At 40.2% G+C, this 72,089-nt stretch overlaps 2 protein-coding genes across 2 annotated transcripts; both read left to right on the top strand.

Moving 5' to 3' along the window:
• Nucleotides 1–23,346: 23,346 nt before the first annotated feature.
• Nucleotides 23,347–35,137, top strand: LOC110931912 (rRNA biogenesis protein RRP36-like). The gene is made up of 3 exons (XM_022175282.1): nt 23,347–23,938; nt 24,254–24,603; nt 35,084–35,137. The coding sequence occupies exons 1-3, from the start codon at nt 23,347–23,349 to the stop codon at nt 35,135–35,137; spliced, it is 996 nt and encodes a 331-aa protein (XP_022030974.1).
• A 1,797-nt stretch (nt 35,138–36,934) lies between these two features.
• Nucleotides 36,935–37,621, top strand: LOC110931913. Its single transcript, XM_022175283.1, has one exon. The coding sequence runs from the start codon at nt 36,935–36,937 to the stop codon at nt 37,619–37,621; it is 687 nt and encodes a 228-aa protein (XP_022030975.1).
• The last annotated feature ends 34,468 nt before the right edge of the window (nt 37,622–72,089 follow it).

Genomic DNA, 72,089 nt, shown 5'->3' with positions numbered 1-72,089 from the left:
TAGAGGGGAAATTGCTTCGGCTAGATGTATTATGGATTCTCTCTCCAAATTCTCTAAAATGTCGGGGTTGGTGCCTAGTATTCAGAAAAGTACGGTGTTCTTTTGTAATGTCCCAAGTTATATTAAAAATGCTATTCTGAACATTATGCCGTTTAAAGAGGGAACCCTGCCTGTGCGTTATCTTGGGGTTCCCCTAATTTCGTCAGGGCTTCTTTATAAAGATTGCAGTGTTATGTTGGAAAAGCTTGACAAACGCATCACGCATTGGAGAAACAAATTACTCTCGTTTGCTGGAAGATTGCAACTCATTATTTCTGTTTTGTCTTCTATGCATGTGTACTGGTCTTCTGTCTTTATTTTGCCGACACGGGTTATTCATGAATTGGAGGCAAAAATGCGGAATTTTCTTTGGTCTAAAGACTACGCGTTCCAGAAAGGTAAAGCGAAAGTTTCTTGGAAAGTAGTGTGTCTCCCTAAATATGAAGGCGGATTGGGGATTCGGCGGTTAGGGGATGTTAATAAAGCCCTCATGACTAATCATATTTGGAGTATTGTCACGAAAAGAAATTCTTTGTGGGTGGAATGGGTGCACAGTTACAGGCTAAAAGGTAATAATTTCTGGATTTCTAAATCTGTTTCAAATAGTTGCTACTCCTGGAGGAAACTTCTTCAGCTGAGACCGCAAATGAGACAGTATTTTTGGTCGGATATTGGTGATGGTACTAGGACTTCGGCTTGGTATGATTCTTGGTGCGGTTTAGGCCCACTTGGTAATTTTATTTCACCTAGAGCCATTACTAATGCAGGGTTTCGCTTGAATGACTCTGTGTCTGATATTCAGTTGAATGGAGAGTGGAAATGGCCGGTTGCATGGAGGGATTTATTTCCAGTTTTAATTCAGCTAGATCAAATCCACGTTACCCCCAACAAACGTGACAGATTCATGTGGTGTGATGGTAGCGATCGGAATGGGTTTTCAACTTCGTGCGTGTGGAATTCGATTCGGTATAGGGATACAGAAGTAGATTGGAGCACGATTGTCTGGTTTACTCAATGCATCCCGCGGCACGCGTTCCTCATGTGGCTGATTATGCGAGGCAAGCTACTGACGCAGGATAAAATTCTAAGCTGGGATTTCGCCCGACGTAAAAATATGAACATGATGTGTTGTTTATTATGCCATGCTAATCATGATTCTCATAGCCATCTGTTTTTTGAGTGTAACTACTCAGCAAAAGTTTGGGAGATGATGAAACAAAAGGTCGGTATGGATTCGGTTCAGCCCAAATGGGCCGATATTGTAACCTGGTTACTTGTCCGTTCCAATTCTAAGCTAGCGGCGGATTATGTGGCTAGAGTGGTGGTTGCGGCTACGGCTTATGTTATTTGGCAGGAGCGTAATGCTAGGATTTTCAAGAATCAGCTAAGGCCGCCAGAGACTGTTGGTGCTCACATAATACAACTGGTGCGTTACAAGTTAATGGGAGCAAGACTGAAGAATACTGCTAATGTGCGCAGGCTTCTAAGAGAATGGGAGGTCCATGGCAAAGAGATTCTGGATGATGGGGGCTGATTAGTTTGTCTCTGTATTTTGTTTCCTAGTTGTTTAGACTAGTGGCTTTGGGTTGTCTTTTGTTGTTTTGATTGTTGATGTTTTTGGCTTACTTTCATGGGGTATGCCTCATGATTGAACTAGTGTAGACTCTCTACACTACTTGGTTTGTATTGGTTTTGTTGATATATAGAATCACCGGGGTAACCCTTTACCCAAAAACTTTCAAACGAAATTAGATCTTTCCTGCGAAATCAATTAAAGCGAAATTACCTGCACAGCAACTTTCAAACGAAATTATAGCTCAAAACGAAATTAGACCACTTCAAACGAAATTAGGTAATTTCGTGTGTATCAGTCAAACGAAGTATAATTTCATGCGGAATTAGGCACCAATTCAAACAGAATCACATCTTTGAAACGAGATTATAATTCCGTGTGGAATTATTTCAAGCGAAATTCCAATTTCGTGTGGAATTAGCTGAAATTTCAATCGAAACTAGCAATAATCTGTAATTTTGTGCGGAATTAGAGTGCAATTCCACGCGAAATTATGCTGATGTCATCATTTCGAATAGATTTTCAAGTGAAATTATGAATTTTATCAGTTTTAGATCGAATTAAGGTCCAATTCTTTCAAGGATTCATTAAAACACTATTTCGCACACTATATGTGAAAATCAGTCCATTTAAACCGTGAAAACTAGATTAATTTTGAAAAGAAGGTGTAGAAATCAGAATTTTCCTGCGAAAACGAGCTAAACAGTAAGAACTCTTCCTCCTGAGCTCTGATACCACATGTAGGATCTTGTTCGGACCCGAAACGAGTCATTCAGAAGTGTTCTTAGACTATATCAGTGTGACACCTGTGTCACCGCGACCATCAAACAAATACCAAGCCGATGAAATATTGTATTTCATACTTGGGATCTTGTATAAATATGTGTATGTTTTGCACATATCAATTATTGTTCAATTTCAAACTCTACATTGCTTTCTAGAGCATTATACGCAAACTGGTGCGTAAACGTACTCAGTTTAATGCGACAAATACTCCGGAACATCAACATATACTCAACATACCTTAAATAACCTTTACATAACTTAGAAATAAGTTTTGAAGGCTTTGGTATAGCAAAAACAAGTTAATTCGCTTATAGGGACTAAACTTGACAAACTGCGAAAGTATGCCAATTTGAACTGTAACGAACATTCCGGAACATGTCCATAAGTTAAAAATACCCTAAATATCCTTTACATAGCTTAGAAATAGGCTTTGAGGTGTTTGGTATGCTAAAACAAACTTTTGGATCATTCAGGGACTAAAAGTGTCAAAAAGTGCACAAGTTTGCACTTTCGTGCATAACTTACGTTCTGAATACATCCGGACATCCAAAAATTTATGTAAGCATCCTTATATTATGCCTTAGTGTTTGGCATGATAAAAATCCATTCGTCGCGTCATTTGGATCGTTTTTCGCGCTTGTGCGCATTCCGTCGTAATTAAGCGAACATCGCGTTCGTACGACCAAACAAACCAACATCTGGAACATTTTTGAGCATGTTTCATGTCCACAATGCTTAGGCAACATTTTAGGGCCTTAAAGTTGGCTTTACGGGCCTTAGAAGTGTCGGAAATGGCTTAAATACGCAACAGGGACCAAAACTGCCATTTTTGAAAGTATGTGCAGATCAGAAGCTTCAGGCGGCCCGCGTGAGTTTTGCCTAAATGTTGAGGCGGGCCGCGTGAGACTGTCAGACCAGATTCAATGTTTCTAATCAATGCAGTTGGCCTTTCGTTCGATCAAGGGGCAATGCCCTTTCACCCAATCAAAGGCCAAAGGCCATTTTCAGTAACCACCACATTTTTGACAAGTGTACGCACCCGATCGTGGCACGATATTCGATAAATGATCCTAACGGTTCCACTTTTCCTATAAATACCCCCCCCCCTTTGTTCCAAAACCCACACAATCTGATCTAAAGGCTCTAAGGTGGAACCATTGTTTCATACCTGAGCCATTTTGGTCTAGATTAGCATTCGGGGACCCTCCGTAAGTCTTCTTTCGTTCTTTTATTCGCTTTTCGAGTCCGAAAGTCAACGTTTTGTTGACTTTCTGCATTGACCAGCTTATGGTCGATGCGAAGTTCATGGAACTTCATAACGTGAGCGTGATCACGATGGTTATAGTCCGTAGTGACTATACCTACTGATCACCACGTTATCTAGGCTCAGTGACGAGTCGTAGTTTCGGCCAAAATGCGCATTCTCGCGTATTTTGTAACCAAACTACTCGTGAGCATCAAATCCGTTTGTTTTGATGCCAAAGCTGTTTTCTAAACTTAGTTAAGCATGTTCTAACATGCTTAGCTCGTCACTTTTAGTATAGTGCTTATATAGGGTCGTAAGGTAAGCGATCTAAACAATCGCTTATACTTTCGAACCCGACCCATTTGGTCGATCATTAGGATCCGACCAAACACATTAGGTGACCATAGCTATAACCTTTCGAGGTTATACCTTGTGGTCACGATGTTAGGCGTTCCAGACGCGTTCTACACGAATGACGCGTAAGGTAGCATAAGCTACCTAAACAGGTCGTGATGGACCGTAAGCACTTAGGTTAAGTTTCATTTTAGTATGTAGGCTTTGTTAAACCATATTACACGAGTCTCCATACTCGTTTGGTTTACGAACCCGCGTACTATCCGATCCTTCCGATTTGGTCCGGTATATTAACATAGCTACCTATTAGGTGCCGTTTGATATCCCGTGATCTTTAGCATTATCTGGTTATTATACAAGAACTCCAAAGCAATCTCAGGTGAGTACCTTGAACCCCTCTTTTACTGTTTTCCAAACTGTTTTGGGGTGAAACACATGTGCCTACTTGCTACTTTCATGCTTTCCGGTTTTCATATCATATACTGCTATGTTCGATAGTACATATATAGTACATGATTTCATTGTGTTTATGCTATGTATGCCCATTGTGTGCGTACTTAGTGCATTGCTTTACATCACATTTCATGCTACGTACGTCCATTGTGTGCATACGTAGTACATTGTTTCACATTGCATATCTGTTGCATATGCTCATCCAGCATATGAACACATTATTCTACATTTTGAACCGTTGTACTCTACAATACATTTCATGCTACGTACGCCCATTATGTGCATACGTAGTACATTGTTTCACATTGCATATCTGTTGCATATGCTCATCCAGCATATGAACACAGTATACTACATTTTGAACCGTTGTACTCTACAATACATTTCATGCTACGTACGCCCATTGTGTGCACACGTAGTACATTGTTTCACATTGCATTTCTGTTGCATATGCTCATCCAGCATATGAACACATTACACTAAATTTTGAACCGTTGTAACCATTTGACTATGTGAACCGTCTTACCCCTTTGATTTCATGAACCGTCTGTAACCATTGAACCGTGTAACCAGTTGTATCCGTTGACATGGATTACATTTGACAATAGACATTTGACTATACATGAACATTTCTACCGTTGTTAAACATTTCATCCTGATGGTTTGGTTTGAGTAAGTGATTTAAGTAACGAGGCATGTGTAATATGATACAAGCATGGTGGATACGCCGCTGGTACTTCCTATATATAAGTGTTTGTATGGTATTACATATCGTAGCGTTATTTGAATCATTTCAATTTGAAACATAGAACATTTTATACAAATAACACGCTTTTCACAAGACATTGACTTACAAACAACAAATCTTATACAAACTCTTTTTTTTACATGGTTATTCAATTAACCATGCACTGTTCTCTTATTTATACATACCATTTGATCTTACCGTTTTTCAAATGATTTACAAGACAAAGCAAAATACGAGGTTCATGACTAAACATTTTCTCAAACTCAAGTCATGAATTCCGTTTTCACAAAACCAATGTATCTCACAGGCATTTTTATGCTGACGTACCTATTTTCACATGTGTTTTCAGGAGATGATGCATAGGACTTATCAAGACATACTTAGGCGGACCTGTGCCTTAGTGCCTTAAAACGACACAAGAACTAGATAATTTATGTTATGTACTCTTTAGTTCTTGTTTAAACAATGTAAACATTCATGTTTGATTAATAAAACGAAACTTCAATTGCCATGGATTTGAAACAATTGATTCTGTTACAACACTCCCCGACGTTTCCGCCACGTTTTGTATGTTCTACGTGGTCGGGGTGTGACAGAAAAGTTGGTATCAGAGCCAATGGTTATAGGGAATTAGGTTATTAGTAATGCTTTGACCTAGCCTATAACCTTCCTAGGACCCTAACCCGAGTTTACTTGCGTTTAGTCACAAAACAATACCGTCACCTATCCTTAGGCGACGACCACAACAAGAACATAAATTTCAAAACCGCTTTGAAAACCAATCATCTGTCCTAGGATGATTGATTACTAGGTTTTGAACCCTCTGTTATAAGGTTTTGAACCCCTTTGAATTTTCGAAACTCCCGTCAAAGTTTTGGGTCCTAAATAGTGTGAACACGTGCGAACTGGAAGAGTGAATGCCTGTACCCTGGGTTTTCTGTCTAAGGTTAGAGTGTTCGTACAAATCCACATAATCGGACCAGTCACTCTTACCTGGGAACTCTTGGGGTGAGTGTCCACTTATAGGCGAGCATGTCTTCGCGATACACTATGAGGATCTATTTGCTTTAATTCAGCCTTGGTGTTGTTTGTTTGCTTCAGGATTCAAACAAATGACCATCAACCGTGATTATGGTCAGTGATTGTAACATCCTATTCTTACCCAATACCATTTTATTTGTTTCCTTTCATGTTTTTTCCCCTTTTAGAATGCCTCCTCGACACGAACACCAGATAGCAACTGCCGAGCTGGCAGAAATTATTGCGCAGCAGATGGCTGCTCAATTCCCAAATCTCTTTGCTCAATGGAACCAAGCCAACAACAACAACATTGGTACATTCAATTTCAAGAATTTTAACTCAGCTAAACCACTCAAGTTTAGTGGTTCTGAGGGAGCAACTGGGCTTCTCCAATGGTTCGAGAGCATCGAGAATACCTTTCGCCACGTGCAGTGTCCGGAAAATCGCAAGGTCGAGTTTTCTTCGAGTGTGTTTCAGAAGAGGGCTCTTACATGGTGGAATGGGGTAATGAGAGACCGTGGTGCAGATGTTGCTCTAGCACAAACATGGGCTGAACTGAGAGCTCTTATGATGAGAGAGTTTTGTCCTCGTCATGAACAACGAGCGTTGGAGAAGGAGTTTGATGATTTAAACCAAGATAGTGGCGAACACAGGGCATATACTGATAGGTTTGAGGAGTTGAGTCTACTTTGCCCGACTATGGTCGCCCCACTCGACAAAGCTATCGAAAGGTACATCGACGGCCTGCCTGACTCGGTACAAGACATTGTCACTGGTGGCAACCCTACCACACTCCGTCAGGCCATTGAGCTATCTGCAACCTTGACTGAATCGCAGATCAGAAAGCATAAACTTTTTCGAAAGGGTGACAAGAAGCCAATCGAGGAATCAAAGACCATGGATGAACAGACTGAATCTCCTAAGAAGTCAAAGAAGCGAAAGGCTTCTCAGAACTTCGCCATGGTCGCTCACAATGGTCAAGCCGTCCCCAACCAACCAGCTCAACCCCCTGCTAGAAAACCATACAATGGAACTGCACCTTTGTGCAACCAATGTGGCCTCCATCATCACGCCAATGTACAATGCCGTAAATGCCAAACTTGTGGACTTATAGGCCACACAGCAAGAGTCTGCCCAGCTGCAGCTGCGCCAAACCAAGCTGGCAACAATCCTGCTCAAGGTCGTTTTCTACCAGGCTCTTGTTTCAACTGTGGCGAGATGGATCATTTCCGAAGAAATTGCCCAAAGCTTGCTAATGCAAATCCAGCACAGGGATAAGCATCTGAGTGACAAGAAGACAACATCGTTTAGAAATAATCACGTCTTATGTATTATTTTCTTTTGTTGTCAAGGTCCAAGAAACCGTTGTTATCGTTGTTTATAAATAAATTTTTATTTACATTGCAATGTATTTGTGTGGTTACATATATAAACGACATACCCCCTTACAATACCGACAATCAAGGAACCGTATTCCTTAAAGAACAAACTACCCCCAAAATTCTCCCATCTTATGATCTCTTGCGTCTTCCACGAAATTCCTAAGTACCCGTTTATTCTAAGGAAACGAAGCACAAGGCGCAGGTTACAACACATGACGAATACCCAAAGTACCACTATAAATCCTTAATAGGGTACCTAAGGATTTCCCGTAAGTCCTTAATTGTTGTATACCTTAATTCGAATGTGGTGATTCCTTGTAATCAAAAATCAAATTTTGGGAGATCTTCCTATCTTCTCAGATAGATTCCAGTGAACATTGAGACCCGTCGATTGGTTTCCATATCCGTATTCAATCAATAACAAGTTAAAAACAAATTATGATCAAGTTAAACAAGTATGTGACTTTGTGCTTATGTGTTCCCTTATGTGTTGTTGTGTGATCCAAATTATGCTATCCAAATCCTCGTAGAATCTTACATATCCTTGTACAAGAGATTCATCATAGGATACCCAGGGGTATTACTTAAAATCCTCAATGGACTTCTATGTTATAGTTAAGTCCCTCGGATTATAAAGTACTACTTCATAATTAGACCCTTGAGTGGTCTAGTTAAATAGATTCATCCAAAAATCTGGATAAGGATATCATGTGATGATATAGCTGAAAGGACTCTTTGGTGGCCTAACTAAGAAGATCCCCTGTCGATCTAATTAAAAAGAACCGATGGAAGTCTAGTCACCCTCATCACAAGTTTGATATCCTTCCCCAAAACATTACAAAACAAACTGTGCGGACTGTGCAAGGGATTACGTAATTATGGATGCATACATAATTATGGAATTTAGTGCACAGAAATCACAGCAAGTTCTGTCATGTGTCTAGAGTTAACCCTATTCATTTCCAACTCTGAGGAAGCAACCGTTGAAGATGACTCTGTTAGTTCATTTTCGTTTCTGAAGATTTATTCGTTGAGGAAATGAATATCCGTTGTGTAATCCTTCATTTCCAATTCTGATGAAGCAACCGTTGAAAATGACTCCGTTAGTTCATTTTCGTTTCTGACGATTTATCCGTTGGGGAAATAAATATCCGTTGTGTAATCCTTCATTTCCAATTCTGATGAAGCAACCGTTGAAAATGACTCCGTTAGTTCATTTTCGTTTCTGACGATTTATCCGTTGGGGAAATGAATATCCGTTGTGTAATCCTTCATTTCCAATTCTGATGAAGCAACTGTTGAAAATGACTCCGTTAGTTCATTTTCGTTTCTGACGATTTATCCGTTGGGGAAATGAATATCCGTTGTGTAATCCTTCATTTCCAACTCTGAGGAAGCAACCGTTGAAAATGACTCTGTCTGTTCATTTTCGTTTCTGAAGATTTATCCATTGAGGAAATGAATATCCGTTGTGAAATCCTTCATTTCCAACTCCGAGGAAGCAACCGTTGAAGATGACTCCGTTAGTTCATTTTCGTTTCTGACGATTTGTCCATTGAGAAAATGAACATCCGTTTGCTTATTCCGTCATTTCCATTTCCGAAGAATACTCGTTGAGGAAAATGACTCTGTCTGTTCATATTCGTTTCTGAGGAATGACCGTTAAGGAAATGACAGGATATTGCCTTACATATCGCTGGTGGTTATTTGGCAAAGTCACAAATAGACTCCTACGAATAAATTTCGGGACGAAATTTCCTAAAGTAGGGGAGACTGTGACACCTGTGTCAACGCGACCATCAAACAAATACCAAGCCGATGAAATATTGTATTTCATACTTGGGATCTTGTATAAATATGTGTATGTTTTGCACATATCAATTATTGTTCAATTTCAAACTCTACATTGCTTTCTAGAGCATTATACGCAAACTGGTGCGTAATCGTACTCAGTTTAATGCGACAAATACTCCGGAACATCAACATATACTCAACATACCTTAAATAACCTTTACATAACTTAGAAATAAGTTTTGAAGGCTTTGGTATAGCAAAAACAAGTTAATTCGCTTACAAGGACTAAACTTGACAAACTGCGAAAGTATGCCAATTTGAACTGTAACAAACATTCCGGAACATGTCCATAAGTTAAACATACCCTAAATATCCTTTACATAGCTTAGAAATAGGCTTTGAGGTGTTTGGTATGCTAAAACAAACTTTTGGATCATTCAGGGACTAAAAGTGTCAAAAAGTACACAAGTTTGCACTTTCGCGCATAACTTACGTTCTGAATACATCCGGACATCCAAAAATTTATGTAAGCATCCTTATATTATGCCTTAGTGTTTGGCATGAGAAAAATCCATTCGTTGCGTCATTTGGATCGTTTTTCGCGCTTATGCGCATTCCGTCGTAATTAAGCGAACATCGCGTTCATACGACCAAACGAACCAACATCCGGAACATTTTTGAGCATGTTTCATGTCCACAATGCTTAGGCAACATGTTAGGGCCTTAAAGTTGGCTTTACGGGCCTTAGAAGTGTCGGAAATGGCTTAAATACGCAACAGGGACCAAAACTGCCATTTTTGAAAGTATGTGCAGATCAGAAGCTTCAGGCGGCCCGCGTGAGTTTTGCCTAAATGTTGAGGCGGGCCGCGTGAGACTGTCAGACCAGATTCAATGTTTCTAATCAATGTAGTTGGCCTTTCGTTCGATCAAGGGGCAATGCCCTTTCACCCAATCAAAGGCCAAAGGCCATTTTCAGTAACCACCACATTTTTGACAAGTGTACGCACCCGATCGTGGCACGATATTCAATAAACGACCCTAACGGTTCCACTTTTCCTATAAATACCCCCCCTTTGTTCCAAAACCCACACAATCTGATCTAAAGGCTCTAAGTTGGAACCACTGTTTCATACCTGAGCCATTTTGGTCTAGATTAGCATTCGGGGACCCTCCGTAAGTCTTCTTTCGTTCTTTTATTCGCTTTTCGAGTCCGAAAGTCAACGTTTTGTTGACTTTCTGCATTGACCAGCTTATGGTCGATGCGAAGTTCATGGAACTTCATAACGTGAGCGTGATCACGATGGTTATAGTCCGTAGTGACTATACCTACTGATCACCACGTTATCTAGGCTCAGTGACGAGTCGTAGTTTCGGCCAAAATGCGCATTCTCGCGTATTTTGTAACCAAACTACTCGTGAGCATCAAAGCCGTTTGTTTTGATGCCAAAGCTGCTTTCTAAACTTAGTTAAGCATGTTCTAACATGCTTAGCTCGTCACTTTTAGTATAGTGCTTATATAGGGTCGTAAGGTAAGCGATCTAAACAATCGCTTATACTTTCGAACCCGTCCCATTTGGTTGATCATTAGGATCCGACCAAACACATTAGGTGACCATAGCTATAACCTTCCGAGGTTATACCTTGTGGTCACGATGTTAGGCGTTCCAGACGCGTTCTACGCGAATGACGCGTAAGGTAGCATAAGCTACCTAAACAGGTCGTGATGGACCGTAAGCACTTAGGTTAAGTTTCATTTTAGTATGTAGGCTTTGTTAAACCATATTACACGAGTCTCCATACTCGTTTGGTTTACGAACCCGCGTACTATCCGATCCTTCCGATTTGGTCCGGTATATTAACATAGCTACCTATTAGGTGCCGTTTGATATCCCGTGATCTTTAGCATTATCTGGTTATTATACAAGAACTCCAAAGCAATCTCAGGTGAGTATATTGAACCCCTCTTTTACTGTTTTCCAAACTGTTTTGGGGTGAAACACATGTGCCTACTTGCTACTTTCATGCTTTCCGGTTTTCATATCATATACTGCTATGTTCGATAGTACATATATAGTACATGATTTCATTGTGTTTATGCTATGTATGCCCATTGTGTGCGTACTTAGTACATTGCTTTACATCACATTTCATGCTACGTACGCCCATTGTGTGCATACATAGTACATTGTTTCACATTGCATATCTGTTGCATATGCTCATCCAGCATATGAACACATTATTCTACATTTTGAACCGTTGTACTCTACAATACATTTCATGCTACGTACGCCCATTGTGTGCATACGTAGTACATTGTTTCACATTGCATATCTGTTGCATATGCTCATCCAGCATATGAACACAGTATACTACATTTTGAACCGTTGTACTCTACAATACATTTCATGCTACGTACGCCCATTGTGTGCACACGTAGTACATTGTTTCACATTGCATTTCTGTTGCATATGCTCATCCAGCATATGAACACATTACACTATATTTTGAACCGTTGTAACCATTTGACTATGTGAACCGTCTTACCCCTTTGATTTCATGAACCGTCTGTAACCATTGAACCGTGTAAACCAGTTGTATCCGTTGACATGGATTACATTTGACAATAGACATTTGACTATACATGAACATTTCTACCGTTGTTAAACATTTCATCCTGATGGTTTGGTTTGAGTAAGTGATTTAAGTAACGAGGCATGTGTAATATGATACAAGCATGGTGGATACGCCGCTGGTACTTCCTCTATATAAGTGTTCGTATGGTATTACATATCGTAGCGTTATTTGAATCATTTCAATTTGAAACATAGAACATTTTATACAAATAACACGCTTTTCACAAGACATTGACTTACAAACAACAAATCTTATACAAACTCTTTTTTTTACATGGTTATTCAGTTAACCATGCATTGTTCTCTTATTTATACATACCATTTGATCTTACCGTTTTTCAAATGATTTACAAGACAAAGCAAAATACGAGGTTCATGACTAAACATTTTCTCAAACTCAAGTCATGAATTCCGGTTTCACAAAACCAATGTATCTCACAGGCATTTTTATGCTGACGTACCTATTTTCACATGTGTTTTCAGGAGATGCTGCATAGGACTTATCAAGACATACTTAGGCGGACCTGTGCCTTAGTGCCTTAAAACGACACAAGAACTAGATAATTTATGTTATGTACTCTTTAGTTCTTGTTTAAACAATGTAAACATTCATGTTTGATTAATAAAACGAAACTTCAATTGCCATGGATTTGAAACAATTGATTCTGTTACAACACTCCCTGACGTTTCCGCCACGTTTTGTATGTTCTACGTGGTCAGGGTGTAACAATCAGAGGCGGAATTCATTGAAATAGTCTTCGTTTAGCTTGTGTAACACTGGAATCACTATTAACTGTCTATTTTATTGAAAACACACGGTTTACAACTCAGTAGACACTTCGGCTGTCACACCCGCTCATAGCGGAAGCGCGAGGTGTGATCTGATCGGTTCTCGTTGCATAACAATATAAGTGAACATACTATATGAATAAAAACATGCTCCAATGCGATTGTCATAATCGTTTCAAAAGAACGCAACATAAGTCAAATGTATTGGTTACAAACCATCAAATGAAAATAAGTTGTTATTGTTTTATACATCAAAATGTAAGTCTTAAAATGTCAAGGCTTTGACCACTGTATCACCGCAAAGGGGCCCTTCAAATGGTGGCATGGGGTCTTGATACTTGCTTTCCTTGACTGAAATGTCTGCATGGTCCACTAATTTCCTGAAATACATGTTAAGTTTGAAAACATCAACAAAAGTTGGCGAGTTCATGCAGTTTAGTTGTATGAAATGTATCTGTAAAATGTGAGTTGTATAAAATGTATCCATAAAATGTGAGTTGTATAAAATGTATCCATAAAATGTGAGTTGTATAAAATGTATCTGTATGTAATGATGTAGTATGTAAAGCGTCAATGAAATCGTTGATCATTAATGTTTCACGAGGACATTAATATGTGTGACGAATTAGGAAGCAATCCAAACCTAGACGATTTTGTGTCGACTACTATCGACGGGGACACAAACGCACTCTTCTGTATGGGTCCACGACCAAGAGTGGGGCTCGCCAATACCCATTAGATCTAACCCTCTGTACCTAGGTCCAAACTGGATTAATGGTGGTTAGATGTATGACCCTAATCGCACATGATCTAAGGTGTTTCATTCCATGACTTAACATACAATTGAACATGTATTTTCCCCGATAGTTGTAAAGTTGTAAAGCATTTAAAATGAATAGGGGACATGAACTCACAGAATCGCGTCCGTGAATAGAAGTAACTATGACGTCACGTGCGGTCGTCCTGAATAGTGTTGCGACCTACAAATGTTTCTTATATTTGTTAGAGACTTCGGTCTTTATAAATGACTTGAGTACAAGTCATGTGTTTTAAATATGTGAAAGACTTGTATGTCTTTATTGTTCATTGAACTGTGTATTAGATGTACGATTTGTTAAACTGTTATATATATTTCACCAAATATATATATGTATATGTAATCTTGTATCTTGTGAGTTATATCATTGAGTCTTGTATGAATAAATTGTATAATTGTATTTTCTTCAATTATATGACATTGGGCCGAGCCCATGTCTTAATGTTATTGGGCCTAGCCAATGAATTTATGTTATTGTGCCATAATATTATTGGGCCTAAATATTATTGGGCCCAAATGTTATTAGGCCTTAGCCCATATGTTTTGACATTGGGCTTAGCCCATGTATTCATGTTATTGGGCCTTAGCCCATATGTTTTGGCATTGGGCTTAGCCCATGTATTTATGTTATTGAGCTTAGCCCAAGTATTTTGATAAGCCCATTTATGAAGATAAGCCCAATTCTAAATATAAGCCCATTTATAAAAATAAGCCCATTTGTAAGTATAAGCCCATTTATAAAAATAAGCCCATTTGTAATTATAAGCCCATTTATAAAACATCTTTCATTTTATAAAAATCACCATACATGGAGTTTTTAGTTAAATAGAAGACATATAAGTTTTTATAAGTTTCTAAAATTTCGACTTTTGTTAACAGTAATATATATATGTATCCGCGTCGAAAGATCGCCTAAGCGTCGTAGTAACTCCTCGGAATGGCGATATGTTTATAGATTCGCCCGTCGTCCGTTTTGACCATAAGTTGTGTCCGAACGCTCGGAATGTCCGTAAGTTGTTTTTAAGGCGTATTTACATGTAGTCTTGTAAGACCTTAGTCGAAATGTACATTGTGTTTGTTTGTACCATTGTATTCAAGTTCCTAGTTGTCATACATATAACTAATACAAACAAATAACACATAGCACATAAGTTGTTAAGTTAACTAAATATATATTTTCTCAAAAATATATATTTATAACTAGTTTTGCTTTTATAAAAACTACTCTTTAAAATCTTTTTAATCTAGTAAAGATTTTGTCAAAAATGGTAGTTTTTATAACACATGATTGTTAAGAAAAATGGCCATATTTTCTTTGAAATATATACTTTGCCATGTTTATATAAAACATATCTTTTTCTTATAAAATCACCAATAATCTCCTCATATTTTTCTTAACAAAAACATATGAGATTTATATCAAAATCTTAATGAAATCAATAGTATGTAGAGTTTTGGTATGATCATAACATAAGTTAACTAGTTCAAAATTCATGCTTTAATTATAGTTTTAACAAACTTTTTATAAAAACCCATCTTGTATGTTTCTTTTTATAACTTTGTAAAAGTATTACTTTTAGTGAAAAACCTTATATACTTTAACAAAATCAAAGATTATGATCATCCATCTAAACATTTATGTTTAACAAAACCCTTAAACAGTTTCATGTACACTTGTTAGACTATGTTTTTAAACATCATCTAACAAGTTATTTGTATGCTTATCATCAAAACTAGATCAAATATGCAAGTAATCATCTTTAAACAACATAAACACACTTTTATATCATGATCATTATTTTGCTTCTTTGTATTTTCATATTATTTTGTATGATTATTTAGTTTATTACATGTTCTTTAAACAAATAATGCATAAATAAGTATAAAAAAGAGAATTTAGAAGCTTACTTCTCGCACTAATGGCTAGGGATGATCTTGATGATGATTAAAGAAAAGAAAAAGTTGTTGATCTTGGGGTTTTAAAGCTTTTGAATGAATGGAAAGGCTTCTCCAACTTGTTGTTGCTTTAGATCACCATAAGTATCTTCAAGCTCCATCTTGATCATCAAAGAAGGCTTGAAAGGTGAAATGTTTTTGATGGTGTTCTTGGATAATATATGAATGTTGAGAGAGTTTCCTAAGTGTGTGAAAAGATGGTGAAAAAAATGAGATGAAGTGCTTAGAGGATTATGAATCAAAGTGTTATAAGTCTTCACCATGCTTTACCACTAGGCCCACTTGTGTAACCACTTGCATCTAAAGGTAATTAGCAAGATATTTGTGGAGAAAAGGTAAAAAAAGTGGGTCCCACATGTGGTTGTAACCGTGAATGAAGTGGGGGGGGGGGTACCATTGCCTTATGAATTTGTTTCATGACTTTCCTTGTTAAAAAGTGTTAGGATTATTCAGGAAATTGTTTAGGAAAGTTATATGTATAAGTGTTTAAATGTTTAAAGGGTGTTAAATGACCATTACTAGACCATAATGATCCAATTAACACTAGATGGTCACTAAAAAAAGATTTGATATTGTTCGGATATTCGTTTCGAATTGTTTCGGTTAGACGTTATTTGGACGCTAAGTTGTGTAACTTGTGTGAATTGACGTAGTTATTGGTTCGGATGATACCCGAAGGTATCCTCATATGAATTCTATGTTAAATCGCACTTTTACATGTTGAAAAAATATTAAATGTCTGATTTCTGCAGAATTTCTGCGAAAAAGTGTTGCAATCGTCGCTTTTAGTGCTTTTCGGGCAGTTTTTAGTGTTATCAGACTGCGGGAAGGTTTTAAATCAAACCCTTGCATTCCTAGTTAGGGTTTAATGTATTTTAGATGTTGGACTTTTGTCTGAGTCCTAAAGATGTTATTTAGATGGTTTCTGCGGATCCTGCGTTTTCGTCGGAATACTAGTTTACTAGGTGCTTTTCTAGTAGTTTCGATGCATTGTTTAAACTGTTTCAAATGTACTTAATAAAAATGAATCATATGCATCCTATGTAAGTATTCCATGTCACACCCCGACTCGCAGCGGAAGCGCACGCAGGGGGCAACAGACTCATGGAACAGACACGTTGTTTACAAAGATGTTATATTATACATTACAACATGTTTCGTTTACATTATTTATCAACACAATGACACGTAAGTGATAACTCGGTTTCTCACAAGTAAACTTGTGCTAGTAGTTATGCATCTATTCACGTACTATCCATTCTCATAACTTGGAACTCCTACAAGTCTATTCCTTCTTTGCTTTGCCTGAAAAACATGTTACAATTTGGAAAAATAAGCTAAACATAGCTTAGTGAGTTTCACTGTTTTAGTTTGTATTAAACAGATGTAATTATAGTTCAAGTTGGCACATCTGATAGTATATATATATATATATATATATATATATATATATATATATATATATATATATATATATATTCGGAGCCCACAAGTGAAGCCTTGACTGTCACCTCAACCACCGTGGTCCACCACCACCGCATTGCCCCAATGTAGCTATGGCTAGTACCCCATAGCCTATGCTCAAACATGTACAATTGCGTATTTACCATATGGCGTTCCTGGCCATCGCAATTGGGTTTGTCAGACCAATAGTACTATTTACACATTCACCGGCCTACGGTTAATCACTTGGGTCTGTGGGGGCTTTTCATGTACTAGTGTTTACTCAGATAATTCATGTTGTATCATGTATATATGTAACATGCATTTCACCCCATGTAAAACATGAAAACAGTTTGAAAAGGGGGAAGTAAAACTCACAGTGTATGCAGTAGTTTCACCCAGGATGTAAAACAAGCAACTGGGTCAACTTCTAGAAGCATATATGCAAATATGGACTTATGTCAGTATCTAAGTCGGTAATACGTATAACTTGGATTCTATCAGGAGTTTTCACTCCAGATTGAGCCTATACAATACTGGTATGGTGATGGAGGTCAGGGTAGTATTAGTTTTCAGTTTGGCCTCCGGGCACCGGTTCGCGTGCCAGGCAATGTCAGTAACTTAACATGTTTGGATAATGGTACGGGAATACCAATAATGCCAACACGTTGTTATTTAAGAATGATTAACTTTTCATTAAGGGAGTTTGGGTGTTTGGAAAGTCTAGGTTGCCCAAATTTTGAGTTTCCATTCTCGCCGTCGGGGTTCCTCCCGAATGGTGGTGGAACACACCCAGAGTGTCCCACTTACTCTGGAACCTCCCAACATACTCCCGGTGTCCCAATTATAGTCAAGATAGGTTTTGGTCCGTTCCCAGTTTCGGCAGGTTCGTTGTCCTGTAAACTGCCGAATTTAATTAAAAGAAGCGTTTTAAAAGCTGAAAAATCCCATTTAATCTACATGTTTCATAATTCTGAGAATTTTTGTAGAGATCAGTAAAAATATATAGATTATGAAAAAAATAATTTGGGAATTTATTTCACCAATTTAACTTCTTAAATAAATCAATTGTAAAACAATATTTAACCAAATGATTCACTTTGCTTATCATAAAATGTCCAAAAATTCCCAAAATATTCTAGGAACTCCCTTACATGTGCAGAAAATGCCTGTAAAAATTTGGAATTTTTCCGATTTCGTTTCAGTGCGTTTCCAGCTACCGAAACTCATAAAAATGCGTATTTGTAATCCGAATCAAAATCCAACCAATAGACTCCGAAACTTCCCAGAAACTTCCCCATATGTCCCTTAGTTTTCATGTAAATTTTGGTGACTTAGTGACTTCGTTTGATATTTTTTCTAGATTTGTTTTGATAAAACAGTAAACAATTCACCAAAAATTGTAGAAAATTCCAAAAATTCTAAAATTTAACGTGGACCTTCCTGTCAATACCTTACATCACCACACTAAATTGCAGCTCAATCCAATACCCACGGACCAAGTTATGGTCTAAACATATTCTTCCTATGCTAGTTTCGAGTTTCGGGTGATATACCTAGCGATTCCTTCGAGTCCGAGTGTTTTTCTTGATTCCAGAAGTATGTATGGACTATATTCAGTACCTATACATCAAGTACAATCCAAATATGCTAGAACTTAGATCAGTCAAGCTTTGATTCATTGTTTTTCGGATAATAGAATAGTTATGCGATTTTTGTCGAATAAGTGTTGATTAGTGTATCAAAACCCAAAGATTTGTAACCATGGCTGCCATATAACACCAGGGAACTCCCATGGTGTTCTTATTCAGCCCTTAAACTTGTTTAAACCTTCAAAATTCACGGATTAAAAGGGTTTTCATGGCCTAAACCATGTTTAAATCAAGAAACCAAGCCTAAACTCTTAAAGATTTGAGTTAATACCTTGAATTTGTGGAAGTATAAGGTGAAATCAGCTGAGTGTTCTTGAGAGAATCCAGAAATTTGAGAGTATTTTGTGTTAAAATGAAGTAATAAAAGAAAAAAATGATTTTTTTATTAAAAGATGATGTTTATCCACAGGGGACACCTCGTGCTCCGTAAAATGCGTTAAAAGACGATGTTTATCTTCAGTTGAGTGGCTAGGTACGTTTACGGGTCCCGCGCGCATTCTCGATTTTCGTAACGGACTCCGTTTCGCGCGTAATTAGTGTCAAAAGACTCGGTTTTAAAAATTATGTATAACCGTCTTGAAATCCGAACCCAGTTACGTTTTAATCATAAAAGACTCGTGTTAGAGTGGTTTAAGTGTTTTAAAGCTTGATCGTTCGTTCCTTGCACTTTTGATTGCCTTATGTTATGCCTGGAACTCGGAATCTTAAATAATGCTACGGATAACCTAATAATCAACGTCAAAGGTTTAGTGCGCTGTTAAACGGAAAGCTCCAGTTTAACACGTGTTTAAAGTCTAAGGATACCAATTTCACATCATGGGTCCTTATTAGTGTCATGTCATTCCTAACGTGTTCTCGGATTTATCATAACCTTAATTTGTATCGTTCCGTAAGTCTGTAAGTAGTATGTATAGTTAGGGTTCAAGCGGAATTAGGGTTTTGGGATTTAATTCATCGTAATTACTCAGGCATCACTATAAGCATTATAATTCCAATCTATCCACTAACGTACTTATGTCATACTCTATAATCCATGTATTAGGCCATTCGTATTCCTAGAGTCATCCATACACACACAATTGCGTACTATTAAATCTGTAACGCACTACATCAATTTAGGGTTTTCAGTGAACTTTTGTACATAACATAATTACTGTTTTGCATTGTATATTCTATCAAGCATATATTAACACATTTCTAGATTCAATTCCTCAAGAATCTAATTGCATGCACATCGTGTTCTATCATCAAGAACTAACAACAATTAGGGTATACCGAGATTTCACAGTTGTCACATTCCATGAGTATTCTAAGTGTATGTCATGAAATACACAGTTCGAGTGTTCAAAAATGCATAAAAATGTAGCTAAAATGAGTACTTTAAGTGTAAGAAAGTTACCGAAAAGTGGCAGTTGTCACATCGGCAGCACTTCGGCTCACCGGAACTAATTTCGTACGGAATGACAAGACCTAGCACCTATTATAGACTGGTAATTTCGCTTGAACATGACTCATGTGGAATTACTTTACAAACGAAATTATACACTCATGCGGAATTAGAATTTCATGCGAGATTAGCTAGTTAATTCCGTGCGGAATTACCATTGGGTAATTCCGTGCGGAATTACCTCCAACACTGATTTCGTATGATTTCTCGTATAACGTGCCAAGATCTGTCAGTATTAATCTAAGACTCGAACGAAGACGAAGTCGACAGACAACTGCACCAACACACATTTAGTAGATTGTATTCGAGATATAAACATAAATTCAAAAACTTACTTATATTGTGGGGAACATCTCTCGGATATATGGGTAACCCCCGAAATCTTGTTTGAAAGATTTTCTATTTCTGACTTACTAGATCTTTGTGCGTGGTGATATCTGGGGTATTGTTGGTGTATAATGTCTATAGCCTACGTCTTAAGTCTAGGTCATGATGTATAGGGGTCTAAGGGGTTAAAATTTAATTTATGATGTTTTGTAGTAATTTCGCACGAAATAGCATGTTGCTATTTCGAACGAAATTAAGTTGTGTAATTTCGTACAAAATAGCAAATGGCTATTTCGTGCGAAATTAGTGGCCTATATATAGGTAGGTCATGCTTCTCATTTGGTACGAAATTAGGTGAAGTGTAACGAAGTGCTGTCAGATTTCCACCGTGTATTCAAGTCAATTATCAATGAGAAGCTTGTTTTAAGTGATATACTCTGTTTCTACTCATTTCTTTCACTGATTCTAGGTTGTTTGTTTGTTTTCGCCTCTCAAACAGTTGTGTATTGATTCTGAACGACTCATTAGGTTGCAAAAACGATCCTACAAGTGGTATCAAAGCCAGTGATGAGTCAATACACTTGAATCAGTGCCTTTTTCTACTCATTTTTGGATTTCTGGACAAATTCATAGACAAAATGGACTGATCTTTTGATATTGTGTGTAAAATACAGTTTTAACAAACCCTTGAGAGAATCCGATCAAAATTCGAACTAAAAGTGACAAAAATGGGCCAAACAGTTAATTTCGTTTGAACGAACCTTGATTTCGCTTGAAAAGTTGAGGTAATTTCGCACGAAATTACTGATTTCGTTTGAAAAGATCATTCCGTTTGGCTATTTCGCACGAAAACAGGTGTTGTGTTGATTTGGTACGAAATTACACCTGATTTCGTTTGAAAGTTTGAAATAGTACAATTTCAAACGAAATAGCTATTTCGCACGAAATAGCTATTACGTTTGAAAATGTAATTCTGCTTGAAAACATGATTTCGCTGGAATGTGATTTCGTTTGAAAAAGGTTCCAAAGCCTATTTCGCACGAAATCAGGCTGTCTATAAATAGGGGAGGGATTTCGTTTGAACGAGTCATTTCTGATATTTCGTTTCAAAGTCCCTGCCAAGGCGATTTCAAACGAAACTCCATCATCTTCGATTTTAAGCCAAGTTCTTGCCGATTTGTTGATTGTATTTTGATTTTAGTTGGTTTACTCAACTATAATCTTGGAAAAGGTGAGAAAATTTGTTAATTTGACCCTGATTTGTACTGATTTAATATGTCGGCGATGAACAGATGTTCGGACGTAGATCTAGGGTTTGATTGTGGGTAAAAATGACCGATTAACACACCTATGGACTCGGATTATGTTATAGATCTTGTTTAGGGTGTCAATTTGAACTGAATAACTTGATTCCGCTTGAAGTCGGTATATCTGAGATTTCAGACTTAGATCTAGGATGTTTTTGTGATCGAAAATGAATAAAAATCATACCATGGTGCTCGGAATTCACTAAATAACAAACCTAGATAATCAATTTGATCATCAGTTCATGAAAAATCATTATTGTTGATATTGTCAGTTTCAAACGAAATCAAAGTGGAATTTAACCGAAATAGGTATTCCGTTTCAAATGATGATTTCGTTTCAATAAGTAATTTCGTTTGAACCAAGTTTGAAAATGTTATTCAGTTTGAACTGTGATTTCGTTTGAAAATGTTATTCCGTTTGTATATGTAATTCGTTTGAACCAAGTCATTTCGCATGAAATGTAATTTCGCTTGTGTGTATTTTCGCATGAAGTGAAATTTCGTTTGAATGTTGTTTGGTTTGAAAAAATTTTCAAAGTGTTGAAATTGATTGTATGTTGTATTTTTCAGGTGTCGAATGTGCTATTTGATCCACTACACAACATTTGTTGTGTTTATGATAAGGAGATACCGAAGATGGCAGAATTCACAAGTATTCTTGAGTTTATGGAAAGGTTGCCAATACAGAAAGCTTTGACTAATCAACATCTGGTTTCAGATCACACATTGAACGTTTTTTGGGAAAATGCAACATATGATGAAGAACACAAGACGATAAATTCAATTGTGAGCTTGAATGGCAAAGACAAACCAATCATCATTACTGAACAGCTTATACGTGAGGTGATAGAATTTCCGGACGATGAAAACTCCCCGACAAAGTTCCCAGAGAAGATGGTAAAAGGCTGCATGTTAAGGATGGGTTATAGAGGACCACTGAACAAGGCTAACTACTTGAAAGTGTGTTTTTCCAAGCCTTACAAGTTTCTGATACATTCAGTGCTGCATGCTCTAAGTCACAGGAAGGGAGGTTACGATGTGATGAGGGATTATCAAATGAACATGGTGATAGCTCTCATGTTGAATAAGAAGTATAACTTTTCAAAAATTGTGTTTCACTACATGGCAGAGAATATTACATCGAAAAGCAAAACTTGGATTTATCCACGATTTATTCAGATGATCTTAGACAATGCTTATCCTGATTTGGAGAAAGATGTAAAGAATGATCTGTTGGAATTTTACTCCATGGATAATGAGTCTTTGAAACAATTGGCCAGATATCACCCAAACCATCCAGAGCCATCAACAAAAGCTGAATTCTTTGGGTACATTAAAGACAAAAATTATCAAGATCCAAATCCAATTGATCATCAGAACTGGAGAAATGAGAAAGAGATGAAAGAAGCAGGATATGCAGCAGAGTTGAAAATTCTTGAAAACTTCAAAGAAACAAGAAAGAGTGGTTTCTGAAGGAAGAGAAAAAGAAGAGTAGCAGAAAAACAACTCCAAAAGTTCAAAAAGAGGAGGGTTCATCTTCTCAACCACAGAAAAAGCGCCAAAAGAAGGTTGTTGAAACCATGCTTGTTGATGAATCAGAAGAAGAAGATGTAGTTGTAGATGAAGGTGAAGCAGAAAAAGGTCAAGATCTAGTTTCTCCTGAGACTGACCAATTTTTGAAAGATATTGATTATGAATTAGATTCAGAGAAGGCAGTTGGTGGCAATGAAGGTGACGATAGTTCATCAAGCTCGTCTGAGGAAGAAATTGATGAAACAGAACGTACAAAAAGAATTCAAGCTGAAGTTGAGAAAGAAAAACGTTTAAAGAGAAAGAGGAAAGAAGATAAGGATGATGAATTATACAAACCATCTCCTGAACAGGTTATTGAATCTCAAACGCCTCCATCATCTGGTGGAAGGAAGAAAGCTAGTGCAAGAAAGCGTGTGACGTCTCCACAAGCAGCAAAGAGAAAGTTGATTGTGAGGTTGCCTAAACGCAAACCAAAAACAAAATCTAGCCAACCACCATCACCACCACCTGAACCATCACCACCTCAATCACCACCAAAACAACCTACACCACCACCATCACCTCCACCACATTTTCACCGCTACATCCATCACCACCACATCTTTCACCACCACATGAACAACCTGTTGTTACTTCACAGCAAATCTTTCAAACGCCTCCATCCATACAACCACATGTCCAAACAACTCCTGGATCTTCTGGATTCAGACATTTTCCAAACATTCCAGGGAATATTCCACTTGATGACATTGGTGATTTCGGTTTTGCGAATGATAAACAAGTAAAGAAGTTGGAGAAGAAAATGGAAGAAGTTTTGGTTGAAAACAGAAAGTTGTTTTCGTGAGAAGAAATTGGAAAAGCGTGTAAAGTCTGTGGAAGCTGAAAATTCTTCATTGTTAAAGAAAGTTGAAGCTGATCAAACATAAATTGATATTCTGAAAGTTAAAGTTGCAGAGTTGGAAGAAGAGAAAGCACGCAGAGATAAGCAAAATAAGTACTTCGAGTTAAAGAACAAAGAGTTGGAAGCTGCTAAAGCAATGAAAGAACACGAGATATACACGATGAATAAAGTGTTAGAAAACATGCTTGGAAAGTCTGTTGAGCAGAGATTTGAAGAGATTGAAGTTGAAGAGGTTAGAGCTAGACGTCAAGCTGAAATTGATGTTGAGATGAAGTATAAAGGCAAGGGTGTTGAAGGTGTTAGTGAAATTGCTGAACGATCAATTGTTCCATCTTATGTTTCTGAATCATCTATTCAGAATCCTCGTCTAATATCTGTTGTGTCTGGTATCTTTGAGGAAGAGGTATTAATTGATGATGTCACACCCCCAAAATCCACATGCGGAGTATCACCGCTTGGGAGGCGTGACTGACCAGGATCAAGCCACCAATCATATTGAACTCTTAATTAATAAATATAATTCAACCACACAATATGAAAGGTGTTCAAAACAAACGCATAGTTAAAATATTCAGCGGAAGCATAAATGTAAAAACCCCAAACATATGTAATAAGTTTATAAAGTGTAAATGTTTAACATGGATTCAACAGTCCATGTTCCAACAACGATTTCGCCTCCCGTGCAAGCTCCATGAATACCTAAGGACCTGCAAGGCATGAAACAACGAGTCAACAACAAAGTTGAGCGAGTTCACAGTTGGTTGATCAGTTTTACCAGTTCGTTTTGAAAACATATGTTGTTTCGTAAACCACGAGTTAATCAGTTCTTCTGTTTCCCAAACCATAACCATAAGTAGTGGGGGGCTTCCCCTGTGAACCACTAGACCATACCATATCCACTACTAACGAAATATAAGTGGTGCCCTACATCAGTGTCTATCATCACTGACAGTTTGCCATAGTCCATTAGTACACGCCCGTTCGAACGACACGGTGTGAGGTTTGTTAAACCTAATAGCGCTATTAACTAATGACCCGCTCGCCATCGGCCTCGGCGATTAAGTCGATATAAAGAGGAGGGACTTCATGATAGAGTTTTGTCTAGTAAGTTAAGGTTGTTGTCCTACCCAAGGAGGACGAACGTACGTAGTTCTACCCAAGGAGAATACGCAGGAGTTATAGTGGCATCCTACCCAAGGAGGATGGCCGTACATATCCTACCCAAGGAGGATATGTAGTTTCCATTTTAGTTTATTAACCCATTCCCAACCCTTGGGAATCCCATGCCTTGTGTAACACCCAGTGTTTTCGAATGTCAAAGTCAAAGTTAAAGTCCAAGTCAACTTTGACTTCTTTGACTGTAATGAGTCTATTTTATGTTTTATTTGTATTATGTGGAGTAAGTGTTGTTAATCAAGGGATCGAGGTAATCGAATGTTTAATCAACACGAAACAATTTACGACTGTGAATAGTAGGAAGTAACAATGCGATAAAGTTAATCAATCAATAATCAAGCTAATCGAATCATCAATCAACTCGAAACTCGAACTATGCGAATTTGGTATTATATTACGTGTGTGTGTGCCTTATGTGTTACCTGTGCATGCTTACTTTATGTTTTGTGTGGTGATCAATCGAACCAATCGAATCGAAACTCGAAACTCAATCGAACTCAATCGAAATCAAGTTGTTGGAGAAATGATTACGCGAGATATAGATGATTACATGTTAGATATAGTGGTTGGGACTAAAAGTAATTTGAATAGGAAACTCTATCGTACTCATATCGTCTTCAATCGAAATCGAAATATCAGAAATCGTCGCACCGAACACTCGAACCAGGCTGTTGATCGATCAGGCTGTCAGCCGATCGAACAGCCCAGCCGATCGGACGGACTGTCCGATCGGGATGCCTGGCCGATCGGCCAGCCCTTTCGTCTTTTGGAGCCTATAAATTGGCCTGTCATTGTCATTCTTTCCACTTTTGGAAACTCTCTGACCGACCAGCTCGTGCTCCTCCTCCTTTCTCAGATTTCTTCCGATTCTGGTAAGTTTTCATCCTAAATCTTGTACTTTCTTGATCAATACACACTCCTACACCTTTCTGTCTTTCAAATCTTGATTTCTAGTCGTGAAATCATCAAGATCTAAGCATTCTAGGATGATGTCATCATGGTGTTCTTTAAGAACATCATGTTTTGGCCTCAATCCAGCAAGAATCACTTGGATCTAGCCGATTTCCACATAAATAAACTAAGATCTATCATAGATCTCAACATTTACATGGCGTGAAGGATTGAAAGAAGGATTTCCAACTTTCTTTCAACTCTTTTACACTCAATGCCTCCAAACCAGTAGAAACGAAGCTTGAGCCAACTCACCAATCATTCTAATGGTCGTGTGGTTTAAGATTCGGATTCTATCTACAAGGTTCATCGATTTCAGTTTAAACGTTAAACTACCGTTCCGAACCGTTCACCGGCCGGACTTGGGTGATTCCTGTCCGATCAGGGGAAACAAGTAAGAACGAAAGTGTTATGGTTCAGCCCGTTGTCAAAATACCTCAATATAACGTCAAACAATCAGAAAAGCCATGTGTTAGACGAACAGGCCGACCAGGTCAGGATGCTGACCGATCGGACAGGCTGTTCGAATGGACAGCCCAGCCGATCGGACATGTCAGCCGATCGACCAGGCCAGCCGATCGGCTAGCATATGGCCCCATAATTTGACAATTTTGCGAAGTATGGTGTTGAACGAAGTAATGTCCAATCGAACAACTGTTTGGTAACATTACTCTTCGGATCATGAGATACTATGATTCAACACTTAATCGATTTTCAACTCGTTCGATGTATTGAAGTGCCACCCGATCGAACATGCTGTCCGATCAGGTGACATCCCACTGAGGATCCATTCTGAAGCACCTAACCGATCGGTTAAGCCGGCCGATCGAACAGGCTGTTCGATCGATCGACCTGAAAGGTAAGGACACTTGAGTGTTCTCAAATACTACAACGAAAACTTCAAAAGGTCAAGCCATCATACACAAACACATCCTACACAAAGGAAGAAACAATCCACTCGAATAGTCCAACCGATCGAGCCTACCGGCCGATCGAACAGGCTGTCCGAACGGACTACCTAACCGAACGAACAACCCGTTCGATCGAACCTGCTGTCCGATCGACCAGGCTGTTCGACCCATCATCACTTGTTTCCATTTTACTTGTTACTCATCGGTATACTATCGAACTATTCAGGCTAACCCTACTCTCAAGCGCTCCCTTCAATCCATCAATCAATCGCTGTGAGTATACTCGAACCCTTTTTACTTTCAGCACTTTAGGGTGTTACATATGTTACTTATAAAAATCACAATCGATGACACTACTCAATTATTTGAACGCTAACCGATTCGCATGTATTACGTGACTAAATGAATGCTTGTTGTTATGTTTACACGTGGAATGCTGTCTACATGCCTTAACGACGAAGTACTATAGTTTGGACTCAGCACCCGTTCACACGGGGGTTGTTAAGGACAATTACTTGCATGGATTACGGTGGTAATCATGTATTGCGAACTGTCTCGGACAGTCAACCCGCAGTCATTGGTATTGATAGATCCATGTCGATAATTAACATGCTTCGTTTTCCTCTGTGTACATGCTGGTTATGCGTAAACTATTTCGAACTCTATTATGCTATTATCAAACTTGAATGCTCACCTTTACATTCTATGTATTGACTTTATTTTAACGTATGTGACAGGTGTTTAAGGTGTTTACTTGCTAGGGAAGCGTGGCTAGAATAAAGCTCTAGAGCCCCCCAACAAATAGTTGTCTGAAGTCAACAGAATAGGGGTCTTTAGAAGCAAACAAACTATTTTATTATTCATTTAAATCTGAGTTGTTGGAACAGAATATTTGACTAGTTGTTATCTGTAACAATTTGTTTTACTATTTGGGATACGGTATGGGACGTATTATTTAAACTAAATGGTAATGATAGTTGTTGTGGAAACTTCTGGACAATCTGTTTCGCTCAGTGCCATGCCCCGATGATTCCGCCATCGGTCGGGGTGTGATAGATTGGTATCAGAGCCATAACTATAGGGAATTAGGCAAGACACGACCTAGTCCTGGTCGCTGTCTTAGAGACCTAGACTATAGTTAGGGACCAACAGACCAAGCTTATGTGCTATATCCTATTACTCTTCACTATCACTGCACCCGAATTTTCAAATGGAATCAAGCGATTTAGTCAGGATTAGGTGTGAAAACCGCAAACTCTCGACTAAATTGCTTGATCTATGCCGATTTTATCAATTTATCAATGATTTCCTTACTATTTTCAATAACAAACGAGGAGAATTATACCAGATCAGGAGTGAAATCCATATTTTGATGAATAATCTCCTCAAATTCTATTAAAACAAGGAAGAAGTTGCTAAGCTAGTGGTGAAACCTTAACCTTGAAAACTTGTTCCGGATTTTATTTTTCTCACCAAAGCCTCGACGGACTCCAACAACCTGAACTCATGAGTATGACCTAGGGAATACGTGTTGAATGCCCAAGAATGGAGGCAGCAACGCGAGCCCGAAAGTTGAAAAGTGACGACAAGTCTATTGTGAATAGTTGAATCACTTTGGGTAGTCAATGTCTATTAGCGGCAAACAATTCATTTCACGATTTTATGTGTCTCGATTCTGAGCCCGCAACTGCCTACTCTGATCGTTCGTTGATTTTATGTGTTTTATGTGAATATATCTGTTTATGTGTTTAAATTTTTGGAGAATTATTCGATTTTGCTATCACTTCAATCGACACACACGACTCGCATTGCCAAACTATCTCAAAACGCCAACAAATCGCTACGAACCTATACGATACTATGATATGATATACGCTACACTATACTCGACACGCTATATGATTATGCGATACTATTCGATATGCTGTACGCGATCAATATATACGAACGACACGCGAGCTTTGAATAATAGGTTTCTGTATTATGACTGTCTCTGCGAATGTGCTTCGGTGTTTCTGAGCCAGAATACTCTATGTGCTTATAGGAAAACTATGTGATTAAATATGTTTGTGCTTCTGTGTTTTTGGTGTTTCTGTGCTCTACGTGTCTACATGCTTATGTGCTTCTGTGATTATGTGAATCTGTGGTTATGTGCCTATTTGTTTATGTAATGTGTGTTTCGACGTGTTTCTAAGCTTTAGTAAGTAGTAGGCGTGTGAGGTGAGATTCGGTTTGTTGTGTCTGAGACATACGACGATGTCTGTTGCAGACCATGTCGTCATCTGGACACCGAACCCCACTGACTCGCCAAGAAAAGAGAGATAAGCGTCTTGCTGCAATCATTGCAAAGAGTGTGGCAAAAGCTGTAAGCGAGGTGTATGAAAACGTCAGCAAGTCGTCTGAGGAGTCGCGAACTGAAACTCCTAAAGATGCTAACAAGACTTTTTTCAGCTTCAAACAGTTTAAAGCATGCGGAACAAAAGAGCTTACCGGAGAAGATGGCCTACCGCCATGTTTCAATGGTTTGATTCAGTTGAAGTCACTTTATGCCAAAGCCGCTGTCCTGAAAATCTCCGTACCCTAAAGGCAACCGGCGTTTTCCAGTCCCGAGCTCTAGACTGGTGGACGGCCGAACGAAACAAACGCGGGAATGATGCAGCTTATGAGCTGACTTGGGAAGAGCTGAAGGCCATCATGATGGACGAATTCTGCCCTCCCCATGAACGCCAAAAGCTGGAGGACGAGTTTTGGAACATCAAGCATAAGGATGGAGACAACGCTGCTTTAACTGCTCGCTTCAAGCAGCTTAGTATCATCTGTCCCGATCAAGTCAAGATGCCAGACATGGCCATCAAGAAGTACATTCGAGCTCTACCCGATTGTGTTGCCAACTTTGTTCACGCCGCCAAGACAACATCAATTGAAGAGACTTACTTGCTTGCCGCCGAGATCAATGACAAGCGGGTAAAAGCTGGTTTCTGGGATAAGCCATCCACGTCTCTGCATCAAGCCACCACTGCACCGACCACCGACTCCACTGCTCAACCATCCAAGTCATCACGCCGAAAGAAGAAGCACAACAACAACAGCTCCAGCAACTAGAACTGTGTTGTCACAATAACTGCAGCTCCTCTGCAAGCCGTACTGGCTCAGCAGCAGTCTCATCACCAACCAGCTCCGGTTACCAATGCACCGCCAGCAAAGCGTGCTTATACAGGTCCCCACCCGCTCTGCCCGACATGCTCATATCATCATTCGGTGGGAATCGCCTGTCGTTTCTGCACCCACTGCAACCTTTACGGTCATTTCACTGCGAACTGTCGCTATGGTCCCCGTCAAGCCCCAGTTCAAGCCGCCGCTCATCAAGCTCTGCTCCCAGCCCCTCAAGGCCAACCTGCAGCTCAAGCACCCCAGTGAATGCTCGAGTCTGCTTTGCATGTGGTGACCCTAACCACCTTGCAAACATGTGCCCGAACAGGGTGGTGAAACAAGATCCACAACAGCAGCAGCAGCAGCCTCAGTAGCAACAGCAAGCAGCCCGTGCCAGAACCTTCAACATCAACGCTCGTCAAGCTCAGGCTGACAATAATGTGGTTAATGGTACGTTCCTTTTGAATGGTATTTATGCATCATGTTTGTTTGATACTAGAGCCGATAACAGCTTTGTGTCGTTTGAATTCGAGAAGCTTCTTAGTCGTAAGCGTTCTTATCTCCCCTCGTCATTCGAAGTTGAAGTCGCTACTGGAAGAACTGTTGCCGTCAATTCTGTTCTTCGTGATTGTACTCTCGAGCTCAACAATCATGTCTCCCTTATCGACCTTATTCCGATGCAACTCGGAAGCTTCGACATCATAGTAGGCATGGACTTTCTTCGCGAAAACCATGCTGAAGTTGTGTGTTTTGAGAAGATAATTCGATTCTCGCTCGCGAACGGTGATTTATTGTGTGTTTACGGTGAAACAGCTTCGAAAGGTCTCAAGCTCATGTCATGCATCCAAGCTCGCAAGTATCTCCGCAAGGAATACCGAGCTTTCTTGGCCCACATTGTAGTAGTGGAGAAAGAAAAGAAAATGAAGGCTGAAGTCAAGGACGTTCCAATGGTTCATGAATTTCCTCAGGTGTTCCCTGATGATCTTCCTGGACTACCGCCAAGTCGTGATATCGACTTTCGTATCGACCTTATTCCTGGAGCCAACCCTGTTGCCAAAGCCCCTTATCGACTCGCTCCATCCGAAATGAGGGAACTCTCAAACCAACTCCAAGTGTTTCTTGAAAAAGGCTTCATTCGCCCGAGCACCTCTCCATGGGGCGCACCAGTCCTTTTCGTTAAAAAGAAGGATGGGTCGTTCAGGATGTGCATCGACTATCGGGAGTTGAATAAGTTAACCATCAAGAACCGTTATCCTCTACCTCGAATCGGCGATTTGTTTGATCAGCTACAAGGTGCCAAGTGTTTCTCAAAGATCGATTTACGTCCAGGCTATCATCAATTGCGCATACAAGAGGAAGACATACCCAAAACCGCCTTTCACACTCGTTACGGCCACTATGAGTTCGTTGTTATGCCTTTTGGTCTAACCAACGCACCCGAGGTTTTTATGGATCTGATGAATCGCGTATGTAAGCCATTTCTAGACCGTTTCGTCATCGTGTTCATCGACGATGTCTTGATCTATTCTAAGTCGAAGACCAAACACGCGCAACAGCTACGTTTGGTTCTCGAGTTACTCCAGGGGAATCAACTCTATGCCAAGTTCTCCAAGTGCGAATTCTGGCTGGAGGAGGTTCAGTTTCTGGGTCACATCTTTAATAGTCAAGGTATTCATGTCGATCCCGCGAAGATTGAAGCAGTAAAGAGCTGGATTACGCCTAAGAACCCGTCCGAAGTTCGTTATTTTCTCGGACTAGCGGGCTATTATCGGCGATTTATCGAAGGATTCTCTAAGATCGCTGTGCCGCTTACCGCTCTTACCCATAAAGACAGGTCTTTTGTTTGCGGAACTGAACAAGAATCTGCTTTTCAAACCCTCAAGCATATGCTTTGCAATGCTCCTGTTCTCACATTGCCAGACGGAAACAACGATTTCATTGTCTATTGTGATGCTTCCAACCTTGGTCTTGGCTGTGTTCTCATGCAACGGGACAAGGTTATAGCTTACGCATCTCGTCAACTCAAAATCCACGAGAAGAACTATACAACCCACGATCTCGAGCTAGGCGCAGTTGTTTTCGCATTGAAGATTTGGTGACACTACCTATATGGTACCAAGTGTATGATCTTCACCGATCACAGGAGTTTACAACACATCTTTAATCAGAAAGAACTTAACATGCGTCAACGCCGATGGATAGAACTCCTCAACGATTACGACTGTGAGATTCGTTATCACCCAGGCAACGCAAATGTTGTTGCCGACGCGCTCAGCAGACGGAGTTATTTGCTCAGTATTCGCAATACCCAAGCCCAGCACGATCTTGAAACCCTCATCCGCGAAGCTCAGCATGCTTGTTTTAATGAACGCACTTTGAAGAAGGAGAGGATCTATCACGATGGAGCTCAGCTTGTAAGCAAAGCAGATGGGATTTTCTATTATCTGGACCGAATTTGGATCCCTAAGCGGACCGATTTGCGAAAGATTATAATGAACGAAGCCCAAAAATCCCGATATTCTATTCATCCCGATGCCGATAAAATGTACCAGGACCTTCGCTACAAGTACTAGTGGCCGGGTATGAAACGGGATATTGCTCTCTATGTTGGAAGTTGCCTGACTTGTGCGAGAGTTAAGGCTAAACACCAATGACCTTCTGGCTTACTCGAACAACCTCCAATCCCTATATGGAAGTGGGAGAGTATAGCTATGGATTTCATAACCAAACTCCCGCCCACGCCATCAGGTCACGACAGCATTTGGGTTATAGTTGATCGTCTGACCAAATCAGCGCACTTTTTGCCAATACGGGAAGACTACAAGGTAGAACGACTAGCCCGAATCTACACCGATGAGATCATTTGTAATCATGGTACGCCTCGTGACATCATTTCGGACCGTGACGCTCGGTTTACTTCGCGATTGTGGGAAACGTTTCAAGCGGCTCTCGGTACGACGCTTAACTTAAGTACCGCATTCCATCCTCAGACCGACGGACAGACTGAGAGAACGATATGTACTCTTGAAGACATGCTCCGCGCGTGTTGTGACAACTCAAGTTTCCAAGATTCCTATTTCGCATTTATTGCACGTTCATTGCTTGTTTAGTTGTTTATTTGCACAATTAGTTTGCTGTGAAACTGTAACGTTGTATTTGAGCATGGTTATGTGTTAATTATGAAAGACCTGTCAAACATATGAACTTGGTGGTGAAACTGTGAAATTGTTGTGAAATCCTAGAGATACTTAACCCTAATCCCTTTTCACTAATCATTACACAAAACAAAGCACGTACTTTCATTCTCTGATTCCCTGGCAAGCATCATCATCTTCATCCTAGGCACAAGCTATTCATCACTCTTGATTTCCATACTCTAACTAGAATCAATTCAAGGTAATCGTTTATTGATTGTTTGATTGTATCAATTCTTGATTCTTGTAATACTTGTAAACCCTAGCTCACATATGATGGTTCTGTGATTATTGATTTGATTCTGATTATTGTAATTATGATGATTGACTAGTTGTATAATAGATTGCCTGATGATTAGATACATGATGTGCCAAAATCGTTGAGTTTGATTAAGATTTCTGCACTGTGAATATATGTTAAATAGGGTTTCACGATCGTATGAAAACTAAAACGTAACTGATACAATCTCAATGAAGTGGAACATTCGTATGTTTGATTATTTGTCTGAGTTTTAAGATAGACCAAGTGTCCGAATTTTAGAGAGGCATTAAGGTCCGAGTTTTAGATGATGTAAATGGTCCGACTTTTATTTATAACATGTAGTCCGAACTTTGTTTGATTGTGATGTCCGAGCTTATGTCTTGTAAAACATGGTCCGAGTTTTAAACTCTAGACCCATGTCCGACTTTTTAACCCCAAGACCATTGGTCCGAGTTTTGCATGTAGGGGAGGGGTTGTCCGAGCTTTAACCCCCACCCCCATGGTCCGACTTTTTGTTAACTTACCTGTCCGAGTTTTAACCCCACCCCCTCTCTAGTCCGAGTTTGTGAAGGACACCCTCTCCTGTCCGAGTTTCTTGGGGGGGGGGGAGAGAGACCCTATGTCTGAGTTTTAGGGGGGGGGGATTGTTGGTCTGATGTGATGTTAACCCTGTTAGCTGCACGTAATCCTGTTAAGTATGTAACGTAGTTAAACATGTAAACCGTTGATAAGTTGTTAAGTTGTGAACTCTAATTGTTTGTTAACTCTGTTAGTTAACTAGTACTGATAAGTTATTATTCCTGTTTCATATGTTAACCGTGTTAAGTGTTAACCATGTTAAGTGTATTAGTTCTGCGAAAAACTTGTTACCTTGTTAACTAGGTTGATCTCGTTAAACATGATGACTCTGTTAATTGTGCTACTGAATAACCTTGTTCGTGTTAACCAAGAACTCTATCTTATGGTTAGTTGTTGACTCTCCTTGATCCCTCTCTCCTTTTGGCGATTCCTGTTCATCATGAAACCCTAGTTTTTGTTGCAATCTTTTGTATAACAGTCTGTGATTGGAGGCTTGATCGTTCAAGAATCCATAACGAACTAGTTAGCAATTGTGACCAACTTTGATTTTAGGGTTTTTCTTTCTTTCGTATTCAATCGCCGCCTTAGTGTTTAATTCGATATTCTGATTTATTAATCTAGTTGTTTTTGATTGCGGTTAACTGAGTTTAATTTAGCTAGATCGAAAACACTGGATTAATCGGTCAAGGGTTGAAGATTAACGCTAGGGTTTAAAGGATTAGGGTTTTCTTTTGTGGCTGCATGTTCTTGTCATTTGGTTGAAAGCGCTGGTCTTGTCGTGCATGGAGAGGAATAGGGATTCGGGGTTGGAGGATTTAGGGTTTCAGTCGTTCACTGAAAAGTTGCATGGGGATATCTTCGTGTCCACGAGTAGTGCGAAGCCGTCGATCTTTCAAGAGATGCGATCCAGTTTACATTCGTTGGGTAACAGTTTTGATGCAAAGTCGCTGAAAATCGATGGAAATCCTTTATTGCCGAGACGGGGTGTGGTCCAAAACGAGCCGAAAATGATAAACATCATTGATGAACTGGAAAAGGTGACCGTTCCAGTCCAAGAAACAAAGGTTGCGGCTGATCTTAATAAGAAGGAGGATACCGGTAAGGGTGTAACCATGCTGTCTTATGCTGATAAAGTGAAGAATACGAACACAAGGAAAAGGGAAGTAAACTTCAGAAAGATGGAATCGGGAGAGACAAATCCGGATGCTGATGTTGTAATTCCTCGTGAGGTAATTCGTAAAGTCCAAGAGAAATTTGTGAATGTTCTATATGGTTATTTTTTGGGGAACCGGTTACCATATCCTGTTGTCGAATACTATGCTAAGAATGTTTGGGCGAAGTTTGGGTTTGCTAAACTTATGATGAATTCAGATGGGTTCTTCTTCTTTAAATTTGATTCAAAGGAGGGTATGACTAAAGTGCTGGAGGGAGGGCCATGGCTGATCAGGAAGGTTCCGTTGTTCTTAAATGTTTGGTCCCCGTCAATTAGTCTCAAGAAGGAAGGTATCAAGTCTGTTCCCGTGTGGGTTAAACTTCATAATGTTCCTGTTTCGGTCTACACCGATGATGGATTAAGCTTACTAGCATCCAAGTTAGGTGAACCAAAACGCCTTGATGGCTACACAGCTGAAATGTGCTCGGAAAACTGGGGCAGGACTAGTTTTGCTCGGGCTTTGATTGAAATAAACGCGGATAAGGAACTTAAAAATCAGATTGTCGTTGCTATTCCAAAGCTTGAGGAGGAGGGGTATCTTAATGAGGTTGTGAAGGTGGAGTATGAGTGGAAGCCGCAAAGGTGCTCCTTGTGTTGCGTTTTTGGTCATAATGAACAAACGTGTGCTAAAAATGAAGCTAATAAAAAAGAAAAACAAGTGATTGTGGATGATGAGGGGTTTGTTACGGATAAGAGGAAGACGGCTCGGATAGGGGTGATGCAAAAGAAACAAAAGGCAAAGTCTGTGTATAAACCAAAACCTACTAAGTCGGATCCAAGTACGTCTGGAACGAAAGAGGCAACTATCGACAAGACAGCACACGAAAAGGTTAAAACTCAGAACTCGTTTGAGGCTTTATCAAAGATAGATGGTCAGGAGTGGAATGATGAAAAGGGGGCGAGGAAAGATAGGAACAAGGGTAATGGGAATCACAATGGGTTTGATGAGGAGGTGGTGGAGACGGTACCAAAGGAAACATCGAAGTTTATGTCGAATGATAATCAGTATGAGAAAGCTGAGGGGGCAAGCACTCCCGGTATCAATGGTCTTAATGGATAGTATTCTAACTTGGAATATAAGGGGATTGAACCGCCCCTTGAAACAGAATGAGGTTCGTGTTATGCTCTCGGAAAATAAAGTTTCGGTTTGTGCTATCTTAGAATCCCATGTGGAGGTTGCTAATTTGGCTAGATTTTGTAAAAATGTTTTTAGGCAATGGAGTTGGACGTCAAACGGGGGGTTATGTAAACGGGGTACCAGAATTATTCTAGGATGGAATAGCGATTTGGTAGACGTTATGATATTGTCTCAATCTGATCAGGTTATCCACGCTCAAGTCTGGTCCAAAGCTGATAACAAGAGTGTTTTTTGTTCGTTTGTGTATGCGAAGAACAAGTATCAAGAGCGAAGGAGTTTGTGGGAGGATTTATGTAGGCACAAGTTGCTGTGTACGAACAACCCGTGGTTTGTCATGGGCGACTTTAATTCAGCCCTCCATGGTGATGATTCTCTATTTGGTACGTCTAGTCTTTCTATTGGAATGAGGGAGTTTTATGAATGTGTCCAAACCACGGAACTGGTTGATGTAAAGGGGCATGGTCTTCATTACACTTGGAACCAGAAACCAAAAGAAGGGGTTGGTTTACTTAGGAAAATTGATCGGGTTATGTGTAATCTTAAATGCTTGGAGGTAATTCCTGATGCTTATGTCATATATCACCCGCATCGCTTATCTGATCATACTCCGTGTATATTGAAGTTTCCTAATACTTCTAAATCCTATCGGCCAAAGCCTTTCAAGTTTGCAAATTTTATCACCTCTAAACCTGAGTTCAAAGATTGTGTGGAGGGTGAATGGGCGAAAAGAATAGAGGGATACACTATGTTCTCGGTTACTACTAAGTTGAAAAACCTAAAACCAGGTCTTCGAAAGATCCTCTTCCAGCAAGGAAATTTACATACCAAAGTTGTGGAGCTGCGATAGAAGCTGGATGAAGTTCAAAAAATGGTGGATGCAAACCCTATGGATGCGGAGATTCGTAAAAAGGAGGTAGAGACGCTTCAGGAGTTCTAGGTTGCAGCGCATGATGAGGAATGCTTTTTGAAACAAAAATCGAAGGTGGAATGGCTTTGTTCTGGGGACTCCAATACGGCGTTCTTTCATAATAGTGTGAAGTGTAAGAATAATCGAAGCAAAATCCAGTGCATTCGTGATGTAAATGGTAATCGTTTTGAGGGGGATGGCGTGGCGGCTGCCCTTGTCAACCATTATTCAGCGTTTTTAGGCAAGGAAGACACGCTCTCTAGTGTTGACTTGACCGAAGTGTTTGACAATGTCATTAATCCCGAAACAGCTGATAATATGGTTAGACAGGTTACGAATGAGGAAGTTAAGAATGCCATGTTCAGCATATGTGAGAACAAAGCTCCTGGTCCGGATGGCTATACGTCGGCGTTTTTTAAGCATGCTTGGGAAATTGTGGGTAATGAGGTCACGGGTGCAATTTTGGAATTTTTTGATACGGGTAAAATGCTGAAACAGTTAAACCATACAATTTTAGCTCTTGTTCCAAAAGTGGACACCCCTGATTCGGTTCTGGATTATCGTCCTATTTCTTGCTGCAATGTTCTCTACAAATGCATTAGCAAGATTATTACGGATAGGCTGAAAGGGAGCTTGGATTATCTGGTTAGTATTAATCAGTCGGCGTTTGTGCCAGGCAGGCGGATTTCTGATAATATTCTTTTAACCCAGGAGCTTATGCACAACTACCACTTGAATAAAGGTCCCCCCAGATGCGCGTTCAAAATAGATATTCAAAAGGCTTACAACACGGTTAGTTGGGCTTTTCTTGAGAAAATTCTTTATCAGTTTGGCTTTCATAGGAAAATGGTGAAGTGGATAATGGCTTGTGTTTCTACGGCTACGTATTCGTTGAGTATTAATGGGAATCTTCACGGTTTTTTCAAAGGGAGAAGGGGTCTTCGACAAGGGGACCCGATGTCCCCTTATCTGTTCACGCTTGTTATGGAGGTGCTTACACTTCTTCTCCAAAAATCAGCTCGGTCTGCTCCAGGTTTCAAGTATCATGCTCATTGTATGAAACAAAAAATAATAAATGTCTCATTCACTGATGACCTATTTATTTTTGTTCATGGGAGTGCCTTTTCGGTTAGCAAGATCAAAGTGGCGTTGGAGCAATTTTCGAGTATTTCTGGTTTGGTTCCGAGTCCTGCTAAAAGCACGGTATTTTTTTGTAATGTTCCGCATCAGGTCAAGCAGGATATTCTCAATATCATGCCGTTTCAGCAGGGTTCGCTTCCTGTTCGTTATCTAGGTGTGCCGTTGATCACATCCAGGTTAACCGCAGGGGATTGCAAGGTTTTAGTGGACCGAATGGATAAGAAAATTAACAACTGGATGACAAAAACGCTGTCCTTTGCGGGCAGATTGCAGCTTATTAATTCGGTACTATCCGCAATGCATATATACTGGGCTTCTATTTTCGTTATTCCAGCCCGAGTCATTAGTGATTTAGAAAAGCGGATGAGGCGATTTCTGTGGAATGCTGGCAATGTTGGTACGGTTAAAGCAAAGGTGGCGTGGAATGACATCTGTCTTCCTAAGTCGGAGGGTGGTTTAGGTATACGGCGTGTTGGGGATGTAAACAGAGCTCTCATTACTAATCATATATGGAGTATCCTAACCAAAAGAAAGTCCCTGTGGGTGCAATGGATTTATGCTCATAAATTGAAGCTTCAAAGTTTCTGGGAGGTCCAAAGTAGGGGTAGCATGAGCTGGGGATGGAGGAAAATCCTCTCTATTCGAAATTTTATCCGGCCTTTCTTTTGGAAGATTATCCGAAGTGGGTTGCAAACGAATGCGTGGAGTGATAACTGGTGTCACCTTAGCCCCCTTAGAGCTTTTATAACCCCAAGACACATTGCTAATGCGGGATTCAATCTTCAATCTTCTGTTGCGGATTTGGTAGATGAGCATGGGCAATGGAAATGGCCTCAAGCTTGGTATGATACGTATCCTGTCTTAATTGGGTTGACTCTTGATCAGCCGTTTTTGCAGCTTCATGACCGTTTGGTTTGGAAGGATTTGGAGGGTAATATTCGGCACTACAGTTCTCTAGAAGTGTGGCATACCATTCGCTTGCGGAATGAACCTACTAATTGGAGTGGCATGGTTTGGTTTAGCCAATGTATTCCAAGACATTCCTTCTTATTATGGCTGGTTATAAAAAATAAGTTGAAGACCCAAGATCGGTTGAAAGTTTGGGAAGCGGGTAGTGAAACGAACTTAAGGTTGATGTGTTGTCCTTTGTGTCAGCATGATCGCGATTCGCGAGATCACTTGTTCTTCTTGTGTAACTTTGCTTCACAAGTATGGAATAACATTAAAACAATGGTGGACATGGATATTGGTAATCTTTCTTGGAGCTCGGTTACGGATTGGATGAATCAGTACTCAAATTCTAGGAAGTTGGAGCATGTGATAGGAAAATTGGTTCTTGCTGCGTCGGCCTACTTCATATGGCAAGAACGAAATAATCGCCTATTCGCCCGTCCTCAGAGTTCGGCTAATCAGGTGTACGAGAAGATTAAAAGCTCAGTCAGACTTCGGTTGATGGGGTTCAAGTTTCAAGGTCAACCTGATCACAAGAAAGTTATGGAAACGTGGCAGATCCCGTCAAGGGCGCTGGATGAAGACCCGGGATAGCTTAGATCCTATGTAGTTTGTTTAGTGTTTTTTAGTTGGTGAGGCTGTTTTTTTTTGGTTGTGTTTTTGTAACGAGTCGTTTTGTTGGTTGGTTGTGTTCGTCGGGTTTTACTAGTCCTGGTTTGTCAGGGCTAGCTGAGTGTGCTATATCAGGCACACTTGTGTACTTATTGGTTTATTTATAAAATTTTTCCGGGGTAACCCTTTACCCAAAAAAAAAAAGAAAAAAAGAACTCTATCTTATGTGATACCTGATGTTAACTATCAAACGCTTTATGATATAGATTACCTGCGTATTAATACGAACATGAACTGATTTATTACATGTGCACACAATAGGACTTGACTGATTTCTTGTGAGTGCATAACCTAGCATACCGAGCAAACCAAGGTGAGTTCATACAGCCAAGGCATGGGATTCCCGGGTTGGGAATTGGGTTGGAAGATTTGAATTGGATAATTACTCGTACTTACGCTATTGCTAGACTATATACCATCGTCCTCAGGTTAGTCAGGACACTTACGTAAAACCTACGTGACCTTGTACGTATTCATGTTCTCAGATTAAGAAGAACACATGGTTACAATAGTCTAGTAAGGATAAACATGGGAAGCCCCCATTAATAATAAATATAATCACGGGAAACCCCCACTAATAGTACATACATACGTGGGAAGCCCCCACCAAATGAACATACGTATTACTGCTACGAACTTACTTTCTGTGAACTCGCTCAACTAGTTGTTGATCCTCTGTTACATGCCTTGCAGGTCGTTAGATATATGGAGCTTGCACAGGGAGGAGCAGGTCGTTGTGGAGCATGGATCGTGGATGCCATGTTAAAACATTTAAACATTTGAACTTATGATATACATTGGGTTTTCATACTTATGCTTCCGCTACACTTTGAAACTATAATTATGTTTTGAACACCTATCGTATTGAATGATTGGTTTGCATTTATTTTACTTGATATTAATTACATGTTCAATATCATTGGTGGCTTGATCCTGGTCAGTCACGCTCCCAAGCGGTGATACTTCGCGTGTGGATTTTGGGGGTACGACAGATTGGTATCAGAGCCATTGGTTATAGAGAACTTGGTTTTAATATGGGAAAACGTTTTTATTAAAACCAGACTATAACCAGAACAGTGCTCTCAACGATCCACAACGACGCTTCGCTCCACGTGCAAGACTCAACATCCTAGGTAATAAGGTTTATATTTATTGCCTACATGCTAGAATTGCATAGAACTTTGCTCGTAGTATGCTTAGATTTCATTGCTCACTATTTGTTATTGCTTGAGAACACCTATGTGCTTACACTCTTCTTTCATCGCACTATTCGCGAAGCTTTCTCACTTATGTTGCCTTTGATGTGAAGATCAATGGCCGGGCGAATTAACTTGACACAAGCCCAGTTGACGGCTCTTATCAATGAACAAGTTGTTGCGGCACTTGCAGCTGCAAACGCAGGAGGTACACCCTGCAGTCGTAACTCATTCTAGGATCTTTAGATCCTACGTTCCTAAACAACTCTCATGTTTAACCTCGTTCTATTCTTACACATTAGGTCAACACGCTCATCAGCCTGTTTGTACTTTCAAGAACTTCATGGACTGTCGTCCAAGCACATTCAGTGGCACCGAGGGGGCAGTGGGTCTCCTCCATTGGTTTGAGAAGCTAGAATCAGTATTCGAATTGTGTGAATGCCCTGAGGCTTGCAGGGTCAAGTACGCCACTGGTACTTTGGAAGGAATCGCGTTAACTTGGTGGAACGCGCAAGTACAGATCCTAGGGTTGGCAGCTGCTAACGCCACCCCTTGGAATGATTTCAAGGAGCTGATCAAACGTGAATACTGCACACGGGAAGATATTCACAAGTTGGAAGATGAGCTCTATCATTTGAAAATGACGGGGTCAGAAATCGAAGCTTATACTAAACGGTCGAACGAACTGGCCGTGCTGTGTCCAACTATGGTGGACCCTCCAATTAAGCGTATTGAGTTGTACCTCAAGGGATTAGCGCCAGAGATTCAGAGCCATGTGACATCGGCTAATCTTGATAATATCCAGGCTATTCAGCGCCTTGCTCATCGTATTACGGATCAGGCAGTGGAGCAGAACAAGCTGCCAAAACGCATCAGTGCTACCACTACTGCTGTTACTACTTCTGCTACTCCCCGTGACAACAAAAGAAAGTGGGAGGGGGATTCTAGCAAGGGTTCAGCAACAGTTCAGTCTCAGGCCCAACAGCAGAAGATTGATCACTACCAGAGTCCTAGTCAGCAATCTTCTGGTGGTCACATGCAGAAAATGTATCAAGGATCTCACCCCAAGTGTCACAACTGTAACAGGCACCACAGCGGCCAGTGCAACAAGGGACGTTGCCAAAGGTGTCTCAAGATGGGTCACGAGGCCAAAGACTGTAGGAGTCCACGGCCTGCGAATCAGAATCAGCAACACCCACCACCAGCTCCACAGAACCAGCAACAGCGAGGCAACAGGGGATGTTTTCAGTGTGGGGCTGAAGGGCATTTCAAGCGTGATTGTCCCCAGTTGAACAAGAACCAGAATCGCAACAATAACAACAATCAGGGAAATGGCAACAACAACAATGGTGGGAACAACAACGGCAACGAAGCTAGGGGACGAGTATTTGTGCTGGGGCAGGGAGAAGCGAGAAATGATCCCAACGTAGTCATGGGTAAGTTTCTTCTTGACGACTTTTATGTTACTGTATTGTTTGATTCGGGTGCGGATACAAGTTGCGTGTCATTGAAAGTTAGCCAAATGTTAAGGCGTGCACCAACTCCCCTAAATACCAAACATGTCGTAGAATTAGCTAACGGTAAAAGTCTAGAAGCAACACACGTAGTTCAGGGTTGTAATCTTATCCTCGCTGGTCAGACTTTCTCCATCGACCTCATTCCTATAGTTCTGGGTAGTTTTGATATTGTTGTCGGCATGGATTGGTTATCCAAGCAGCAAGCAGAGATCCTATGTAAGGAGAAAATCATTCGTATTCCTCGTTCGGATAAAGAACCTCTCGAAGTTCAGGGCGACAAGAGTGGTGCTGTGGTTGGCATCATCTCTTTCTTGAAGGCACAGAAATGTTTAAGAAAGGGGCACACTTGGCATTAGTTACTATTTTTTTTGGGTAAAGGGTTACCCCGGTGATTCTATTAAAATGCAACCGCAATTAAGTACAAGTAGTGAGGATATGTTCCACACTAGTTCATATACAGGACATGCCCCATATATGTAAAACAAAAAACCAAAGACCAATAACACCCCATATCCTAGTCTACTATACATCATGACACGACATCTAGTAGACAAACAATGCAAAAACAAAAAACAAAACCTCAACCACCATCATCAAATATAAAGTAGCCACAAAACAGCAGCCCCTTCAGACGAAATACAGCTAGCCTATCCATTCGAGGACTTGGTAGAAGAGGTACTTGCCCCTGCTTTCGAGGAGAAGGGATGAGTGCCCGATGTCATAAATGCACTAGTTTCATTGTAGACTTCTTCAACCTCCTCCTCATCCGATTCCTGCTGGTCATGCTGAGCTTCACCATTTTTACCTACATTCTTACCCGTATCCGAAAGAACTTCAAACGGATTGTGCGTTTTGACACTAGGTGGCGGACCTGTGGTAGTAGCCCCACCCTGCGGCTTGGATCCAATCGGCCGATACTCGAATTTCTGCTTCTGCTTATTCACAGGAAACCCTGATTTCCTAGCCGCTTTTTTTCGCTCCACATCCGTAAATCCCTCTTTGTCTACAGCCGGCTGTTTCACTTGCTTCCGGGAATTGCTTCCCTCTTGTTTGTTCTGGCCAGTGATCGGCCCCTTAGGAGCCCTCTTAGGCTGACTCGGGCATGAATCATCAGAATGACCAAACACCTTACAATGAGCACACCTAGGAGGACTCCATTCATATTCAACCGACAAAACCACTTTACTAAAGCCTTCGCCTTCTGGCTCAGGCACCGCAATAACAACTTCCTCTTTAAAGGCATTTTCAGCTGAGATCTCAATCAAGGCTCTCGCATAGCTGCTCCTACCCCACGCATCCGTGCACATTGAGGTAGTATACGAATCCAACAATTTCGGTTCACCAATAGTTGTAGCAATCATACTCAAACCATCTTCTGTATAGGCAACTATGGGAACATCATGAATTTTAACCCAAACTAGAATCTTTTCAACTTCCTTCTTCTCTAGTTTTGCAGTGGGCGACCACACACTAAGGAAGAGAGGTTGAGAACGAATAATCCAGGGTCCCTCTTTAAGAACATTCAACATACCTTCTTTGTTCGCAAATTTGAAAAAGAAAAACCCATTTGCATTCATCATAGACTTTTGCAAACCAAACTTCTTCCAATTGTTTTTCACAAAATACTCAACCACCGGATAAGCCACACGATCCCCCAAAAAATACCCATACAGAGTATTAGCTAATCGATCTTGAACCAGCTTAACCGATTCCCGAGACAGCACCACATCACAACCATCCTGCACCACCGGACTTACCAGAGTTCTGAAATTAACCTGTTTGTTGTTGGCTGCCACAACAGAATCAGCATAAGACCTCGGCTTTATTGCACTACCCAAATCAGAACGAGCCTGGGAACCTGGGATTCCCATGTTTGAGAAACCAGACCCTTCACAATCCGAAGACAATGGACCAGCCAATTTCACAAGTTTTTCCATTGAACTGAAAGTTGCAGATTCAATAGGGTTCTGAAGCGACCCTCTTCGGGGTAACCAAGTATTACCCTCAATATCAATGAACCGTTTAGCTAAATCTTCAAACGAACCTGATTGTTTGCCACGGTCTTGCGGAAAAACCCCATCTGATTTCTTTTCTTCCATACGGTACCGGCCACAGACGTAACTGGAAACAACCCTAAGCTGAACAGAAACAATAGATGTCGAACAGCCTTAAGCGACTGAAAACCCTAGCAGCCGTAAACAGCCGCACTCAGTCCTTAGCGCCGACCTTATGAACCCTAATCTGATGTAAACCGATCAGATTAAGACTAAATCTAATCACGAAATCAAACAGCCGTCTCCCGAATCCAATCAAACAATGAAAGATAGTCCGAAACAGAATCGGAAAAGGAAAAACGGCGGCAAACAAACCTGCGTGTAAAACCTTAATCTTGTAAACCCTAACTTCGGAGCAAACGATAAGAAATGTTCCGATTATCTTGAAGATGTGGTCGCCCTCTATCAAACTAGAAAAAGAGGATATTAAAGCTATTCCGGTGTGGGTAAAGATGCACGATGTGCCGCTAACAGCTTATACCGAGGATGGTCTTAGTTTGATTGCATCAAAGTTAGGGGTGCCTAAGATGTTGGATACGTATACTACTACGATGTGTGCTGAATCTTGGGGTAGAAGTAGTTACGCTAGAGCTCTTATTGAAGTGCAGGCGGGGGCTGAATTAAAAAGAAGTGTCACTGTTGCCATTCCATCTTTAGATGGTAATGGTTATTCTAAGGTAGTAGTCAAAATTGAATATGATTGGGAGCCTTTAAGGTGTCCGTCTTGCTGTGTTTTTGGTCATGATGATAGTTCGTGCCCAAAGAACCCTCAGGTTGTTCCGAATGGGGATTATGGAAAAAAGGGTGATGATTTTCAGGTTGTGGGTGCTAAAAAGAAGAAAGCTACTACTCAAGGGCTTCATATAAAAAATCAAAAACCTAAAGTAGTCTATCGTCCAGTTGCCAAACCTAAACCGAATTCGGCTGTAAAAAATTCGTACCAGGTTTCAACGTCGAACCCTTTTGATAGTCTTAAAGATGACGATGGTAATGGTACCATGGTGGGGCGAGTGGCTGGTAATCAGGGAGGTACCAACGTGGGTCGGGTTGAGAAGAAACCTTCGAGGGACGGGCAGGAATCGGATGAGGAGGAGGTCGAAGAAATCTACAACGAAACTAGTGCATTCATGACATCGGGTACTCATCCTTTCTCTTCAAAAGCAGGGGCAAGCACCTCTTCTTCCAAGTTCTCGAATGGATAGATTGTCTGCGTTTCGTCTGAAGGGGCTGCGGTTTTGTGGCCACTTTATTTTTGATGATGGTGGTTGAGATTATGTGTTTGTGGTTTGCTTTGTTTGTCTACTAAATGTCGAGTCTCGATGTATAGTAGACTAGGTTATGGGGTATTATAGGTCTTTGGTTTTGTTTTGTTTTACATATATGGGGCATGTCCTGTATATGAACTAGTGTGGAACACATCCTCACTACTTGTACTTAATTGCGGTTGCATTTTAATAGAATCACCGGGGTAACCCTTTACCCAAAAAAAAACTCTTAAAAGACAGACTAGGGTTTTGAAAACCCTCATGCTGAATATTGCCACCATCTACCTTATCCCGATTTCCCTTACTAGGGTTACCAGGTACTGAACGATTCTCCATTGAAACAAGAACAGCAACTCTCTCTATCAATCAGCAAACGAAGCAAGCATGCACACAAAATCAACGTAGACTCAAGAGACCAAGATACCGAAAAAAAAAGAATACCAGAAACCCTAATCTAGCTAGACGGCAAAACAAAAAGAAAAACCCTAGAATCAGAACAATCCTTACGCTAACTAGTTCGAATCAGTGATACTGATGAATCAGAACACCGATAATCAGACTGTTATACGTAAATCATGAACAAACCGAGGGTACGAAGAGGAAGAAAGGTCGCCATAGCTAGAGAGAGAATTAGGGTTTTGATCCTCTCATAAGATCAAACTGTTTGACTTTCTGCACTATATAAGGAAAAAGCAAGAAAAAGAATGAAAGAAGGCTCACAATAGTCCTTGCTATCTTTTCTACAAAGAAGACAAGTCCCAAATGCTTGAGAGAGAGCTCCAAAGCAGATGTGAAGAGAGGAAATGAGGAATGAGCAAATGAAACAATGAAAGTGTTGGCTATTTATACTTGAGGGAAGTTCATAGGATCACAACAAGTGTTTTGTTTAGCCATTAAGGAATAAATCTCATCCATACAAGTGTTAGGAGCAGGTGCAAAGCCTTGGAGAACACTTAAACTTGCTCAACACATCAAGAATTTACCAAAACAGCCCCTGAATTTGCAAACAGATGCTGAAAACACACTTTCTGCCCAGATGAGGCGCTCGCGTAGCGCTAGGGCATAGGCCTTAGGGCTCGCGCTACGCTAGCATGTATCAGGTTCAGCAAAGTTTCAAAATTGACAGAAATGGTCCCTGCACGTGTTTAAAGCCTTTTTCGATGCGTTTAAACCCCGTTAACCTCATTTCAAGGCTCTAAAATGAAGTTAAAGCATAGGGGACTCAAAACATGCTCAAAAATATCTCGGATGTCGGTTCGTTTGGTCGTACGGTCACGTTGTTCGGTTATTTAAGACGAAACTCGAACGGACGCGAAAACGATCCAAATTAAGCGACGAATGGAATTTTTGCATGGCGATCACTAAAACAAAAATATTTTAGTGTGTACAAAAATTTTGGATGTCCAGATGTGTCCAGAACGTAAGATATGCGCGAAAATGCAAACTTACGCCGTTTTTGACACTTTTAGTCCCTGTAAGATCATATAAGCATGTTTTCACACACCGAACCTATCAAAGCTTATTTCTAAGCCATGTTTAGGTTATATATGGTATGTTTAACTTATGATCAAGTTCCGGACTATACGTTGCCTTACGAAACGGAAGACTTTTGCAAGTTGACGCAAATAGTCCCTGTAAGCGAATAAACTTGATTTCGGTATACCAAACCATCCAAAACTTATTTCTAAGTTATGTAAAGGTTATTTAAGGTATGTTAAGCCTATGTCACTATTCCGGAGTGTTTGTTGCATTAAACTGGTTATATTTACGCATCAGATCGTGTATAACCTTCCAGAAAGCGACTTAAAGCCCGAAATCGAACAAGAATTGATATGTGCAAATGATACACATATTTTCACAATTCCCAAGTATGAAATACAAAATTTCATTGGTTTGGCATTTGTTTGACGGTCACAGTGACACAGGTGTCACACGGTATGCTAAAATAAACTTTATTGATCAATAGGGACTAAAAGCGTCAAAAAAGTGCACAAGTTTGCATTTTCGCGCATATCTTACGTCCTGAATATATTCGGACATCCAAAAAATTCATGTAATTGTTAAAATATTATGTTTTAGTGTCTGGCAGGATAAAAATCCATTCATCGCTTGATTTGGATCATTTTTGCGTTCGTTACGACTTCCGTCGTAATTAAGCGAATAACGCGACCGTACGACCAAACGAACCGACATCCGAGATATTTTTGAGCATGTTTTGAGTTCCCTATACTTTAACTTTGTTTTAGAGCCTTGAAATGGGGTTAACGGGGCTTAAAAGTGCAAAAAAAAAATCAAGTTTTACAAGTGCAGGGACCATTTTTGAAATTTCTGACCAGATTCAATGAACCTAGTCCATTTTGAAGGGTTGATGGTTTTAACCCATGGTTTTGCAAAACCATGTGTTGGTATTCAATGAACCTAGTCCATTATGACTCATATTAGGGGCTCCCATGGTTTTAGAAAACCATGAGCACACATGTAAGGTCCAGATCAAAGCTCAGTTTTCGATGAACGATCTTAACGGTTCTTGAATTCCTCCTATAAATACCCACCATCACTTCCTCCCAAAGCACACTTGAATCTGATTTTGGCTCTCTAAGTTGAAGTTTATGCTTCATACCTGAGAGTAAATCGCATCAAGAGCTTGCGAGGACCTTCTGTAAGTATTCTTTCGTTCTTTTCATTCGTTTTTATCGTTAAAGTCAAACTGCGTTTGACTTTCTGCTTTGACCAGTTATTGGTCAACGCGAAGTTCGTTTGAACTTCATAACGTGAGCGTAATCACGATGCTTATAGTCCCTAGTGACTATACCTACTGATTTCCACGTTATCTAGGCTCAGTGATGAGTCGTAGTTTCGGCCAAAATGCGTTTTCTCGCGTATTTTGTAACCAAACTAGTCTAGGATATCAAAACTGTTTGTTTTGATATCAAAACCTGTTTTCTAACTTAACTAAACATTTTCTAGCATGTTTAGCTCGTCACTTTTTTAAGATTAGTGCTTGTGTGGAGCTGAAAGTCAAGCGGACTAAACACCCGTTTAGACTTTCGAACACGACCCGTTTGGTCAATCATTAGGATCCGATCAAACATACTTAGTGACCATAGTTGCATAGGGAATAACCTTTCAAGTTTATACCTTATGGTCACTTAGGTTTAATTAGTCGCATGATAGGTAGTTTATATGCAATTGGTAAATGACCAAAATGCCCTTTTCATACATAATTGGTAATTGAGCATATGTAACCCAAACTTTTGTCACGTAACTGATTATGTAACATAATTAAACATGTTTTGACATGTAATGCTTGTCATAGGACTAGTTAGACGTCTCATATGCGCATTGCGCGCACGACGCGTTAAAGTAGCGTAAGCTACCTTAATGGGTCACAATGGGTCGAAAGCACTTAGGTTAGGTTTCAATTTAGGATGTAGGCTTTGTTAAACCATATCACATGAGTTCCAACACTCATTTCGTTTACAAGACCTCATTCTGTCCGATCGTCTGATTTAGGCGTCTATTGTTTGACTAGTGGTTCGATTACTAGGTGCTACTTGATTTCTTTGGTTTACTTGAGTTGGATTGAAGTTCTATTGATCGAGGATACTTTGCACATCATGTGAGTACATAGTTCCCCTATTTTACTGTTTTCAATTGTCTTGGGGTGATTCATATGTACGAAATGGTTTTCAAAGTTTAAACGATGGTTTTTCAAAATCAATTAAGATGGTTTATACAAACTAATAACGATTTCAATAAAGTGAACAAACTTGTTGGTTGTAGTTACATAACAAATGACATTCATTAGCATTGATGAAGCCGACCAGTATTAGGTTATGGTACCATAGGATCTGACAAATCCCGTTATTATACATCACCCATGGTTATGTGTGGGGGTTGTGGGTAACGACTGAATCTGATGTTAGTTAATTTACCCTTTGGTGGTTTGTTAATGCGAGAAGCGAGACGCGAGGGAGTCGAGTCACAAAGGTTTGAATGTTATTAGCGAGACAACCATATATAGTTTTCATAATTAAAACAAGGATGATTTAAACGATTTTAAACGAGCTAACGATTTGGAAACAATTTGAAAACGATTTGAACAAGTTAAATGAGTTGGGTAAATGATTGGTTTTTGGTTAGTGTTTAGATAACAGGACGGGTGTAATGTGATGAAGGCATGGTAGATACGCCGCTGGTACTTCTTATATATAAGTGTTTTCATCATGTTACATACCGTGGCGTTATTTAGTTCACTTGGGTAAACGATTTTGAAACAATGTCACACAACGATGTTTTCTAAAGGATATAACCATACGAGTTTTTAACGAGTTTTTACAACATGTTTTAGAAGTTGGTTTTCTAAAACAAATGTTTTTGGGGTTAAGAATCATGGCTATGAGATTTTATAAACTATAACCATCTTGATTTGAGTTGGTTAATTATGTTGCAATACACTTTTCAAAACAAGGTTTGTATTTTGACTCTTGTAGTCTAATAAAGTACTGCAACATATAAACGAGCCATGATTCCGATTCTCTTATAAAACCTATGTACTCGCCAGCATTTCTTTGCTGACTTTGTTTTTACATATGTTTCAGGTGTTGTTACTTGAAGTGATTTCTAGGATGCATGCGTCAGATAGGATCTGGAGGAGGCGTTAGTGACATAATAACAATGATAGTCGAGATGTAGTTTGTTTGTTGTATGTTAAGACAATGTTGATGTTTAATTTTATCAATAAAATGAAACTCTTTTTGTATCCATCGTTGTGAAACAATAACTTCTGTTACAACACTCCCCGACGTTTCCGCCACGGTTTGTTGTCCTACGTGGTCGGGGTGTGACAGAAGAAGTTGGTATCAGAGCCAATGGTTATAGGGAATTAGGTTATTAGTAATGCTTTGACCTAGACTATAACTTTAGGACCCTAACGCAAGATTACTTGCTTTTAGATTTTAAAACAAAACCGTCAGCTACCCTTAGGTGATAACCACAATAAGAACGCTAAGTTCGAATCCGCTTTGAAAACTAATCATCCGTTCTAGGATGATTGATTACTAGGTTTTGAACCCTCTGTTATAAGGTTTTGAACCCTCCCAGTTTGACTCATGCTTGTCATGGTGCCTTCTGAGTTTTCAAAGTCTCGACAAAGTTTGGGCCAAAATAATGTGAACACGTGCAAACTGGAAGAGTGAATGCCTGTACCCTGGGTTTTCTGTCTAAGGCTAGATTGTTCGTACAAATCCACATAATCGGACCAGTCACTCTTACTTGGGAACTCTTGGGGTGAGTGTTCACTTATAGGCGAGCATGTCTTCGGCGATACATTATATTGACCCATTTACTTTGATTAGTCACTGCGTGTCATTTGTTCACTCGAGGTAACGAACAAATGATCACCTTCCTTGTGTTTTGTCGATGTTTTCAATACCTCTCTTGTTTATCCGAATGTCAATGCGAACGCGAATCCCGCCCGTGGACGAGCGTACAACTTGAATGCAAACAAGGCGAGGGCTGACAACCTCGTTGTCAATGGTACCTTTGTTGTCAATGGTACATTTCTTGTTAACAATCGACCTGCATCTGTTCTTTTTTATTCTGGTGCAGATAGAAGTTTTGTTTCATTATCTTTTGAACCTTTGCTTGCGATACCTAGAACTAAACTGAGGAAACCCTTATCTGTTGAAGTTGCTACTGGTAAACCCATTTTTCTCAACTCTGTTATTCGTGATTGTCAGTTGAACCTTGATAACCACCTTTTTCCTATTAACCTCACGCCGATGCAACTTGGGAGGTTCGACATTATCATTAGAATGGATTGGTTAACCAAACATCATGCAGAGGTGGTTTGTTTTGATAAGATTGTTCGTATTCCTTTGTCTTCTGGTGCTGTTTTGGAAGTTCGTGGCGAGAAACCTTAAGGTGGATTGAAGCTTATGTCGTGTATGGAAGCCCGAAGGTATTTACGGAAAGGATATGTTGCTTTTCTAACACATGTCACCGAGGATAAAGACAAGAGCAAGAGTAATCAGGATATTCCAATTGTTTGGGATTATCCAGAGGTGTTTCCTGATGAACTGCCTGGTTTGCCTCCAGTTCATCAAGTTGAATTTCATATTGACCTTGTACCCAATGCCAACCCAATTGCAAAAGCGCCTTATCGACTTGCACCGTCTGAGATGCAAGAATTATCGAAGCAGCTTCAAGAGTTATCTGATAAAGGATTCATTCAACCGAGCTTTTCACCCTGGGGAGCTCCTGTCCTCTTCATGAAAAAGAAAGATGGGTCTTTTCGAATGTGTATCGATTATCGTGAGCTTAATAAGCTTACCATCAAAAATCGATATCCCTTACCTCGAATTGATGATCTCTTCGACCAGCTGCAAGGTGCTTCATGTTTTTCAAAGATCGACCTGCGTTCTGGGTATCATCAACTTCGTGTTCTCGAAGAAGATATTCCCAAAATGGCTCTCCGCACAAGATATGGGCATTATGAGTTCACTGTCATGCCTTTTGGTTTGACAAATGCTCCAGCTATCTTTATGGACTTAATGAATAGGGTTTGTAAACCTTATTTAGACAAGTTCATTATTGTATTCATCGACGATATTCTAGTCTATTCGAAGTCTCGAGCCGAGCACGAGCAACACCTTCGCTTAACATTGGAACTCCTGAAGAAGGAACAACTTTTTGCAAAATTCTCCAAGTGTGAATTCTAGCTTAAAGAAGTTCAATTCTTGGGTCATATAGTCAATGAGCAGGGTATTCATGTGGATCCATCCAAGATTGTTGCTATTAAAGACTGGAATACACCAACAACACCTACAGAAGTTCGATCTTTTCTTGGTCTTGCTGGTTATTATCGTCGATTCATCTCAAACTTCTCGAAGATCGCGGTTCCACTCACTGCTTTGACTCAGAAGAATAAGCCTTTTGAGTGGGGACCCAAGCAAGAAGAAGCGTTTCGAACGCTGAAACAGAAGCTTTTGATGCTCCTGTTTTATCTCTGCCCGAAGGAGTTGATGATTTCGTTGTCTATTGTGACGCGTCGAATCTATGACTTGGTTGCGTTCTTATGCAACGAGGTAAAGTCATAGCTTATGCGTCAAGACAACTGAAAATTCATGAGAAGAACTACACAACTCATGATCTTGAGTTAGGAGCTGTGGTTTTCGCGCTTAAAATCTGGAGACACTACCTCTACGGAACGAAGTGTGTGGCTTTCACAGACCACAAAAGTCTCCAGCATATTCTTAATCAGAAAGAGCTGAACATGAGGCAACGGCGTTGGGTTGAACTCTTAAGTGATTATGATTGCGAGATTCACTACCATCCTCGTAAGGCGAATGTCGTAGCCGATGCGCTTAGTCGAAAAGAGCGAGTCAAGCTTCATTCTGTTCAAACACTATCTAATCTTTGTGATAACCGGTGATTTACGGCTCTTAATTACGTGATTAATAGGCGATTATTGTGATAATAAATAGCGTTTAAGACGTAGATTTACTCATTTAGGCCCTTGGAGTGCCCAGGAACGTTTATTCGGCTGTACAGTGCGAGTATGGTGATTTACGGAAAGTTTCGGTGGATATTAAGCGACAACGAACTGATGCCACACAAAATACTGACAACGCCGACATATAGTAATTTTTTACAATACATTTTAGCTTCGTGATTTAAAATTTTATATCCGTAGTCGAAACCGAATCGAAAAACGGAATGAAACGACAACAGACACAATTTTTACCGAATTTTTATTTTAATCGGCGAACAAACGTGACAACGACGAATACGATAGTTTTAAATCTAAAATTTTAATGTTACGGGGAGTACAAGATTTGATAACGGGTCTCGTAGAAAAGTACGGGCCACTAAACACGGGGATTGGGCTTGTGGGCCTTAGGCCCAAGCCCAAAGCCCACTAACTTAAAATAAACTCTATATAACTGACCAATCCTTCATCCAATTTCATTGTGCAGTCACAACAAACCAACCAAACACACACACACCACGTTTCTCTCTCTCTCTCTCTGGCGAACTGGGCGGCGACGGTCCGACGAGATGTCGGGGGTCACTTTTCCTACCAAACACCCCCACTCCCTCCTCCGATCGTCTTGTTTTCCCGACAATCCAAACACCGAACACCCCCTTCCCCTTTTTGCTTCATCAAAACGGAGCACCACCACCACTGTCGGGTGGTGGTGAGTGACGGATAGGTCAGGAGAGAGAGAGAGAGAGAGAGAGGAGAACGCAGAGGAGAGAGAGAAGCTCCGGTCGTCTTCTCCGACACCGGCAACAGTGGTGCAGCGGCTTCAATCGGAGAGAGAGCCAAGAAGAGAGAGAGCCGAGAAGAGTGAGAGAACCGGCGGTCGGTACCTTTGACCGCCGGACATCGTCTTTACCCGGCGAGTTGACCGGTTTCGGGTTCGACTCGGGTCTATGTCGAGTCGGTTTTGGGGGTTCGAGCAGCAGAGAGCGAGGTGGAGACTCGGACCACCGGTCAGTTAGTATAATCGGCGGTCCATGACATTATCCGTCGGGTCTCACGGGTTTTAGTCACGAGCTCGGGTTCTTCAAGTAAGTTTCGGGTCTCAGTTTACTACGGGTTAGTTCACTTCATCTCTATTTTTGGTTCAACTTTGTTGTGGTTTCAGTTTGCTTAGTACATTCTCTCGGTTCAGGTCTCGTCACGGTTCGTTGCGGGTCTTGTTACGGTGCGGGTCTTACTCTGGTGTGGCTCGGGTCCAGGTCAGCAGGTTCAGGTCTCGTGGTTTCAGCTTTGGATCGAACGAGTTAGTTTGGTTACGGGTTCGAGTCTTGGTTCGAGACACATCAATTTTGGTCCGGTCAAAAGCGGTCAACAGGAAGACGGTTCAGGTCAACGGGCCAAGCTGGTCAGACGGGTCGGACGGTTCGGACCACTCAGTCAACCGAGTCAACTCGGTCAACTCAGCGAGTCAACTCGGTCAACTCAGCGAGTCAACTCGGTCAACTCAGTTGACCCGGTCAACTTAGTGAAACTGTCCGATGTTTCAACGCGAAAGAAGTGGTAAAGAATTTTAGTGGCGCGAGTTTTTTTTATGTCGTTTTAATAATTCTTATGCTATTAACGTGAACGAGCTCAAACCGATTTGATATAACGTTTAGTTTATACATTGTCATCGCATAAAAATTATATATTGAGTATATTGATTGAATTTTTGATAAAATAACGACAACTTATCTTGTCGGGGGCTCTAAAAACAGAGGAAACTATGCCCGTTTTTTGAGAAAACCCGTAGACAAAAAGTGTTTTATTATGAGACAAACTTTTCGGATTCAAATTAAATTACAAAACAAATAAAGTTATCACATTGTTTAAACAAGACGACGATACGAATGTTATTTACAAAAAAAAATAATAAACATAAATATTATGTTTACTCCAAACCTCGGGATTCGACAATTCTTCTACTAAACTAAATATAGTTTATATATAATCATCTCCAAACCACCAACCAACATGAAACTTTTATAAAATATATATTGTTTATATATATTTCAATTAACGAATGACACGAATTCGTTTTATAAAAATAAATATAGTTTACATACATACTTCAAATACCATACAGCGAGAATTCTTTTATAAAATAAATATATTTCGTATATTTATTTCAAGCGCCAAACAACTCGCATTCTTTTATAAAATAAATATAACTATCGTATTTATTTTAAACGACATCAACACGAAAACACTATCAAATAAATATAAGTATATTTATTTCAAACGCCTAACGGCACAATATATATATATATATATATATATATATATATATATATATATATATATATATATATATATATATATATATATATATCATATATCAACGTACAAGTTTGTTATATGTTATATAAACTTTTACACGTACGACTACTCGAGACGGCTAACGCAATTTCACCGATATATTTATATATTTTTATATAAATATTTATTTATTTTTAAATCTCTGGAGAACCAAAGTCCTTTCAAGACTTATTAGTTTTTACCAACAATAAGCGAGACTTAACAAGTATAACTTAATCGTTACTACTAAGTTATCAATTTACCGTTGAATCGTTTGGTTAACGATTCGATAGATCTCGGACACGTAGTTTATTTACTACGTTTACTTAGGAACTTATTACGTATTCCGTGTTAGAAATATTGTAGAATGCACGCTAGCAAGTCAAGTCTTGGAAACGACATCATCAAAGTCGTATATAGCTAGCTTTGCACAAGAATATTCAGGTGAGTTCATAACCCCCACTTTTTACTGTTTTACATTTTTGTAAATGTTTCGGGGTGGAAAGACATGCACGATTTTCAGAAACATACAAAGTTTTCGATAAACAAAGACTGTATATTTTTAGACAAAGCACGTTTTGCAAGAACATACAAAGTTTTGAACAAATGCAAAATTCGTATTTCTAAATCATATCATGAATGGATTTCGAGGAACTCAAATGATTTACGAAAGGTTTATACTAAACATACCGGTTTTTACAAAACAAATACGTATTATCGAAATGTGAGGTTCGGCCATAGAGGCTGGGGTGAAATACATGATACAATTATTACAACATTTATTTACATGGTATGGGTTAGCGTAGGGAGGGTTTATACTACTAGATCATGTGAGGGGTGGGTACAACACTTGAGGCCATTAATCCTCATTGTAGGACCGAGGGACACAAGAGTGATAGATCTATTTGGGTGTAGCGAGCCCACACCCGTGAGGCCGGGGTGGCCCATAGAGGTGACGTTGTCTTCCAGCCGAATCCCGGTAACAAATTTGCTAGGTTTGAGTTTCCCTGCACTTTCTCACACATACAAGTGGCTTTGCAACCCATTGGTGATCTCTTTTTCCTTATTGCTACATACCAGGGATTTTTATCATACACGCTTACAAAAATAATTGATTTATACAAATTAACTACGGTTGCTGATATAGTTGATGATTCGGGTCAATGGCGATGGCCGGCAGCGTGGTATGATTTGTTTCCTGTCTTGATAAATTTACAACCACCAACTCTTGTTCACAATGTACCAGACAAACCTACGTGGAAAGACTTGGAGGGTAAAGATAGTTTTTTCAGCTCTAAGGAAGTTTGGAATAATATTAGAAGTCGGGGTGAAACGGTCTCTTGGTTCAATATGATTTGGTTTCCCCAGTGCATTCCAAGACATTCGTTCCATATGTGGCTGGTTATAAGGAACAAACTCAAAACACAGGATCGCCTTATGATTTGGGAAGCCGGGAGTGCTACGAATTTACGGCTTATGTGTTGCCCACTTTGTCGTTATGATCGTGACTCTCGTGACCACCTTTTCTTCCAATGCAGCTTTGCGTCACGTGTTTGGAATAATGTTAAAACGATGGTTGCGTTGGAGAATGTTTCGGATTCTTGGGCATCCATCAGTGCATGGATGGAGAGCACGGCGTCTTCAAAGACGACGAATGTCGTCGTGGGAAAGATTCTGATTTCAGCTACAACTTATTTTGTATGGCAAGAGCGGAATGCTAGACTTTTCTCTAAGAATCACAAATCGGTTGAAGTGGTGACTGAATTAATTAAGCACACGGTCCGGCTAAAGCTTATGGGTTTCAAGTTTCGCGGCAGCGCAGATCGGAAAAGAGTGCTAAAGGCTTGGAAGATTTATTCAGATGAAGATGGATTTGATCCGGGTTAGAAGCTGACGTTGACAGCGGCTAGTGTAGTCCGATTGCTTGGATGGCTTTTTTGGTTGATGGTTGTGTTTTTGTCTAGTTTTTTTTGGCTGTGTTTTCTTCAGTTTTGTTTCCTAGTCTTGGTATGCCAAGCCTAGTAGGTGTGTTCGTTCTGACACAGCCTTGTACTTAATTTGTTGATTTATAAAATTTACCGGGGTAACCCTTTACCCAAAAAAAAGATTTATACAAATTAAATACCATGTTTTATGCAAATTCAAAGCATAGGGTTTATGCGGGCATGGAGTCAAAGTCTGGGTGGGCATTGACGGTTATACAAATTTTACAAATACGAGACTTTAAAAATGCATGGTTTCTTTTACGAACATAGTGCGTTACAAATACAAAGTTTCCATATTACTTGGCAAGAAAATGGTTTCTAAACTCGTTTTCTCAATATTATTTCATAAACCGGTTATACAAAAGATTATTTCAAATCTTTTACAAACAAACTATGAACTCGCTCAACTTTATGTTGACTTTTTCGCATGTTTCTTTCTCAGGTTGCTTTTCAAACAATGGCACGGTTGGAATAGGAGAACCACCGAGAATTCGAGTACTTAGTGGGCATTCATTTTCTAGAAGTCTTAGCTTTATTTTGCTTCCGCTGTGCAATGAAGATAACAGTCCAGTCACGCCAATGCTCTGATATTTCGGGGAGTTATAGATTGGTATCAGAGCTATAGGTTACATCGAATTAGGTTTCTGTAGAAATACCTAGGCTCTAACCTTACTTTTCTCTGGGACTTAGACTATTAACACGTTAAATACATACAGAACGCCTAGTACTTGAATATGGTCTCCAACCGTTGCCGAAAAACAAACAGTCAAAATTTTGTTTTCAAACATACGCTAAAGTGGTGTTTTACACACGGTGCATAAAACAATTACATACAGTGCACAACACTCTGAGAGTTTAGTAAACATGCATTTAAGACCTTCGGAAACTTATAATCGAAGTTCATTAAAGATCATCATGTTGGAACCGTGATTATTAACTCGGGCACACACTGTTATCCATATTGTCTATGATATTTTAACTTCCCGAGCAGGCAACCTACGCATAACGAAACGCTAGTGCACGAGAATACACAAAACTCAAATTTTACATCAACGGATGCCGGAATACATCATGTCCTACACGAAACATAACGCTAGTGCATAGGTATACGTGAAACTTAAGCTTTTTGTCAACGAAGGTGGAAGTACGACACATACGGCTACCGAGGCGAGGCCTTTGAAAAGACACGATGGCGCAATTTAACGATGACGCTAGATTCCTGTCAGCAGGAGGACTATCGATCAGGAAGCGACGGCTTGACACGCGATCCTGCAACGACACGGGTCATGCTAAGGAGAAGACGCATGCCTTCGTACTCCCCCTATCTGATTAACGATGAATACGCTATGTTCGACATTCCATGGTAATGTCACCTAACAACCGGACATCACATGCAACCCCAGGTAAAGTCCTCACATTTCTTTATTGAAATTTCGACTTTCACATTTACTGAGTAGATTTTCGTATCTCTACTCTTCTTAATGGTCATTGTGTCATGATCATTTCTTTCATTATAGCGAATATTCATTTGCTTCGTTTCTTGAAAATTTATATGTTACGCGTGCATCGTTTGTTACGCATGTGGTTTCGTTTCGAATAAGCGTTTCATCAAAATTCAAACATTGTTTCGCTAAACCTAATTATTGATTTGTGATTCGAATGACCCGCATTATTGTAACTGTTGGCTTCTTTGTTATCAAGTCAACACATTTTCTTGAAATTTCTTTTCTTTTCAAGTTACATACATGGTTTTTTGTTGTGATCATGCCGAAAGTTTTCTTGTCAATACGTGTATTTATTGTCGGCTTGCGCCAAAACCAAGTTCAATTGTTTGAACTTGTTCGCTATACATATTCAATTCAAGCCACCATATGATGTATTGGAAACATCATATTCAAATCTGTTTTAACAAGTGTTTCATTTGTTCCGAGTCGAAGTAAACTTGTTTGGCATTCGACTCCATTAAATAGTTTGTTGATTTCGACACCTTGTGGTGGTATTTTCACTAATTTGAAGCTTCCGCGAGTCTCGTTTACGCATCTCATGCACGGATTTAAATATTTATTTACTGATTTGCTTTAAATCCGCTTTGATTTATCATATTACAGCAGTCTTAACACAACCGTGTGTTAAGATAATGGTACACCAATTCATTCTAAATTCCGGTGTACCTACTAACGGTTCATTCATTTATCGATCGAATGTTTTGCGAAATTCATTGCTTCTTCGTCTTCGATCGAAAACATTATTTCTTTGATGTTCCATTTTCAATTGAAAATTCTATAATGTCATTTGAAACAAACTTTCAAATTCACTTTATTACGCTTTCATTTAATATCAAACACGATGAATTTGTTTGATCACCGCTATTATTGAATTATTTAAATCACTACGACAGTATAACTTGCAGCTTGTGCTAATCACGATCGAGCGTTTCATGCAAACTATTACATCTGAGGTTGTTGATTCTATGTTCATCCAGTGGATGTTATTGCTTCTAGAACTCATTTACATATTGTGAACGTTCATATGGAATTCGATCGGTCGAAGTTCCTGTTCTTTGTTGGATCCCTGTTGACTTAGTCACACTAGTGACTGTACCTATATGTCTTGTTTCCTTTGACGTCAATTTTTGAAACACGTTTCTTTTAAACCGTTGGGATTCCTATTGTGGAGGAATGTCCTTGAATTTACATGATTCGAATAAGTCTTGTTTCGATTACGCAGTCATTCACTTTGTTATTATTCGGACTTGCCTGCAACACCATTCTGAGGAGATAATATAGCCTAAATTTCGAGGACGAAATTTTTGTAACAGGGGGAGAATGTGACAACCGGTGATTTACGGCTCTTAATTACGTGATTAACAGGCGATTAATGTGATAATAAATAGCGTTTAAGACGTAGATTTACTCATTTAGGCCCTTGGAGTGCCCATGAACGTTTATTCGGCTGTACAGTGCGCGTATGGTGATTTACGGAAAGATCCGGTGGATATTAAGCGACAACGAACTGATGCCCCACAAAATACTGACAACGCCGACATATATTAAATTTTTACGATACATTTTAGCTTCGTGATTTAAAATTTTATATCCGTAGTCGAAACCGAATCGAAAAACGAACTGAAACGACAACCGACACAATTTTTCGCGAATTTTTATTTTAATCGGCGAACGAACGCGACAACGACGAATACGATAGTTTTAAATCTAAAATTTTAATGTTACGGGGAGTGCATGATATGATAACGGGTCTTGTAGAAAAGTACGGGCCACTAAACACGGGGATTGGGCTTGTGGGCCTTGGGCCCAAGCCCAAAGCCCACTAACTTAAAATAAACTCTATATAACAGACCAATCCTTCATCCAATTTCATTTGAGCAGTCACAACAAACCAACCAAACACACACACACCACGCTCTCTCTCTCCGTCCGCCGCCGTAGGCGGCGGCGGCCCGGCGAGATGTCGGGGGTCACTTTTCCGACCAAACACCCCCCTCCCTCCTCCGATCGTTCTGTTTTCCCGACAATCCAAACACCGAACACCCCCTTCCCCTTTTTGCTTCATCAAAACGGAGCACCACCATCACTGTCGGGTGGTGGTGAGTGACGGATAGGTCAGGAGAGAGAGAGAGAGAGAGGAGAAAGCAGAGGAGAGAGAGAAGCTCCGGTCGTCTTCTCCGACACCGGCAACAGTGGTGCGGCGTTATTCGTCTTATTTCAAAGTTCAAACGACTCTTATTCGTCTTACAAAATAAATATAGTTTACATACTTACTTCAAATACCATACAACGCGAATTCTTTTATAAAATAGATATATTTCGTATATTTATTTCAAGCGCCAAACAACTCGCATTCTTTTATGAAATAAATATAACTATCGTATTTATTTTAAACGACATCAACACGAAAACACTATCAAATAAATATAAGTATATTTATTTCAAACGCCTAACGGCACAATATATATATATATATATATATATATATATATATATATATATATATATATATATATATATATATATATATATATCATATATCAAGGTACAAGTTTGTTATATGTTATATAAACTTTTACATGTACGACTACTCGAGACGGCTAACGCAATTTCACCGATATATTTATATAATTTTATATAAATATTTATTTATTTTTAAATCTCTCGAGAACCAATGTCCTGTCAAGACTTATTAGTTTTTACCAACAATAAGCGAGACTTAACAAGTATAACTTAATCGTTACTACTAAGTTATCAATTTACCGTTGAATCGTTCGGTTAACGATTCGGTAGAGCTCGGACACGTAGTTTATTTACTACGTTTACTTAGGAACTTATTAGGTATTCCATGTTAGGAATATTGTAGAATGCACGCTAGCAAGTCAAGTCTTGGAAACGACATCATCAAAGTCGTATATAGCTAGCTTTGCACAGGAATATTCAGGTGAGTTCATAACCCCCACTTTTTACTGTTGTACATTTTTGTAAATGTTTTCGGGGTGGAAAGACATGCACGGTTTTCAGAAACATACAAAGTTTTCGAAAAACAAAGACTGTATTTTTTAGACAAAGCACGTTTTGCAAGAACATACAAAGTTTTGAACAAACGCAAAATTCGTATTTCTAAATCATATCACGAATGGATTTCGAGGAACTCAAATAATTTACGAAAGGTTTATACTAAACATACAGGTTTTTACAAAACAAATACGTATTATCAAAATGTGAGGTTCAGCCTTAGAGGCTGGGGTGAAATACATGATACAATTATTACAAACATTTATTTACATGGTATGGGTTAGCGTAGGGAGGGTTTATACTACTAGATCATGTGAGGGGTGGGTACAACACTTGAGGCCATTAATCCTCATTGTAGGACCGAGGGACACAAGAGTGATAGATCTATTTGGGTGTAGCGAGCCCACACCCGTGAGGCCGGGGTGGCCCATAGAGGTGACGTTGTCTTCCAGCCGAATCCCGGTAACAAATTTGCTAGGTTTGAGTTTCCCTGCACTTTCTCACACATACTAGTGGCTTTGCAACCCATTGGTGATCTCTTTTTCCTTATTGCTACATACCAGGGATTTTTATCATACACGCTTACAGAAATAATTGATTTATACAAATTAAATACTATGTTTTATGCAAATTCAAAGCATAGGGTTTATGCGGGCGTGGAGTCAAAGTCTGGGTGGGCATTGACGGTTATACAAATTTTACAAATACGAGACTTTACAAATACATGGTTTCTTTTACGAACATAGTGCGTTACAAATACAAAGTTTCCATATAACTTGGCAAGAAAATGGTTTCTAAACTCGTTTTCTAAATATTATTTCATAAACCGGTTATACAAAAGATTATTTCAAATCTTCTACAAACAAACTATGAACTTGCTCAACTTTTTGTTGACTTTTTCGCATGTTTCTTTCTCAGGTTGCTTTTCAAACAATGGCACGATTAGAATAGGAGAACCACCGAGAATTCGAGTACTTAGTGGGCGTTCATTTTCTAGAAGTCTTAGCTTTATTTTGCTTCCGCTGTGCAATCAAGATACCAGTCCAGTTACGCCAATGCTCTGATATTTCGGGGTGTGACAATCTTCAAACTCGTGTTCTTCAAGCACAACAATTTTGTGTTTCACAAAATTTGATAGGTGAGGAATTACCACATCAGCTTGAGCTTAAGCTCAAAAGGAAAGACGATGGTTTGCTCTACTTCAAGGATCGTTTGTGGATTCCGAAACAAGACGATCTTCGCACCTTGGTAATGGATGAATCTCATAAGTCTCGATATTCTATCCATCCTGGTGCTGACAAAATGTACAAGGATCTTCGTACTAAGTTCTGGTGGCCTGGTATGAAGAAGGATGTTGCCTTGTATGTATCAAAATGCCTGACTTGTCTCAAAGTCAAGGCTGAACATCAACAACCTTCTGGTTTGCTTGTGCAACCAGAGATACCAGTTTGGAAGTGGGAGAGCCTTGCGATGGATCTCATCACTAAGTTACCACATACATCTAAAGGTCATGATGCTATTTGCGTTGTTATCGATCGATTAACAAAAACAACTCATTTTATTGCAATTCGCGAGGATCTATCTGCTGATAAACTTGCAAAGATTTATGTTGATGAGATTATATCACGACATGGTGTGCCTTTGGATATCCTTTCTGATCGTGATGCTCGATTTTCATCTCATTTCTGGAAGACCATGCAATCTGCTTTGGGAACCCAACTAAATCTAAGCACTGCTTATCATCCCTAAATAGAGGGTCAATCTGAGCAAACAATTCAAACTTCAGAGGATATGCTTAGAGCATGCGTGATAGACTTTGGTGGTAATTGGGATTCTCATCTACCAATGACCGAGTTCTCTTACAACAATAGCTATCATACTAGTATTAATATGGCACCATTCGAAGCTCTCTACAGTCGAAAATGTCGTTCACCTGTCTGTTGGAACGAGACCGGTGAAGCTTAGCTTACTGGTCCTGAACTCGTTCTGGAAACAACAGACAAAATCAAGAAAATCCGAGATAATCTTGTGACAGCTCGAAGCCGTCAAAAGAGTTATGCGGATATGCAACGCAAGCCCTTAGAATTTCAAGTCGGAGACCGTGTCCTACTCAAGGTTTCACCTTGGAAAGGAGTCGTTGTCACACCCCCAAAATCCACACGCGGAGTATCACCGCTTGGGAGCGTGACTGGCCAGGATCAAGCCACCAATCATATTGAACATGTAATTAATATTAAGTAAAATAAATGTAAACCATCCATTCATGATGATAGGTGTTCAAAACATAACCATAGTTTTAAAGTGTAGCGGAAGCATAGTAAATAAACCAACAATAGTTAATAGTTTTAAATGTCAATAGTTCAACGTAGAAACCACGATCCTTGACCACAACGACCCGCTTCTCCAGTGCAAGCTCCAAGTACCTAACGATCTGCAAGGCATGTAACAGAATGATCAACAAACTAGTTGAGCGAGTTCACAGAAAGTAAATGCGTAATAGAAAGTTCGTTTGTAACAGGTGGCTCTACTGGGCCGTTTGTATGTTCTATTGGTGGTGGTGTTCCACGTTATTGGTGGTGGTGTTCCACGTTATTGGTGGTGGTGTTCCACGTTATTGGTGGTGGTGTTCCACGTTATTGGTGGTGGTGTTCCACGTTGTTGGTGGTGGTGTTCCACGTTATTGGTGGTGGTGTTCCACGTTATTGGTGGTGGTGTTCCACGTTGTTGGTGGTGGTGTTCCACGTTATTGGTGGTGGTGTTCCACGTTGTATAACCACTAGACTACTCGTAACCATAGGTATCCTTCACAACCGAGGATAGTGATCAGTATAAGTATCCTTCACATCCGAGGATAGTGATCAGTATAAGTATCCTTCACATCCGAGGATAGTAATGTGGTAGTCTAGTCATAGTATCAATAGTGTATCTAATCAACCTTTCAATCCCATTCCCAACACCCCGGGAATCCCATGCCTTGGTAAGAGTGTGAACTCACCTTGGTTTGCTCGGTATGCTAGGTTATGCACTCACAAGTAGTTAATCAAGTCCTATTGTTTGCACGTATAACAAATCAGTTCATGTTCGCAATGATACGCATGTAATCAAGTGTCACATAGTGCTTGATAGCCAATATCATGTATCAATCATGTATCACGTAACAGTTAACCCATTCATTCAATTCACGTAATTCATGTGTCGTGTCTTTGATTACACAGTTTAACCTCACGTGGGTGTTAACCTAGTTACCACTGATAACGTACTTACATTTGATTGTTGTTAATAAGCTTAACAGGTTAGTCACTACAAATCACACAGTTCATTGTTTCAAACTGAATATCACATAACATCAGAGCCTTGCCCCTCTAAAACTCAGGCAGTATGGGGGGGGGGGGGCTTCCCCTGTTAAAAGTCGGATCATGCATCCAAGGTTTAAAACTAAGACAATGTAAGGTGTGGGGTTAAAAGTCGGACACAAACTTTTGCAAAGAAAGTCGGCCAAGGGTTAATAAATTCGGACCAAGTGGGGATCCATTCACAAACTCGGGCCCAAAGACATTATATTAAACTCGGTCCAATGGAACACAATAAACTCGGCCCAAAGGGGACCTAATAATCTCGGTCCATACATGAGGGTTAAACTCGGACCCCTTTACATATGATTAACCTCGGACCCCTTTGCATGCAATTAAACTCGGACCCCTTTTGCATGTTAATTAAACTCGGACCCCTTTTCATGTAAATAAACTCGGACCCCTTTTGCATGTAATTAAACTCGGACAAGATTGATTAAGTTAAACTCGGACCAAGGTCCATTCAATTAAACTCGGACCATAGTGGTCCAATTAAACTCGGACCAAACACTTATGCTCGGACCATGAAACTCCAATTAAACTCGGACCATTAAGAGCATTATATTCGGACCAATCATGCCATTTATATTCGGACCAATATCAATTCATTTAAACTCAGGCAACATAAACTCAGAACAAACTAACAGTAATTCATACGAGACATTCATGTTCAACACGATTTCATCAGTTACGTATATCATTCCAGCAAACCCTAAATCAAATCATATGACGGCAAACAAGTTTATTCGATCGATTGTTAAACCACAACAATTATCACTATGATACCTATCAAGCATGCATCTAATCATCATTGTAATTTCAACTATCCATGGTTAAATCACAGAATATTACATGAGAAGCTAGGGTTTTTCCATGAACACAAGAATCAAGAAATCAATAAACAATCAACAATTAATCACAACAATGATTAAACAATTACCTTGTGATGATCCTAAAGAGAGTAATCAAGAGTGATGATTATCTTGTGCCAAATGATTTGGTGATGATGCTTGCTAGAGGATTAGAGAGGTGAAAGTACGTGTTTTTGTTTTGTGTGCAAAATGATTAGAGAAATGAGATTAGGGTTAAGTATCTAGGATTTCACTAATTACCATCTACATCCCTAAGTGTTATAATTTACAAATGCACACCATCTCATAACTGTTTCATAGTTCCACCACCAAGTTTACACATTTGACAAGTTTCACAAATAACCAACAACTATACACAATCAAACAACCAAAACATATATAATTTCATGGCAATCAATACATGATCGTGCAATAAATACGAAATAGAAATCTTGGAAATTTGAGTTGTCACATTATCCCCAACTTAAAAGAAATTTCGTCCCGAAATTTGGTACGCACTCACTGAGGAAGCTAGGTAAGTTACATCGTTCACTGGTTTTCCTGGGGTGTCACATCATCCCCCCGTTGATTTGGAATTTCGTCCCGAAATTCAGTAGTAGTAGCTTCAGCCTCAGTAGTGGATGCATTGGTTTCGAATAACTGGGGGTACTTTTCTTTCATTTGATCTTCGCGTTCCCAGGTATACTCTGGACCACGCTGGGAGTTCCAACGAACTCGAACAAGAGGGATTCTCTTGTGCTTGAGGACCTTAACATCCCGGTCCGTGATTTCAACTGGTTCCTCGACGAACTGCAACTGCTCGTCGATAGTGAGTTCCTTAAAAGGAACTATGAGGGTCTCATCTGATAGGCATTTCTTCAGATTCGACACGTGAAATACATTGTGAACTGCACCGAGTTCAGGTGGTAGGTTTAATCTGTAGGCTACTTTGCCAATTTTCTCAATGATCTCGAACGGTCCGACATACCGCGGATTGAGTTTGCCTCGTTTGCCAAAACGAACCACACCCTTCCAGGGTGAGACTTTTAGTAAAACCCGGTCTCCGACCTGAAATTCCAATGGCCTCCTACGCTTATCTGCGTAGCTTTTCTGGCGATCACGAGCTGTCGCCATGCGTTGTCGTATTCGTGCTATTCGTTCAGTAGCATCAACTACCATATTCTGGTCCTGTAATCTGACTATCCCCCACCTCTGCCCAACAAAGAGGTGACCGGCATTTACGCCCGTACAATGCCTCGAATGGAGCGGCTTGTATGCTGGTGTGGTAACTGTTATTGTATGAAAACTCCACTAAAGGGAGGTGCTTTTCCCAGCTGTTGCCGAAATCGATAACACACGCCCGAAGCATGTCTTCTAGAGTTTGAATCGTGCGCTCAGACTGCCCATCCGTCTGAGGATGATATGCCGTGCTCATGTCTAATCGTGAGCCAAAGGATTTGTGCATCGCTTGCCATAGCTCTGACGTAAATCGTGCATCGCGATCCGAAATAATAGAGGTGGGCACTCTGTGCCTCGAAACAACTTCTTTAAGATAGACGTCTGCGAGAGTGGAGAACTTGTCCGTTTCCTTGATCGGCAGGAAGTGTGCAGACTTGGTGAGTCGATCAACTATGACCCATATTGTATCGTTCCCACGCTGAGATCTAGGTAGACCTGTAACAAAATTCATGGAAATTTCTTCCCATTTCCATTGCGGTATCTTAGGCTGCTGAAGTAGACCAGCTGGTTTCTGATATTCAACCTTGACTCTCGCACAGGTTAAGCATTTTCCAACGTACGTAGCGATGTGGGCCTTCATACTAGGCCACCAATAAGTAGTACTGATGTCGTGGTACATTTTATCCGACCCTGGATGTACCGAATAGCGAGACTTGTGAGCTTCATCCATTACAAGTTCGCGTAGACCGCCATAGAGTGGGACCCAAATACGCCCCGTTACATAGTAGGCGCCGTCTTCCTTTTGTTCCATTCGTTGCCTTGAGCCGCGTAAGGCTTCAGCTTTGACGTTTTCGGGTTTCAGTGCTTCTAACTGAGCAGCTCGTATCTGTGCAGGAAGGCTAGACTGAATCGTAAGCTGTAGCGCTCGCACGCGCTTAGGTAGAGTGTCTTTCCGACTGAGGGCATCAGCCACAACATTGGCCTTGCCTGGATGATACTTGATGGCGCATTCATAGTCGTTTAGAAGTTCAACCCATCTCCGTTGACGCATATTCAAATCCTTTTGCTTAAGAATATGCTCGAGACTCCTGTGATCGGTGTAAATCGTGCACCTGGTACCGTACAGGTAGTGTCGCCATATCTTAAGCGCGAAAACAACAGCTCCCAGCTCTAAATCGTGCGTCGTGTAGTTCCGTTCATGAACCTTGAGTTGCCGCGAAGCGTAGGCAATAACTTTATCCCGCTGCATCAATACACAACCAAGCCTCTGTATCGATGCGTCACAATAAACCACGAAGTCATCCGTGCCCTCTGGCAATGAGAAAATAGGTGCGTTGCAAAGCCTACCCTTTAAGTACTGAAAAGCGGTCTCTTGGGAATCTCCCCAACGGTAGGTGACATCTTTCTGTGTTAGCATAGTAGGTGGTTGCGCGATCTTGGAGAAGTCTTTAATAAATCGCCTGTAGTAACCCGCCAAACCCAAGAATTGGCGTATTTCTGTCGGTGTACGTGGTGCTGGCCAGTTTCTGATCGAATCAACCTTGGAGTAGTAACTCGACCCTTACAACTGGGCGAATAAGTCGTCAATGCGTGGAAGAGGATAACGGTTCTTCACTGTGATCTTGTTCAGTTCACGGTAATCAATTTCACATCCTGAAGGTGCCATCCTTCTTTTTCACAGATAATTGGTATCCAAGAGTTCTTGTAGTTGCGTCAATAGTTCTTCCGATTCTGATGGAGCTAAGCGATACGGTGCTCGAGCTATGGGTGCTGCTTCTGGAGCGAGCTCGATTTGAAATTCGACCTGACGATGAGGCGGTAGACCAGGTAAATCTTTAGGAAACACCTGAGGAAAGTCGCGTACTGCTGGATGGTCTTCCAACTTCTTTTCTTTGCATGGGATTTCTGCTTGCTGTTGTTGCTGGCGATTCCGATTTGCAGGCCGTGGACTCCTGAATCCTTAGCTTCATGGCCCATCTTGAGACACCTCTGGAAACGTCCCTCGTTGCACTAACCACCGTGGTGTCTGTTGCATTAGTTACACATTGGGTGAATTCCCCGATATCCACCCTGCCCCTGACCACCAGAAGTTGGCTGACTCGGCTCTGGTGATCACTATTCTTGCGCTGCTGCTGTGCTTGAGACTGAACGGTAGCTGAACCCTTGCGGGAATACCCATCCCATTTCCGCTTGCTGTCACTAGGAGTAGCGGGAGTAGCAGGAGTGGTAGCGGTAGTAATAGCGCTGAATACAACTAGGCAGCCTGTTCTGTTCCACTGCCTGATCCGTGAGGCGATAAGCAAGACACTGAATGTCTTGAATGTTGTCGAGGTTAGCCGATGTAGCATAGCTCTGAATTTCTGAGGCTAGACCCTTGTGATACAATTCGATATGCTTGCTTGGAGGGTCCACCATGGTTGGACACAAGATGGCCAATTCGTTCGTCCGTTTCGTATAAGCATCAATTCCTGATCCCGTCATTTTCAAATGGTAAAGCTCCACTTCCAACTTGTGAATGTCATAACGTGTACAGTGTTCCCTTTTAATGCGTTCTTTGAATTCGTTTCATGGGGTGGCGTTAGCAGTTGCCAACCCTAGTATCCGTACTTGCGCGTTCCACCAGATTAGCGCGATTTCTTCCAAAGTACCAGTGGCGTACTTGACCCTGCGAGCCTCAGGGCATTCACACATCTCGAATACCGACTCGAGCTTCCCAAACCAATGGAGTAGTCCAACTGCTCCTTCTGGGCCACTGAATGTGTTTGGACGACAGTCCATGAAGTTCTTGAATGTGCAGGCATGTTGCTATGAGTTCCGACCCGTTGCGCGAGAAAGATAGGTCAAGGTTAAGCGCGAGAGTTGGGTCACGAGAGTAGGATCTAACATCCTAGAATAGGTCTGGAATAGCAGGTTATACCTCCTGCTTGTGCGGCTGCAAGTGCCGCAGCAACTTGTTCGTTAATGAGAGCCGTCAACTGGGCTTGAGTCATGTCAACACGTCCAGACATGATCGAACAGTAAAGGTAGCATAAGTATGAATGGTTCGCGAGTAGTGCGATGACAGAAAAGTGTAGGCACATAGGTGTTCTTAAGCAGTAACAAGTAGTGAGCAAAGTAATGAAAGCATACTACGAGCAAAGTTCTATGCAATTCTAGCATGTAGGCAATAAACATAAACCTTATTACCTAGGAAGTTGAGTCTTGCACGTGGAGCGAAGCGTCGTTGTGGATCGTTGAGAGCACTGTTCTGGTTATAGTCTGGTTTTAATAAAAACGTTTTTCCCATATTAAAACCAAGTTCTCTATAACCAATGGCTCTGATACCAATCTGTCACACCCCCAAAATCCACACGCGGAGTATCACCGCTTGGGAGCGTGACTGGCCAGGATCAAGCCACCAATCATATTGAACATGTAATTAATATTAAGTAAAATAAATGTAAACCATCCATTCATGATGATAGGTGTTCAAAACATAACCATAGTTTTAAAGTGTAGCGGAAGCATAGTAAATAAACCAACAATAGTTAATAGTTTTAAATGTCAATAGTTCAACGTAGAAACCACGATCCTTGACCACAACGACCCGCTTCTCCAGTGCAAGCTCCAAGTACCTAACGATCTGCAAGGCATGTAACAGAATGATCAACAAACTAGTTGAGCGAGTTCACAGAAAGTAAATGCGTAATAGAAAGTTCGTTTGTAACAGGTGGCTCTACTGGGCCGTTTGTATGTTCTATTGGTGGTGGTGTTCCACGTTATTGGTGGTGGTGTTCCACGTTATTAGTGGTGGTGTTCCACGTTATTGGTGGTGGTGTTCCACGTTATTGGTGGTGGTGTTCCACGTTGTTGGTGGTGGTGTTCCACGTTATTGGTGGTGGTGTTCCACGTTATTGGTG

This window comes from Helianthus annuus, chromosome 3 (assembly GCF_002127325.2).
Source record: "Helianthus annuus cultivar XRQ/B chromosome 3, HanXRQr2.0-SUNRISE, whole genome shotgun sequence".
Classification (NCBI taxonomy): domain Eukaryota; kingdom Viridiplantae; phylum Streptophyta; class Magnoliopsida; order Asterales; family Asteraceae; genus Helianthus; species Helianthus annuus.
This window is presented reverse-complemented; position numbering and strand designations above follow the sequence as displayed.

Bases quoted from the DNA above. Each gene is read 5' to 3' on its own strand.
- LOC110931912 (XM_022175282.1), top strand. From the start codon at position 23,347: ATGCTTGTTGATGAATCAGAAGAAGAAGATGTAGTTGTAGATGAAGGT. The intron at 23,939-24,253 runs GCAAATCTTTCA...TTAAAGTTGCAG, and splicing joins CAACCTGTTGTTACTTCACA to AGTTGGAAGAAGAGAAAGCA. The intron at 24,604-35,083 runs GTATTAATTGAT...TAATTTAGCTAG, and splicing joins CTGGTATCTTTGAGGAAGAG to ATCGAAAACACTGGATTAAT.
- LOC110931913 (XM_022175283.1), top strand. From the start codon at position 36,935: ATGATATTGTCTCAATCTGATCAGGTTATCCACGCTCAAGTCTGGTCC.